We start from the raw sequence: 72,089 nt of genomic DNA, 5'->3' as shown, positions 1-72,089 counted from the left end.
GACCGTGCCATATATAGCACGGCCGTGCCAATTTGAAGAAGAAACCCGGTTTACTTACTGACAAGCTAGCACGGCCGTGCCAAATACAGCACGGCCGTGCTGATCCAGGGTTAACTGCGCGCTTGACTTCTCCGAATTAGAAGATGTATATAAGGCCCAACTTTAAGAAGATTCCGGTGACAGTTTTTAGAGATAGTTTTGAGAGCTTTTGTAGAGAGTTATTGGAGAACGTTCTTAGTATTAGAGATTCATTAGTTTTCTTAGAGAATTTCCTAGAGATTTTAGTTTTCTTGGATTGATTTGAAGCAAGATTTGCGAAGGTTCTTTGTATTATTCATTGACGACGGATATCAAAGTTCTGAACTTTTCCATTGATTCGCATCAATACAATTGGTATTATTCATTCTTGTTTATTAATCAAGCTTTATTATTCCTTAATCAGAATTCATGTTTATATCTATTATGCTTTTGGAATTCATTATTGCTTTGATTATGAATATGTGTGAGTAGTCTCCTAGCTAGGGTTTTGGGATGAAACCCGGCCTAGGTAATCTATGTAATTGAGGATTGATTTTGATAAACGGATTGTGATTAAATTGATTATATGCGATTGCATGTTAATTCATTATAATAGAAGTAGCTAACCTAGAATCTTGAATTTGATTGCATGATATTCTTGATTTGAACAAGAGATTGTGAATTGAGTATTTCATTATTGAATGTGGTTTGATTATGTATCGAGTAATGTTAAGTGCATGAGAAATCCAAGCTTAGTATTGCCCGTTGTCTTCCTATCACATGATATTGATCAGACCTATAGTCTTTTCATATCCCGTTTGTCTCTGTGATTCCTTGTTGCTTAGTTACCAATGGTTAGGCGGATTCCCGTTCTCCCTAGTGTCTTAGTTTATTGATTTATTCCATCTTATTAGTAGTATTTTAGAACACCATTTTCCATTGATTTCGAACTAGCTTAGGTTTAAGATTGATTTGCAATTACTCTCGTTCCTCGTGGACCGAACCTTTATTTGCCATTGTACTTGGTTATAGGGTGTTCGTATAAGTATTGTTTGATTGAGAGTTAGATTGTAGCGACCGATTTAACCCCTGTCAATACTCTTTTTTTGTTAAGCGAGTTCATTACATCTTTCATTAGTTAAAATTCCAGATTTTAGAATTTAAGCTTACTTAGGGTTCGTTTTGCATTGTTGTGGTTTTCTGTTTTTTGGTTTTTTAATTTTTAAAATCATATGATATATGTCATATAATGAGTAAAAAAATAGTTAAACTTATTACAATCCTGATAATTTAGAAAACTGACAACAAAAAAGTGAAAACACCTCTTTCTTGTTTCCTATTTTTGGTTTTTGTTTTTCAAAAAAACGAAAAACTGAAACCAAAAACAATGCCAAACAAGCACTTAGCAATTTAGAAAACTGACAATAAAAAAGTGAAAACACTTTTTTCTCGTTTCCTGTTTTTGGTTTTTGGTTTTCAAAAAAACAGAAAAATGAAACAAAAACAATGCCAAACAAGCACTTAGCAATTTGTTCTCTCAACATTCTTTGGTTTATGCAATTTATTATTTCCATTTACTTGATCTTCTTCCCTTTTACTTCTAGTAATTTATTACTTTGATTTATTATGTCTTGTTTAATTGCTTTGCTTAGTTTAGATTTCATTATGTGTGAGTAGTTTATTTCTAGGGTTCTTGGGGATCTGTATATAATATGAAGGAATGATTTATTATTGTTGATTGTTAATGTTTTGATTAATTTCCTATTGATTGATTTAATGTTGTGCAATTAGATTAGACCTGGTTTAAATGAATGAATTATGCAATATTGATTCGAAATTCAACATATGAGAATTGATGTTTAGGCTTAGTTTCAATAGGCAAGATAATTTATAAATGGTTAAGTCAAGATTCGAGAGATGCGATTTAATACTGCTAGATTAATTATGTGATTGTAATACGTAGCGAAAGCCCTTTATGATCTGATTAATTGGTGCATTGATAATTGATTGTTGTCCTACATCCTGGAGTATTATTTATTGGTGAACCTATACCCTAGACTTTGATACATTGTTATTCTTATAATTCTTAATCGCGTTAGTTTAATTAGTTCCTTTAGTATAATTCATATAAAATCACTCTGGTTACTTAATAATTTAGATTATATTAATTGATTAAGAATAGAAAAACATTGTTTCCCTGTGGATTCGACCCTACTTCCCTATCTACTTTAGTTAGAGGACTTAGGAATTACTTCTGATTAGGTGATACGACTAGAACCTGTCAGATACGGAGTATTATAAGGAAGTATAATCAGAGATTTCATATGCATTATCATATAAGGAATCATATGCATTATCATATTAAGGAAGTATGTATATTATGGTAACTGGTAAATAATGAGTATATAATATATATATTATTTTATCACATATAATCTTTGATTTAGTTGATATATTTAGGGGTGGAAAATAAAGCAGGAAAATTTTTAACCATATATAATTTAATCACATATAATCTTTGATTTAGTTGATATAATCAGAGGTGGAAAATAAAGCGAGAAAATTTTTAATAATAGAGTGACACGTATCAAATTATAGTATATATATAGATAGATAGATTTCAAGATTTTTTTAGTACATAAATCAATTATTTTTAAACAACATCATATACTTAATTATGTAGCAACTTTTTGTATAGTAAAATTTTACCTTATCTTTCTCACACAAAGTTTCTATTGATTTATTGGAAGACTAAACATTGACATCATCTTCTTGAAAATAAAAAAAAAAATACAATACTTGCATCGTAATTGAACATAATACGTCAATCTTTACTCCCGCGACCTCATTATTATTGACTTCCAAAAAGGATTTGATTAATTTCTCATCATTACTTATTTTGAGGATTATAAACTTATCCCAATTTATTTCGAGATTGTACTTTGAAATATATATGAACCTTGATAAATAATTTTTTTTAAAAAAGTAAATCAAGTTCTTTTGGATATGGATCACTTTCACCTTTCAGCATAAAATATATATATATATATATATATATATATATATATATATATATATATTAAACCACTACTAATAGTTACTTTTATCTTTAATTTTTACTAAGATTTAAGCCGAACAATAAAGTTATGAAAAGAAAATGTATACTGTATGTTGTGTTAGAATGATTGAACAAAGAAGGGTTAGTCGGCTAGTCAAATACGAGTATTAAAGCTCAAATGTTATATATACTCATATTTTCAATTACCTTTGATAGCTTATCCTTCAAATTCATTGCTGATATTTGCAGAATTTGAAATTTTCACGGTCAAACATGACAAAAGTTGTTGTTCCGCCATCATCTTCAATCGTTACACTTTGTACCTACATTAATAGAACTTTAATATTGTATATTATATTGCAGAAGTACTTGGCATTTAAAAATTTTATATAACCATGTACTATCTTTCGAAAAAGCACCTTGGTGGTGCAGATTTTACACATGCGTTACATTTCTGGCACCAATATTTTCCACCTTCTTCATAATCAACCTTATTGTTACATTGCTTGCAAGAGATATAGTACCACATGGTATCAGATTCTATATTAACAATGGTACAAAATTTCACAAAATAGCATTCTTGAAAATATTATAATTAGATTATTTTTTTTAAGATGAAAATCTCCTTAACAAAAAAAAAAAAAAAAAAAAAAAAAAAAAGAGTGAGGTAAAAAAATCTATAACTATATATTTAAAAGGAATTTATTATCCCGCAAAATTTTATTATCCCGAATTTATAACTACGTATATTATGTGATTGGATTAATAAAAAATTCTATAGAATATATTACCGAAAAAACAAATTCTAGCAAGATACTTGTTAAACTACTATATTCTATCTACAAAATAATTCTGTATATTTTATTGATATTTATATACACACATAATTATCAAATTAACTTACTTTTTAGTTTCACATATTAAGATTTACTAAAAAGATCCGTCAATTGTATGATAGTGGAATATTAAGATTTTACTGTAAGTTTACTAAAAAAATCATCACCAAGATGATAAGGATGTACCTTTTTATAAATAAATACCAAGTATTATATTTTATTAAACAATTCGTCAATTATATGATAGTGAAATATCAAGATTTTACTAAAAATTTACTAAAAATATCTATATTAACTAATATAAGTTTCATGTTAGACGAATCAAATTGATTAATATTTTGTACAGATTAAATTGATTAATATTTTGTAAAGATCTACTACTTTAATTAAGAAAAATATTCCTAAATAGACAAAAATTGTATTACATAGGATCGATTAAATTTATATATTTTTTTTTTTGGCAAAAATATTATATAAGATCAATTAAAAATATTCTAGTATATACGAACTGTGATATTTTTATTATATTATGCGTTATAGGAAATAAAAGGTCTTAAAAAAATTTAATGAACTAATTGCTTTGTTTAGGATAGCGGAAAAAGGGTGGGAATATTTTTAATGATACGATGACACGTGGAGCTTTTGTTTGAGTGCCCTCTGCTTTAGTATAGTTATAGATAGATAGATAACTTATTAGTAAAAATTGTAACAAAATTAAATTATGAAAATATGCATTGTGACTAATCTTTGGTTTTAATCTCTTCCACCCTAAGTCTACAAGAATAAAAACGTACTCCATTCATTTCTTCATAATCGCAACACTTTCGTTTACATCCGATTCATAATAATTGCAACACTTCCTTATTTTGTAAGGACCCACTACTATTTTATTAAACCTATCTCGTACCAACCCCACTTACACAACTTTTTCCCCCCTCTTGTTAACAATTATATACATCCCACTAACTATACTTTATTCTTCCTCCATTTTTTTAGTTGCATCACTTTGAAAATTGTATACTCCTAGTCAATTTTTGGAGATAATAGAGATAGAGAGAATAAAAAGTGGACCCATGTGATAGGAGAGAGATAGAGAGAGTTTATTAACAACAACAACAACAACGACGAAAAAAAAGTGACACAACTAATTTAAAACTCCCGCTTTAGGATAGTGATGCAACTAAAAAGCAGCGGAAGAAGTATTCTAAAATTCTGCTTCTATCCTATAAAAAAAAATAAAAATATTTTGGTCTCCGCCCTAAAATTTTCCCAAAACTTTGTGCAACACCTAAGGTATGTTCTGTTCACCTTATTATTTTCACTTATTTCAGGTCTAATAAGTTTAAATAAGTTCAGTTAAATTCAGATAAGTTCAATTCAGAAAAAATAAGTTCTGATAAGGGTTGCCCAAGTTCAAATTACAACTAAAATAATTAAGTTTTAATAAGGTCTAATAAGTTCAGATATGATCAAATTAGTTCATTGTTTCGGGGTCTTTTGATGTGTCCTGCGGAAGAGTTACAACACCAGAACTTGTAGCCGACCGCCTATACCTGCAAAAGCACAGAGACTCCGGTTGGTTGGAGTTCCGCCTCCGACGATCAAGTTAGAATACGTCTGAGTGAGTAAGGATGAGGAAAGTAAATGTTCTCTCGGATTCCAGGAGAATCTGCAATTAATATTGCTCGGTATTTGTGTTTTGTATTTGTGACTGGGCATGAATGTATAATAAATGAGGATTTTCCTCTATTTATAGTAGAAGAAGAGTTGTCCCCTATTAGGGTTATTCTGCCACGTGTTAGCATCCGATTGGATCCCATTGGGCCTCTAAGGGGCTGACACGTGTCAGCATGCTATTGGGCCACGTGGCGTGGGTAATTTCACCCCAAACATTTGCCCCTCAAAGGTTTCATGCTCTTGGAAGGCGACAGTTCGTCTCCTTCCCTTCTCTCTCTCTCTCTCTCTCTTTTTTTTTTCTTTTTTTGAATTCAAATTTGAAAAGAGGAGGCGACGGTTCGCCTTCTGGTTTTCCTTATAAATAGGAACCCCCTTCCTCTCATTCCACACTTTTGCAAATCTTAGAAAGAATTTCCTTGAGAGAAAAGGAGATAACTCTGATCCCGGCTGCTTTTGCATTCAAACGGCTCCTTTGATTTAGATACGTCCGGTTACCGGTTGAGTGCTTCTTTGATCATCTCACCAAGGTATCGTCTGACTTAGTCAGCATCTTCTTGATTTCAAGTAGAGCCTCAACCGGTCTTACACCATCTGGGGCATCTTTAAGCAATTCCTTTTATGAACTGCATTTAATAGACCCACAGCCGGTTTTACACCGTCTGGGGCATCTTTAAGTAATTCCTTTCAAAGCCTGCATTCAATAGACCCACAGTCGGGCTTATGCCGTCTGAGGGACTTTTGAGCAGTTTTCTTAATAATCGCTTTCAATTGACCCACAACCGGTCTTGTACCGTCTGGGGTATCTTTGAGCAATTTCCTTTAAAAACGCCTGATCCTTTGTTTTCTTATAACTTCCAAAACAACCACAGTCGGTCTCTTCTGCCTGTGGTATCTTTGAGTCACATTGTGGAATAATGGTCGTTTTCTTTCCAAATTTCAGTTGCTCTTAAAAGGGATACCGTCTGGGTATCTTCAAGCAACAACTCAAAGATCATTTTGCTAGCAAGCCTTTTATTACATCAAGGTACCGTCACTGCCCCTTGCATCTTTTTGAGTTTTTCCTGGCTGTATAGGTTGTTAGAGAATAATGGATTCACCCAACACACACACACAGCACACCACGATTTAGAGGTCAACCGATCCCCTGTTACGGCTGAGTTTGGTACTGGGATTCCCCTTGTTCATCTCCCAATCCGACCGTCTCTGTCTCTGTGCAGGACGCAATGGCTCGTACTAGAAAAACGGTAGTAGACCCGGAGTATAAGGGAGAAAGCTCCGAAGAATTGCTGCCTGAAACAAATCAGGCTGAGATGTCAAGGGAATCCCCAAGAGGTACCCCAAGCACCCCTAGTGATAGAATCCTAGGGTCCAATAATGGAGGTGGCGAAGATACCGCCTCTACCTCTGGAGCTGATGAGGAGAAATCCTCCGATAATAGAGGCGGTGAGGGTGCCGCCTCTATCTCTGGAGTTGAAGAGGAGAAAAAATCCTCTGGAAACGAGAGCAGCGGAGATACCACCTCTACATCGGCTCTGAAGGCAATAGAAGCAGCTATCTTACATCGGTTGTAGATAGCGAAGAGGAAGAGAGAGCAACTTGGAATAATAAGGGTAATCCCCTCCTAATCGTCGTCTCTGCTAAGGACCGGGCTAGCATGGAGAGGAACTTAGGAAACTTTATCCTCGCGCGGCCTCTAGGAAAGGGGTACAAGATTCAAGTGCCGCCTGAGATGGGGACGATTGTCTGGGAAGACAACCAGCGCAACGCGAAAGGGTATTTTAGCTGCTACGAGGCGGCCTTTCTAGCCGGTCTCCGCTTCCCTCTTCATAACACCATCAAGGCCATCCTAAGAGGATATGGCCTAGGCATATGGCAGTTAACCCCCAATTCTTGGGTTAACATTTTGGGCTATATCGCCGCCTGCGAGATGCAGAGCCTAAACCCCGGCTGGGAGGCCTTCGCCCATATGCATTATTTAAGTCGGAGCCCAGGCGGGTAGAGAGCCTGGTACACTTTGACCACCTATCCCCAGTACTTGATGACACTGGACAAACTGTCCAAGTGGTCAGACTGGAAGAACCGGTTCTATCTGGTTTCTGCTCCCACCAAAGAAGAGAACCGGGAGTTTAGGACCTACAACCGGAAGCCCCAGCTTCTTGGGCAAAAATGTAAGATGCCCCGAGTCCCGGATGAGGACTATGAAAGGATTATAGAGGCGGGGTTCTTTGAACTCACCATAACCGCCCTCTCAACCGAGAAACTAATAAGCGTGCCCAAGAATTGGGTACCCGGACATGAGTTCCTGCGAGATGAGGCGTTCTTATCCGCATGTGGGTTAAGCACCCAGTTTAAGAAACGTAGGTTGCATTAGCACCCGGCTCTATTATGCCGCTTTAGCTATTTTATGCTTTATTCTTTACCATCTTGCTCTAATCAGACGGTTTCTTTTCTACAGTAAAAGCTTTGGCGATGTTGCCCCCACACAAGACGCCTGCAAAAATGGCCGCCGAAATCCGCAAGGAGAATGCAGAGAAGAAAAAGGCTGCCCAGGTGGCAAAAAATAAGGTATACACACCTGTCCCTTAGTCCTTTGTATTTTGCGTAAGTTTTTGCCGGCTGACCCTTTTGTCTGCTTTTTGACTCGGGATGGGGGCAAAGTTCCTTGCTCCCTAACCAAGCAGATGCGGCCTCGGCCGGGGGAGGAGGTGGCTGTTTCGAATAAGGCGAGGAAGACCTCCTCCCAGACAGTTCCCAGCCGCCTGACGGTTGGGGGAAAGACTGTCAAAAACGCTGGCCTGGGGTTTGATTAAGCCTCAAGGCAGTCGGATGTCCTAGAGGCATCCGGGGAGATTGCGCCGGATAAGGCTTCAGGCACTTCTGTGCCGGTTGAGGGCCATCGAGGCTCTCAACCTATCTCTCAAGGTACAATAGAACCTTTCAACCCCTCTTTGCTTGGCAAGCCCATGCGGGTCAAGTCGCACTCCCAGCTCCAGCCAGAAGACTCTGCTGGCAGCCGGCAGTCAATAGGAGGGACGTATATAGCTTTCTCACTGTCTCTTTCTGGTGAAGATCTCTCCCCTCGCTGACCGAATGTACAACAGTACGCCCGGGCCATGCTGAAGGCCATCCCCAAAGAAGAGAAGGAGGCGATCCTAAGGATCAACACCTTCAATGCTGACCGGGTCATGGCCAGCCTGGCTGAGGTATGTTTCTCCAACTGAATGTTTCAAAGTTTTTAGACCACTTGACCCTCTAACACCTGTGTTCTTGCAGTCCATGCTGCGCGTGGAGGGGCTCAAGAAGGCTTATGCCAGGAAGCAAGAGGAGGTAAGACGGGCTAAACAGGATGCGTCTGAGGCACATAATGTTGCCCAATATTCCATGATTGTGCATGAATTAGAAACTAAAAGCATAATCATGAAACAGGCGGACTCCGTCAAAGAGCTTCAAAAGTCCCTCAATGAAGCCCACACAAAAATTCACAACCTCAAGGCGGAGAAGGAAAATGCGAAAGAGGAGGTGAAGAAGGCGGCGGACTCCATTAAACTTTTGGAGGTAACCAGGAAAGAGAACACCTCACTGCTGACGGAGAACATCCGTCTGAAGAAGGAGGCAACTTCCGCCAGCCAGAACTTCCAAACCACCTTGGAAGCTGAACAGAGCCGGCTCATTGAGGAGAATGAGCAAGACTGCCAAAAACGTATGCAAATGGCTTGGTCCCTGGTACATCCGGATGCAAAATATGCCGTCTAGGAGCTAGCCTACATATACGCAGATCTTGCCATTACGTCCCAGGAAACCAAGCAGCCGGTTCTGGAGCCATATGAAGTGTGGGCCAAGAAGGAAATTGAAGCTATGCAGGCGGAGATGGGTGCAGACAGGGAGGAAGACGCCCATGTTGAAATTCAAGAGGAAGAGATCCTCCCCCCTCTTACTTCTAAAGCCGCTGCCAGAGACCCAGCTCAGTCTTAAGCTTTTTTTATTCAACTTTCTGGCCTGCGTGCCGTGTATTTATATGTATCTTTTCTGGACAGGGGTCCGGTTAACAATTTCCTTTTGCTGTAAGCCAATTTATACATTTGCCGGCTAAGTCGGCTTTCAATTTAATGTTTCAGTTTCTCTTTAAATTTCAATTTTCGCCAATTTCATTTTGCTTTAATTTTTTGCGTTTTCAACTTTTTGCATTTCTGATTTGTATGCAATATCCCGGATGTGGGAGCGTTCTTGCCCCTTGACGGTTGTGTGCATGATAGCTGTCCTACTCTAAGCACGCAGCCGTTCAAACAAGCATCCGGGGAATAAACAGCGGTCCGTAGACCATATTGAGAGTTGTTGAATTTGGCTAAGTAGAGATAGCAGACAAAATTTGCTTTTTTCCATCGCTTATCCAACTGTTTGACAAGATACAAGCGGTATTTGACCGGTTGTATTACCTTTGAATGAGGACTAGTTTTACCTGATCCAGACCATAAGTACCGAATGTGCCACTTTTAGGCGACATGCAGTTGGGTTAGAATCAACTAAATAGTGGTTGGCGAAAGACCGGCTATGATGCTTTTGAGCATAAGCCGTGTATTTCTGATCGAGATTTCGGGAACCGTCTATGCCACTTTGGAGCAACATGAGGTATCCCGATTTCAATTGCATATTCAAGCAACTATTTTAACCTGGTTTGCCGCTTGTACGGTTTGATAGAACAATAAACCACCCAAATGGGTGATGTTCTCTTCGACGATTTCACCCAAAGGGGCGACGCTGGATGCCTGCTCATGTTGAAGCAGGCGGTTTGTTTAAGATAAAATCTGGTCGTTGGCCTTAAATTTTGACCGGTTGTGCATTGCACAAACAAGACTACAATATACAATAAACAAGGAAATCTAGCCTTTGGCCTCAAATTTGGCCCGGTTGCCTCAAGTTTCCAGGCAGTAAGTGGCGCCTCTAACTTCGTCAAAAATCCGGTAGGGGCATTCCCAATTAGGAGTTAGCTTCCCTTGTTCATTAGCCCTGCTGGTTGCCTCAATTTTTCTTAGTACAAAATCTCCCACTTTCAAGGGTCGTTTGTGCACCCTTTTGTTGTAGGCTCTAGTCATTCTTAGGCGGTAAATCTCATGACCCAAGGCGGCATTGCCCCTGCGCTCCGGGAGTGTATCCAATGCTAGACGCATGGCCTCCCAATTTGCCTCTTCATCATAAAGCATGATTCGAAGTGTTGGCTCATAAAGTTCAATTGGCAGGACAGCTTCAGTGTCGTATGTCATGAGAAACGGGGTCTCGCCGGTTGCCCCTTTTTCAGTTGTTCTGATGGCCCATAGGACATGAGGCAACTCATCTGCCCATAGACCACTAGCCTTTTCAATTTTCTTCTTAATACCGTCTGAGATGAGCTTGTTGAAGGCTTCAACCTGACCGCTTGCCTGGGGGCGGCCAACGGATGCAAAGCAATGTGAGATCCCTTGATCTCCCAACCAGCTCTTGAGGGTAGGCGTTTCAAACTGAGGACCGTTGTCAAAAACCATAGACATAGGAACCCCAAACCGGGTGATGATGTTCCTCCAAATGAAGGAGATGACATCCTTTGTCTTAATGCCCTTGACCGCCTCTGCCTCTACCCATTTGGTGAAGTAGTCTACAGCCGCTAGAATGTATATTCTTCCGCCTGAGGCAGGCGTATAAGGACCTAAGATGTCCATGCCCCACTTTGCAAATGGAACCGGGCTGTAGGTTGCCGTCAGGTCGGTAGCCGGACGATGTATGAGCCGACTAAATCTCTGGCACTTGTCACACTTTTTCACCATTTCCATGGCATCTGCCTCAGGAGTAGGCCAAAAGTAGACTTGCCGCCTGACCCTCTTCGCTAGAGTTCTGCCACTTATGTGTGAAGCACAAAAAACCCGCATGCAGATCCTCTAGAACATCTTTGCCCCTTTCAGGGGTAACACACTTCAGCAACGGCTGGAGGTAACCCTTTCTGAAGAGCTCCCCCTTGTAGATCTCGAAGCTCAAAGCTCGCTTTTTCAACGCTGCCGCTTCTGAAGGGGCATCCGGCAAAGTGTCGTCTACCAAATAATCTTGGATGGGGTCCATCTAGGTAGAGCTTCGGTCAAGAATTCCAATGGGATCATTCTCGATACTTCTCTTTTCCATGACTTCCCAAAATATAGACCGAGGCGTATCACAGGAGGCGGATGATGCCAACTTGGAAAAAGAATCCGCCTGGTTGTTCTCTGACCTGGGCACTTGACTTAGGTTAAATTCGTCAAGTGTCCCAGCCTCTTCTTTGACCGCCTGAAGGTATTTGATCATTTCCGGATGGGTGGCCTCATAGTCATTGTGGTATTGGCTGACGATCAACTGAGAATCCGAGCAGGCGTCAACTTTCCTTGCCCCTGCTGCCTTACACATGCGGATTCCGGCTAGCAGGGCCTCATACTCCGCCTCATTATTTGAGGCTTGAAACTTGAACCGTGGTGCATATTCATAAGTATCCCCTTTCGGAGACTTGCAAATTACGCCTGCACCACAGCCGTTCAAAGTAGAGCTCCCGTCTACATATACCTGACCCTTCACTACCTTTCTCGGTTCGAAGGTTATTTCAACAATAAAGTCAGAAAACGCCTGACCCTTCACTACCTTTCTCGGTTCGAAGGTTATTTCTAAGCTTTGCATCTCAATAGCCCACTTAAGCATCCTTCCGGACGACTCCAAGGTTGTCATTGGCCGCTTGAGGGGTTGGTCTGTGTAGACCACCACCGAATGTGCCAGAAAGTATGGTTTCAACTTCCTTATGGCCATAAAAAGGGCAAGGCCAAAGGACATGTAGAGAACCTCCCCAGCTAAAGGACTGACCAGCCGGGGTAAGGAATAAAGGTGCTCTTTTAGCCTTTGGAATGCCGCCTCTGCATTTTCCCCCCATTCAAACCTTGTCTTCTTTTTGATTGCTTGGAAAAAGTAGAGGCATTTGTCGCCAGACCGGCTGAGGAATCTCCCCAATGCCGCCAGACAACCGGTTAATTTTTGGACTTCCCTGATAGTGTGGGGTGACTTCATGTCAATTACCGCCTGTACCTTCTCCGAGTTAGCCTCTATTCCCCTCTGATCAATCAAAAATCTGAGAAACTTCCCAGACTCAACACCAAAGACGCACTTTTTGGGATTAAGCATGACTTTATGCTGCCTGAGGGTGGTGAAGGTTTCTCGGAGGTCAGAAAGGTGATCCGTCTGCAGCTTGGATTTGACTATCATGTCATCAATGTACACCTTTACATTCCTCCCAATCTGATTAATGAAGACGGTATTAATCATACGCTGGAAAGTAGTAAACGCATTCTTCAACCCAAACGACATCACTGTATAGCAGAATAACCCTCAGTTTGTGACGAATGCCGTATTTTCTTGATCTTTTTTCCACAAGGGTATCTGATGGAAGCCTGAGTAGGCGTCCATAAAACTCATCAAGGCATGACCGGCTATAGAGTCGACCAGACTGTCGATCTTTGGAAGTGGATAACTATCCTTCGGACATGTCTTGTTCAGATCTGTGTAATCAACACACATCCGCCAGTATCTATTCGACTTTTTCACCAGAACAACGTTGGCTACCCAATCCGGGTAGTAGCATTGCCAAACGAACCTAGCATCCATCAACTTCTTAACCTCGGCGGCAGCCGCCTGAGACCTTTTCTCACCGTGATTTCTTTTCTTTTGCCTAACTAGCTTCTTCTTAGGATCCACGGCGAGGTTGTGGACAACAAGATCCGGGCTTACGCCTGGCATCTCTTCCACTTCAAAGGCAAAACTGTCTTTGAATTCTTTCAACAGTTGGTGCAAGTCTGCACCCAACTTTGCAAAGGCAACCGTCCCCACTTTCACAGTTCGTTCTGGCCAACTGTCGTCCAGAACAATATCAATGTTATCACCAGCCGGTTGGGGACGGAGATCATCTGATCGTTCCCCGATCAGTGATTGCTATTGCTTTTCTTTCTTGACGGCCACTAAGTGGTCCGCCTTTCTCTTTTTTCCGGCTGCCTTGGGAGCAGGCGCGACTTCTTGACAGTCGTTAAGGTCAGCAGACTTCCCACTTTGGCCGGCTGCAGCCACAGTGGGTTTGACGTCTGAGAGATAGCATTCTCTCGCCGCCTTCTAATCCCCGCTTAGGGAGTTTACTAACCCATCATCCCTCTCGAATTTCAGCAACATGAGAGACGGGATGATGACTGCCTTGAACTCTTAAGAGTAGGACAGCCCAAAATCAGGTTATAGGCGGTCAATTCTTCGACCACCAAAAATTTGACGACCATGTGTCGCCCTTCCCCCTTTTCACCTAGCCGGATGGGTAGGTCAATCCTTCCCATCGGATGCACAACACCTCCCCCAAAGCCTACCAAGGGGTGAGAGGCCTTCTGCATGCTGCTAGGTTTGTACTTGAGCTTGGCCAGGCACCTACAGCTGATAAGGTCAGACGAGCTCCCGTATCAATGAGGATCCGACCTACTCGCTGGTTGGCGACTTTGCATTCGATGACTATGGGGTCATCATAAGGCCGCCTGACCTTGCCCAGGTCTTTCTCAAAGATGATGACCTCAGGGAAGGTGTCCTTAGACGCCTAGCCCTCATCCACTGAGTTGACCTCCAACTTCCGGATGTTATCTTTTGTGCCCCGGATAATTGGACCACCGCCGGCGAAGCCGCCTGCTATGGTCATGATTTTCTCCTCATCAGTATCAGAGCTTATAGCAAGGTTGTCTAGCTTCTTGGACTGATGTCCATTATTTGTCCGGGGGTTGCCCTTGGGATTCACAAGGTAGGACTTTAAAGCCCCCTCATCATCCAGGCGGTCTAGTAGCCGCCTGAGGCTATAGCAACCATTGGTGTCATGGCCTATGTCCTCGTGAAAATTGCAGAACTTGGACTTGTCCCGGCTTTTGATGGGACTCTTCATTGCAGCCGGCTTCTTTATAGACAACCAGTCTTTGACCTCCATGAGGATGGAGGAGCCATCCTTGTTGAACTCGTACTTAGGGACGTACGGTCTCAACTCTTTCTTTTTCTTTTGGGATGACTGACCAGAGTGGTCTGCCACCCAGACTTTTTTTTCTCTTTTTTCTCTCTTCTTTTTTGACCAGCTGAGCTGGCCGGCTGTCCCGTTTGTCGGACTTTTTAGGGTCCGACGGCTGCTTGACGGCAAAGAGCTTCATAGCCTGTATGTAGGATTCGGCTTCCATCAAGGCTTCCTGGAGGGTTTCCACCCTCTTTCTGACTAGGTTGAATTTGAAGGTCGACCCGTCTTTCAGACCCTTTAAGAAGTCTGTGTAAGCGACTTCGTCAGACTGTCCCTGAATCTGAATTCTCATCAGATTGAACCGCCCTGACATAGGATCTCAGCCCTTCTCTATCTCCCTGTTGTATAGCCCCCAGATCGAGACTTGTCTTCTTGGCCGGGATGTTCATAGAGAAGTTAGACACGAATAGGTATGCCAGTGTCTTGAAATTGTTGACGCAACCGGCTGGCAGGTTTCCAAACCATCGTTGGGCTATGCCCTTCAATGTTGCCGGGAAGCATCTGCACCAGGAGGCATCATCCAACCCCTGCAAATACATGAGGTTGGTGTATGCCATAAGGTGATCTTCCGGGTCGGTGGTACCGTCATAGGCACCGACCATCACGTTCTTAACCTTGGCAGGCTGAGCCACCTTGGTTATTTCCCTAGAGAAGGTCGAAGGTTGTTCCCCAAGGTTTAGCAGTCGAAGCTACCAGTCCATAGGCTTGACATTTCGCGCCGCCTGACCCCCTAAAAGAGTCGGCTGCATGTAAGGAGATCCATACGGCATGTATGGCTGTTGGGGCACATACGGAGCCGGCTGGATAATCTGAGGGCCAGTCCGGGCAGACATGCCGCCAGACTAGCTCTCTCGGTTTGTCTCTGTATACCCCATTGAGGTATTAGGGAGACTGTATGAGAATATCGACGTTGAAGCCGACTCAGACAATTGTTGACTTCTCTTCTGCTAGAGGAACATCCGAGCATCAGAGAACGTCCTTTTGGACCCATCCGGTTGTACTTGCCGGATGGGCTTCTTCTTCCCCGCTTAGGGAAAGAAAAATTTTGAGAGATCCACCATGGGCCAATCCGGTCCATGTGGTTTTGGATGAGGAGTTGGGACCCGGTCTTTCACCGGCTTCTTCCCAGAGGGAGAAGGCTTCCTCCCTGACGGAGTAGGCTTCTTCCCAAAAGGGGATGGCTTTTTGGCCGACTGACTCTTGTGGGAGCCTGCCTTCTTGCTAATTAGATCCCTGATTTCCCCTTTGAAGCTACTCATGAATTTCATGAGTTCATCTCTGGTTACAGGGGCAGCACCCTTAGCCGTTTGGGCTTGCCCAGCCGACTGGCCGGTTGGGTGGCTGAGACCTTTGACATCCCGTTCCCTTGTTTCTTTGAGACGGGGACGCCTGGACCTGAACGACCCGTCTGGGGCCATGTAGGTTTCGAGCTCTTGGTCGTCGCCACTGTCTCGGTCCGTATGGACCTCAGGTTCGACCAGAGGCCGCTTCTCGTTATTAAGGGGTACAGACTCGTGGGATGTCATTCTAGAAGTGCTCTCCCCACAGACGGCGTCAATGTTTCGGGATCTTTTGATGTGTCCTGCGAGAGAGTTACAACACCAGAACTGGTAGCCGACCGCCTGTACTTGCAAAAGCACGGAGACTCCGGTTGGTTGGAGTTCCGTCTCCGACGATCAAGTTAGAATACGTCTGAGCGAGTAAGGATGCGGAAAGTAAATGTTCTCTCGGATTCCGGGAGATTCTGCAATTAATATTACTCGGTATTTGTGTTTTGTATTTATGACTGGGCATGAATGTATAATAAATGAGGATTTTCCTCTATTTATAGTAGAAGAAAAGATGTCCCCTATTAGGGTTATTCTGCCACGTGTCAGCATTCGATTGGATCCCATTGGGCCTCTAAGGGGCTGACACGTGTCAGCATGCTATTAGGCCACGTGGCGTGGGTAATTTCACCCCAAACATTCATATATATAAAAATCAGGTGAATAGAACACACCCCTAATGTTGTGATTATTACGAAATAATCTGCTAAATAATATTCATGTGAGCAAAAGCAATTCAATTTTTAAGCCTTTTTTTTAACGGGAAGAAATGATATAATTAATAAATAGCCATACGACATCTACGATAATAATATAACTATTATCACAAATTTAGAGAAATTAACATAACTTTTACAATTATAATCAAAAACTATTTGGCACAGTTCGCACTTAACGCTTCAAGTTTGACACGAGCAGTGATGTTCGATATCTTTGCATCTTTTCCAGTAGTGACCTTCGCAATCTGCGCTAATGTTTTGATCTTAGAGTTGATGACAAATCCTAAATCCATAAGAATCCAAATCACCTTTCCAATTATTATCAGAACCCGATTTTCAACCATTATGAGAATAAAAAACCCAGGAACTTGGAAAAAAAAAATTATACTTATGTTTAATTGTTTTAAGCCTGTTGGCAAGGTAGGTTAAAACCAAAAATACTTATGTTTTTTCTTAAAAAAATAAATAAAAAATGCAATAATACTTTTTTTTTTTTGAAGCATACAGTAATACTTACATGTTTAATTGTTATAATTCCCATTCCAATTCACCTGTTTCTCGGTTGCAAAAAAGCAAAAGAAATTTGGCTTTCATCCTCTAACCAAGAGTTGGCTGAGCAATTCTCTTTCATATGGGGACTTGATAACTACCCTAAACAACCTCAAAAAGAACAATTCCATTCTTAAAAAGTTTATCTTTATATTATGCAGTATATGGAAAAAGCAAAATTCTATAATTTTCCGAAATGAAGCATTAGATATCCCTCGTACTTTCCACAAAGCGCAATTTGCGTTCAATGAGTGGCAATATCGTACTCTCACATATACCCTTTTAAGTTCGGGATCACCTATGCATGGATCCCAAACCCATACTCACCACCAACCCACCCATTCCATTCCGCGCTAAGTTGTGTGGGAAGCCCCCACTTAAACTCTTTCAAACTCAACTTTGATGGTTCACTCAAAAACAACTCAGTAGTAGCAGGTGTCATCATCAGAGACAGTACCAGTTTCCTTATAGCAGCTCGCACCTTCAACCTTAGCAACACCTCTGTTTTCGTTGTAGAAGCTACAACTCTCCAAAAAGGCATCCTTCTCGCTTTTTAGCACGAGATTCAACATTTGGTCATCGAAGGGGATAATCTCCTAGTATTCAACGCAATTAAAGGAGTTTGGTCTGTTCCGTGGCAAATCGATCACATCATCGTCGACATTCTCAATCTTCTACAAAGGTTTCAGCAATGGGAAATTAACCACGTTTACAGAGAGGCAAACAGAGCAACACATTGAATCGCGAATGTAAGTCATCTTATTAGTGATAACATAGACATTACTCTTTGTACATGCTCATCTTTATACCCTATTATTTCCACTAATGCGTTAGAAATTGTCTTCGTAAGAAGGGGTTCCTAAAGTTTTCCTTATTTTTCGTACCTTTTTTTTTTTAAAAGAAATAATAATAATAATAATAATAATAATAATTGGCCTCAATTAAAATACAAGAAGTCAAAAACCCTGGCCCAAAAATAAAAAACCCTAGTCTCAAAACCTTACTCCAACATATGATCACATTCACCTCAACTCATTTCAAACCCTAAACTCCACATTTCTCCCTTAACTCTCTCTTTTGAAAATGTCTTCCACCGCCGCCGCCGCACGGCCATTGGTCACCATCCAAACCATCGACTCCGACATGTCCACCGACTCAACCCCCACCGTCCCCCTCCCTGACGTAATCAAATCCCCTATTCGTCCCGACGTCGTCACCTTCGTCCACTCCAACATCTCCAACAACTCCCGTCAACCTTACGCCGTTTCCCGCAAAGCAGGCCACCAAACCTCCGCCGAGTCCTGGGGCACGGGCCGTGCTGTTTCCCGTATCCCCCGTGTGCCTGGTGGTGGTACCCACCGTGCCGGTCAAGGAGCCTTCGGTAACATGTGTCGTGGTGGTCGTATGTTTGCTCCTACTAGAATTTGGCGAAAATGGCATCGGAAGATTAATGTTAATCAGAAGAGGTACGCTGTTGTTTCCGCCATTGCTGCTACTGCTGTTCCTTCTCTTGTTCTTGCTCGTGGGCATAAGATCGAGACTGTTCCCGAGCTTCCGCTTGTTGTGTCGGACGCAATTGAGGGTGTTGAGAAGACTAAGTCTGCGTTGAAGGTGTTGAAGTCGATTGGTGCGATTGCGGATGTGGAGAAGGCCAAGGATTCGATTGCGATTCGTGCCGGGAAAGGGAAGATGAGGAACAGAAGGTATGTTTCACGAAAAGGGCCGCTTATCGTGTACTCAACCGAGGGTTCCAAGCTGGTTAAGGCGTTTAGGAACATTCCTGGGGTGGAGATTTGTCATGTTGATAGATTGAATTTGTTGAAGCTTGCTCCTGGAGGGCATTTGGGTAGGTTTGTGATATGGACTGAGGGTGCTTTCGAGAAACTCGATTCGATTTACGGGTCGTTTGATAAGGCCTCTGAGAAGAAGAATAAGTACCTGTTGCCAAGGGCTAAGATGTTGAATGGTGATCTTGCTAGGCTTATAAATTCTGATGAGATTCAGTCCGTTGTTCGACCGATTAAGAAGGATTATGTTCGTTCTCCAATGAAGAAGAACCCATTGAAGAATCTCAATGTTATGCTGAAATTGAACCCTTATGCTAAGACTGCTAGAAGAATGGCTTTGTTGGCTGAGAAGCAAAGGTCTGAATCTAAGGAAACCAAGCTTCAGAAGAAGAGAAACCTTCTTTCCAAGGTATATTTCTTTTACTCATTACTGTTTTTGCTCGTTTTCGAGGTTAATTTATTTGTGGGAATTATGAATTGATTATGTTTGTGCAATGATGGAATGGTGCACATTTAATTTGTTTATATGGATTTCTTTGTGTTATTATTATTCAACTTTTAAAGAGTGATATGATTAATATTGTGTTCTGCTTGTTATGATAATGATAATGTCATTGTGTGATTTATGCACCAACACACTGTACTGTTTTGGATACTATGGAAGTGATGGAAAATAAGAGAATGTTCAAAATGATGAAAATTAGATTTATTGGACTCCTCGTTTTCGAACTCTGGAAGTATATGGGTGTAGTCATGGTTTATTGTGATACTTCCTGTAGTTGAACATTATGGCATAAAGTATCTTAGATGCAGAATTATCATATTCTTGTGATACTTGGAAGGCTCCTCTGCCCGTGCTCACTCATGAATCTATGCATGATTTATGAACATAGTGAGAGTAACGCTAATTTTTGTCTTATTGTATAGGTCCTGATATTTCTTGAGCTCTTTCCCAAATTAAAGTCAAGAAGAACCGCAATTCCCAAATTGCAGCCAAATCTTTTTATTTTCCCATTCTACCGTCCACGTAAGCACTGGTTAAAAAACCGGTTTTTTTTTTTTCCGGTCCAGTTTAAAACCGCTACTTGAAGTAGCGGTTTCTTTGCAATAAACCGCCACTTCAAGTAGCGGTTTCTTAGTTTAAAACCGCTACTTCAAGTAGCGGTTTACTTTAAAAACCGCTACTTCAAGTAGCGGTTTACCCTGGACTGGTTTTTTTTTCAAACTTGCATAATCACTCAAAAAAAAACCTGCAAGTTGTGTATCTGTAAAACATGAGATATATAGCATATTTTCAACACAACCACCATAAATAACAAGTTTATGAAGATCTAAGGAAGTCGAAATTGCAAAGTCGAATATTTTTCAATTGATTAAATATAACAAAATCCAATTCTAAGCATTTACAAAAAAATTAGTTTAGTTCCAAAATATACACTTAGCTCGGGCGTTGCTTCTTCCCATGAGGTGACGATGAAGATGATGCAGCTGTCTCCTCTGGAATGTCATCCAGGCCAACTCCAACCCCAGACGTAGTGTTGCTACGCCGTCGGTTTCTCTGATACTGGCGATGCACTAGTGGAGGAGATGTCATGATAGTATGCTGAGAAGGAGTCGGTGGACGGAAGACACGTGCTGAATGGCCTCCACGATGAGGTGGTGGTCTGATCGGCATAGTGTGCACAGTAGAAGATGAAGACGTGGACGGTCGAGGCTGCTGAATAAGGTGTGACTGCCCCACCCTAGACAAGGTTTGGCCACAAAATGATGTAAAACCCTGCATCGTCTGTATGGCAAATGGTATAGCCGTCTCTGGTGGCAAGTGGGAGATGGTCTCAGTAGCTCCCGATAGCTGGACGTGCAAATCAGCAAATGCATGTGCCTACATTTAAGTGTAGTTTTAATGTTAGTAAAATGAAATCAAAAACGTAAGAACTAGATTGAAATGAAGTGAAGTTCATACAAGCAGGAGGTCAGAGGTAGCTGGTTGGTAATGACTCGGGGGGCGCTCCTGCGAAGGTGGAGTAATGACCAGTCTCTGATGCGACGGTACCAAGCCATGTACTCTGTCATGGCCGGGGAAGAAGTCCCAGTGAACGGGTATCCCTGGACGACTAATGCCTCTCGTCGACTCCACTCGTGTACATGGTCCGAATGCCGAATCTCCCAATTACGCTGTCCCCTTCGATCCTTCCTGTGTAGAGCAACGTCCGTGTCTACATCCTGTGGGATCGGCTGGTCTAACCCGAACTGACGAAGGACTCGGTCTGGGAGGTGGAACTCAACGACGTCAAAGCATATCAGAGGTGCCCGTGAACGCCAAATGTGCATGTCTGAGCGACAAATCTCCGGAAGTCGATCCATCACCGCCTCAGTATATGGCTGCCAAATCATCTAATTCCCAAAACAAGTATGTCAACATGTATATGACTAACATAATGGAAGAAATACAATGCACAAAAAAAAAGAAACACCGATTGTACCTGGTCCTCGCGCTGATGGTCAAACGCATCTCTGTAGTATGGTAGTCCAGAAGCAGTATGCGCACACGATAGATGGACACGTCGAACCCTCGGCGTCAACAGCGGCGCCGCCGCTGAGGAATGCTCCGGCGGCGTCGGTGGATTCCTTGGCTGCGCCGGCTTCCGTTGAAGGAGGTGTGATTTTGGTGGAAGGCGTGGATGGGATTTTGGTGAGAAGACGAAAATGAAAGAGGAAAGTGAAATCAGGAAATTATACCTGCTAGAAAACCGCTACTTGAAGTAGCGGTTTATTAAACAAAAACCGCTACTTGAAGTAGCGGTTTATTAAAAAGAAACCGCTACCTGAAGTAGCGGTTTATTAGTAAAAACCGCTACTTGAGGTAGCGGTTTTGCTGTAGACCGGATTTAAAATTTCTTCCCCCTGAACCGGAGACGTGGACGGTACTTTGGGAATTCTTAAAACTTTGGCTGCAATTTGGGAATTGCGGTTCTTCTTGACTTTAATTTGGGAAAGAGCTCATATTTCTTTATACATGATGAGGAAGTTTATCAGTTTCCTAGTTGGTTTAGCTTTGATCTAATTTAGAGTTTTGAACCTAATTGTTATGTTTGTCTTGATTCATTTTATGCATTGTAATGAGAATTAAGATTTTATTGTTATGTTTTACTTTTGGTTCTTTTACATGTCATTGGCACCTTGGCTGACAAAATGGCAATACATGAGTAATCACTCCACTGAATTCCATTCCAAATACGAGAGACATATTTGGGCCTAAAGCATTCTCCAAGTGATCTTGTTATCATCATTCTTTGCTTAAGCAAACATATACTTGATTTTATGCTAACATCAATAAATGTCATTAATTTAGTTACACTCTAAACTAGATTATATAGTTAGTCTAGGTGCTTAGGTAATTAGACTGATACAATATGAATTCTAATGTACACAGCCTTTAGAAATATGGGATGACTATCTTTGTTCCTTTACTCAAATGTGATGTGAAGCAAGTTTTACATTATCTAGTGTAAGTGTTAGCTAACTGCAATTCATTCTTTTAGGTAAATTAGTTTGAGTAGTGTACTTTTGTGAGTTTTAATGCCTTTGGATATAATTATTGCTCCTTAACTTTAAAAAAAATTCTCAATAAATTTAATATGTCTTGATCGAGTTGTAGCGAGCTATTGTGTATAATATCCAATATATTATTATTTCATAAAATACATTCTATCATAAATTATGTGTAAATGTATTGCTGTTCTATTTTTCTTTTTGCTGCCCTGTTTTACTCGCTGCTGCTTTATTTCCATATTGTTTTTGCTGCTGGTTTTTGTTTTTTGGCTGTATTACTGTTGTATTATTGCTGCTGTAATGCTGTCTTGAATATTTGTGTAACTGCTAATTGTGCTATGTACTTGCTGAATGTTAAGCAGGAGGAACTTACTGCCATCAAGGCCTCCGGAAGGTCTTTCTACAAGACCATGATTTCAGATTCTGACTACACCGAGTTTGAGAACTTCACAAAATGGCTTGGGGTTTCTCAGTAATTTTGCTTTCTAGATCCAAGTTTAAGTTAGAGATATTTGATTTAAGGTTTAATCTGCCTATGTTTTGGATTTTGAAGATATTAAGACTTGAAAGTTATTACCCCTACTCTTGTTATTTTAAATTTGTGCCTATAGATGTTGTAGTTGGAAGGCTCTTTGTTGAGAATTTACCGTCTTTGGTTTTTGTTGCTCTAGTTCTTGTATCGGTTTCATACCTTATGTTGACTGGGTTTTCTATTTTCTTTCACCATGCCCTCATAATGAATACATAGTTTCAGTTTTACTCTACAAATCATCTGCAACCAGGTCATTCAAGTTGAATTTTAGATTGGTCTAACTTGAGATCTGAAGTTGCGAAGAAGATTATTGGGGTCAACAAAGTAGATGCTGAGAATGGACTCTAATGGTTCGAAACTTTATAACAAAAATAGCAGAAATGCAATTAGTAGCATATAAGTTCTCCGGATCATGGAAAACTTGTACAGTGGAGATAGACACAAGCACTGTCGGATCCACGTTGTGACCTGGGGGCACATGCTACCCCCCGGAAAAAAGAAAAAAAAATGACAATGATTATATATTAGATAAAAATGACTTCCATCAAGATTGATTCTTCCCCAAATTAATTCTCACTTTTTTGTCATTTACGTTCGATTCAAATATATTAGATAAAAATAACTCCTATAAAAAGATGGTTAAGAACAATTATTAGTATGGACTATATATATATAGAGAATAGTAATATCTTATTGATTTGACTAAATTTATTTGTTTGTAATACGAAGTATTTTGATATATATTGTATACAATTTATCCATGATAATAACTCTTGCAAGATCAATAGATTTTTTAAAATTTGATGGTATTTTTTTTATACTAAATCACAATACATTATGCAAAAAATTTAACTTGATGTGTTATTATCTACTTAAATTTAGTTTGAGGTTCAACTTAGTAGGTGTATATATTTTTTTTCCTATCATTTGGTGCTACCCTTAGTTTTGAATCTTAGATCCGCCACTGAACACAAGGAGGTTCAAAAAGGAAAATAAATGTATTACTTATATTTTCCCTTTGAACCAACTCAACTCCATATTGACCTAGAATATTTTCCCCTTTGAATGATTACTTATCTCTTCACACTTGATTAGATTTTGTATCAATTTCGTTTGGCAAATTACCATCTTACAATAGATTTTCATCACTTGGGACTACTCTATTACAGTAATTTTGTTCTACAGGAATGCCAAAGAGAAAAGTATAAATACAGTACTTCAACTTTGGTATAAATTCGATTTTGGTCTATTTTTACAAGTGATTGAATTTGGCCCCTCAATCACTGGAAAAGTATTGGCGCATAGCACCGATGTGCTTAGAAAGTGTATAGGATGACACTTGTTTTCTAGTGGTACAATTCAAAGTACAAAACGTACGTACCAATTTGATTAAATGTACCAATGTGATTTCAGTGGTACATTTTCGGAGTATTAAATGTACCACTAGCACAATTAAGTGGAATATTCAAGTTTTCTAATGCCTGGTAAATTACGCTTCTGCCCTCCTATACACTTCGTTTGTCAATAGGTGCTATGCGCTGATATGCACTCCTCAATCACCAATGAGTCATCATTTATGGCGGCTAGTAGAATGACTCATCATAGTTTGGGGACCTATCTATATTTAATTGCCGACTAGACAAAAGTTTAGGGATTTTGCATTTTTTTTATTCAATTTCGGTTGACTGGCCAAAGTTTAGGGATTTTGCTTTTTTTAAGGAAAGTTGGCTTAAAATAATACCAACTATCAACGGTGTGTGCAAAATAGTACTCTGGTTACAAATTCGAGCTGGAATACTCCGTCTATATTTATTATAATTTTATTAATTTTATGTTTTTCTTTTCAAAACACATACTTCTTCGGTTTCTTTTTAGTTGACACGTTTCTTTAGTCACATTTGTCAATGCACAAATTCAACCGTTAATATCTTTAATTACCGATAAGCAAAAATTATAAAAAGTTGATACTTTGAAAATATATATTGTGACGAATCTAACAAGACACACATGAATATATTTTTCATTACGTATAAATCACAAACCCTGGTCAAAGGGAAGTGTGTGAATAGTGCTAAAGTTAAAATATGTCAACTAATAAAAAACGGAGGTAGTATATGTTAACAATTTCCTTTATAATCCAGAGTAATAATGCCCCACCTCTTCTTTCTTTTTATTTTTTTTTTCTGAATTGTCAATATGTGTTTAAATATTTATTTTTTCAAAATACCAATAGTTATTTCTACTGTCACACAATAGTATATTGGGTATTTAAATGCATTATTATGTTGATATAATTAGTTTTAAAAATCCTATATTTCCCCACGTTCACCAACCAAAATAATGTGGGGAAATTTTTGGGTTTTTTAAACAATTTTTGAAACTAATTATATCAAAATAATAATGCATTTAAATACCCTATTTACTATTGTGTGGTAGTAAAAATTACTACAGGTATTTTGAAAAAAATAATATTTAAATACATATTGACAATTTTAAAAAAAAAAATTAAAAAAAAAACCTAACAAAGGGATGGGGTATTATTAATTTGGATTGTACTTTTAAAAAGAAAATATAAATTTAATAACAAAAAAACAGAATAATAATTATAGACGAAATATTCCTCGCGATGCTTTTTCGGTGAATGGCATACTATTTTGCACATATAGTACAAAAGATGGTACCGCTAATAACAAATAGTAAAGTTCGTAGTATTTGCACACAAAGTTGATAGTTGGTATTATTTTAAGCCAATTTTCCTTTTTTTAATCATTCCAAGCTTAATTATATTTTACTAGTTAGTGCCCGTGCAATGCACAGTAGCAATAATTTTTTTCCCATAATTTATTTGTGATATAATATAAAAATGAGTCAACTCGTGTGAAATAAACAAATGCAATGTTATTCCATTGTTGTTGATTAGTTGTGTTGAATATATTTAAAAGTAGTAGTATACATTACATTTCATTAATGATGCATGTTATTCCCAATAAAACTATAAAATGTACTTTAAAAAAAAAATCCCTTAACTTAAAGCTGACATCATATATTGTTTTAGAGGGAAATTTTTTAATAATAGCTTGACACGTGCCCAAAATGATATAAGTATATTCTGTTTTAGTAATGATTAATAGATTTAATTACCCACATTATTTATAATAACATTATGTTTCTTTCTCCTCAACTTATTCCCCTCCCCATTTTTAAAGCTCCACCACCAGACATAGCCAACTTACTTCCACCAACACCATCCACCCTCTCGCACCGAAAACAACCTAAAACCCCACCGAAACCACCAAATTCCCCACCACTCCCACTGAAACCACCGAAAAACCCCACCACTCCCTACGAAAACCACCAAAAACCCCACCAACACCATCGACGAACCACCAACTAACCACTACCATCGAAAGACCACCAAAACCATCACCACTCCTATCGAAAACCACCAAAATCCCTAACACTCTCACCAAAAATCATCAAAACCATCATCACTTGCACTGAGAAGACCAAAACCACCTACACCAAAACCACTCTCACCGAAAACCACCACCCCTAGACTTACAAGCCTTAAAACCTACTGCGCCAAGCATTCTATTCTCCAAACTTCAAGGTAGTGGTCGTGAAATTGAGAAGGGTTAATCCTTCAATTTTTTTTTTCTTAAATTCAAAACTAATTTGTTTTGATTTATTTTTTGTGTTAATTTTGACTAGCTTTCTTAGATTTATTGTGAATTTTGTGTGTTTGTTTTTTTTTTCTTTTTTCATAAAAAGATATGAAGATCATGACGGGATGTGTATAGAGATTTATTACTTTTACTTTCTTAAAATTATTTTTATTATTAGATTATTTTTGGATTAATAATAAAAGAAAGATAAAAGAAGTCGTTATCTGGTGGAATTTCCGGCACCGGAAAACATTTATGTCATTTACGGCACCAAACCCCAAAATTTTGTGTTATTCATTGCTCTATTAAAGTTCGTCCGATTCAGCGCATCCAAGTGATATTTTGTGTTGTTCTAGCCAATTTTGCCTTTTTTAATATAAATATTGTATTCCAATACTACTTCATAACAAATTAAATTCACAACCTAGGGTCTATAAATTTGAGCTTTGTTATTGAAAATTATACTTCAATTTATATATTCAAAACTCATATAAAGCATGGTAAAAAATAATTATAAACCGAGATAAAAATTTAAAATTAATCAAATAAAAGAGGAAAAGAGTTCTTTTTGGTACCACATGCACAAGCAAGAGGAAGGGGAAAGGAGGGGCGACATGTTTTTGGGTGATACCGCCGTAGCTGCATGAACATATATAAATGAACGGTATACACCAAAAGAAATCAAAAATATACTTAGTATATAACAGTACTACAAAATTATGAATTTATTTTATGATATTCAAACGATATGACATTAGATTATGTGATTATAAATTACATTCAAAAACATATATTTGTTCGAATGTTATTACAAAAATCATAGTAAAAATATTTAATAAATATATATGTTATTTTGTGCATACATGTTGTGTACTCGTACATTTACACTACTAGAAATAGGCCGATTTTCGACAGACCATTTCCGACGGATTTTTATTCCGTCGGAAATTTACGACGGATTTCCTACGGAATATAAATCCGTTGGAATATATGGGCTTTCCGACGGAATATTCCGCCGGAAACTAAACGTTTCGACGGAATTAATATCTGTCGGAACTTTCCGACGGATTATTCCGTCGAAACATTAAGTTTCCAATGGAAATAAAATCCATCGAAATGTAATAAAATAATAAAAAAAACAAACCTAAAAAACTGGTTATTATACAAACTCATTTCCGCCTCTTTTTTCTTCTATTCCCTTTCTCTCTCCTCTCTTCTTCTTTCCTCTCAGATTCTCACTCTACTCCTCTGTTCCTCTTCATTCTCTTCTCCTCTTCTCAATCTAAATTCCTCTCCTTTCCTCTTCTCTTCTCCAACCTTTCACTCTCCTCTTTGATCTCTTCTCCCCTTTCACTCTCCTCTTCGATCTCCTAGCCACCATCAATAAAACCATCAATGAAGACCCAAGATCATCGTCAACACCGAGACAACGCCAACACCGAGATCAACAACAACCACCAACACTGCACCTAGATCTACACCACCACCACTCATTTAAAAATAATGGTTTTTTGTTCAAACTCGACCTTGAAAATTCCATATCTGGAATTTTCATGGTCGAGTTTGACCATTTAAACCCAATAAAGATGAAATTTCAAATTAAAAAGTATGTTTATTTTTATTTTGTATTGTGAGTTAATATTGAATTCGTGGGTTTATTTGTGATTTGGTTTTTTTTTTTGGCTTTTATTTTCAATTTCTGATTTTTTTGGCCGATTTTCATTTTGTATATTCAATTTTTGAGTTTGAGTATTAGATCTGTTTTTTGTTTTTTTTTTTTGGATTTTGATTTTGTATATTAAATTTTGTATTAGATCTGTTTGCATTTTTTTGTTTTTTTTTTGTTTTATGAATTTTCGTTTTTTTTTATTCTGGGTGGCGGTGATTTAAGTGGGCGTGGTGGCTGCGTATGTGGTTTAGGTGGAGGTGGTTGGGTGGTGTGGGTGATCTGGGCAGGTGGGTGTGGGTGGGGGTGGTCTGGGTGGGGGTGGGTGGGTGTGGGTGGTCTGGGCAGGTGGGTGTGGGTGGAGGTGGGTGGTCTGGGCAGGTGGGTGTGGGTGGGGGGCTATTTTTTTTATTGAATTTTCCGATGGAAAATTTCGTCGGAATATGTCGTTTCCGACGGAAAATTCCTCTTCCAACGGAAAATTCCGTCGGAATCCACTTCAACACCGACGGAAAATTCCGCCGGAAATTTGCGACGGAATTACGGTTAAAGTCAAAACCAGCCCCGACAGAATGTATTTCGTCGGAAATTCCATCGGTAGGGCCTTTTCCGACGGAAAATCCCTCGGTATAAGCCAAATTTCCTACAAAGGGATTTCCAAAAACGTGTTCCGACGGAAATCCGTCAGAAACAGTCTTTTCCGACGGATTTATAAGGTGTACCGATGGAATTTTTCTGTCGTAAATAAGGTGTTTTCTAGTAGTGTTATTAGCTTGTATTTATAATTTATCTTTCTCATACACAAGAACCTAAAATTCAAATATGTTAAAAATCGATATGTAAAAAAAATCGTTTTCAAAAAATATGTAAAAAATCGATACATGAATAAAGCTGCCAATCAATGCTTAAATGTGTTGACAACATCACATTTATCCATTATCCATCCATTCATGTTTCTCCTTTCGACAACTCAAATCCTTCATTTTGTTGGGTTTTGTAGTGTCCGACACTAGGCGGAATGAAACCCTCCCAAAATCCGCACACAAATTATAACTAAACATGCATATTAACAATCATATAATTAATTAACAAAGAGAGAGAAAAACGATCATACCCTTGATGCGTGCTTCGTTCCTTTTAGAGCTCGAACTTGAAAGCGTAAAGCTCCGCAAATGCAGAAGCTCCAACGGCTCTCACCCTCGAGACCCGACCCGAACGACCCCTACCCCGAAGCTTAGTCGGGGCTAGACCAAAATAATACTAGAGTATTACGAACTTAAAGGTTTTCTCACCTATTGGGAGATGCCTTATTGAGTTCAACTCAAGTGCCTAATCCCAACTCCTAAAGTTGATATTTATAGACAAAAGCTCCCAAAAACTTCAATCATCTTTCCATGTGGGAGAAATGATAGAGTGAGAAAAGTAAGCAATTAATTTAATTCTGAATTAAATTAAATAGCAAGACAAATAATAAAACAACACTTGACACACACATGGGAGGGGTTAGGTGAGGACCATAAGGGAGGACCACATGTCCCCTTGTTCCTCAAGCAAAAGCTCTCCCCTCTAAGCATGCGCCACGTGGCAACCCTTTGCCTTAGGTGACAAGGGTTCCATGTGGGCAGCCCTTGAGCTCACGACTGGGCCAACAAGCACAATAGGCCCGCAAGCTTGATGTTGGGCGATGCTCGCTTGTAGGCTTCCCTTACGGCTAGTGGCTAAACGAGGCCTAGCTAGCTAGCGCTGCTAGCACGCATGCTAGCTTGGCCAGCTCGCACAACCCCGTGTCACTCGGCTAGCTTGCTGCTCGGCCTGTGCAAGGGCTTGTGCGGCGATAGCACGCCCAGCCCCGCATGCCCCAGCCAGCACCATGTTGAGCCTACGCGAGGGCTTGAACTGCGGCTTGGCCTTGCCTCCACTAGAGTGGTGCAGCAAGTCCTTGTGCTAGCCTAGTATGTCATGTCGTTTGATTAGTTTAGGTCTCGTCGATTCCTAGAATCGTCTAGACTTACGACGCTCGGTTTCCGACACTCTAAGCTCGGAATCCGACGTCTATGTTTGTAATACTCTAATGACTCATTTAATCCTTCGGATTAATTCATCGTTTCGGTTCGGTTACTCGATTGAATGTGACCTGAAGGGTTTAGTCAAGATTAAGTTGTAATATTAATTATACATTAATATTACTGATCGGAAGGGGCCTCTAGCTAGGCATTCCGATCACTTGACCTCACTGAATATTTAGCTTTCTAATAATTCCGAACCCTGTAACGGAATAATACACTTGTTCGAAGGACACCATTCCTTTCAATCTCCCACTTGTCCTTCCGGATAAGTGCGTTGTTAGTGTATAGCCTATTTCCTATGTCACTTAATGTCTCTTCATGAACTATAAGGTAAGATTCTTCGTCATCCTTATTACGTCCAGAACTGTTTCTCGATTTCCGAGCTCGACTGTCAATAAGCAGATGATTTCTAAAATCCATCTGAGCACAACTATGCATTTTCACAGTCTCACTTTTCGAGAGGCCTTGTACACAACAAATACATGTTCCCTATTGTTAATAGGGGGACATTCCCAGTCTTGTATTGTTAGCTTCCCTTACTAAGAGGACCTAGCCGCCTGAGTGTTGCCGTTATAATCCCCTTTTGCGGCAAACGTTTGAAAACATCAAAACGGACTAGTACTCAAACAAGAGAACTTACAACACTCATGGTCAAGGATAGAGGTTCCGATAGCCATAATGAGCGATATACTTATGACGATTGTTAAATCTCTTAAAGTATTCTCATAGGTCGATCCGGTATAGTTCCAAACTCATAAATGTGCAAATGATTAATGACAATTTTGTCCTTGTAGCACAAGAAACGGTGTTATAAATCATACTAAACACTAATATTATGTGGTCATTAGTCGTCTAACTTTCAAATGACCTCGATTAGGGATAATTTTGATATTCAATGCTCACTTAATAGGTGTTTCTTTATCCAAGGCATGGCCTTGATACCCTATTTTGAATATTCTCAAATCAAATGGACTCATTATTTAATTCTAAACCACAATTAAATAGTTTGTGGAATTTATTAGTAAAAATTTTATTCCACTATGAAACTTTTCAACGTTTCATCTTATGATAAATGGTTTTCCCCAAATGTTTTAAGAGTAATACTCTTGACAAAACATTTATAGAAATCATACCCATATGTAATATGCTTGATATCTTTTATGAAATTGTGAATGTTGTGATTCACTTATTGCATAGGTTTAGTTATGATTACTTTGCAAAACTTAGCATCTTCATTATCAAAACTCTCATAATAAGATGATAAGATTTGAGAATGTTATGGATTGTATGCGATTTGGGATTTATTGTCCAAGTGATGGCTCCCACTCATTTTCATGATTTGAGATCATCAACTTGACAACCTATAATCATCAAAGTTCAACAACGAACTATCCATTGAACAACTTCCTTATCATTGCCTTTAAGGCAACAATGTTCTCAACATATACTTTAGCAAATTTCCTAATGATGCTTTTCTTGGATTTTACTCCAACTGGCTCACAATGATTTGTGATTATGGAAATTTACCTTAAATTTCTGCACAATATACATGGACATAAATTCATGTTGTCATTCTCAAGCCACGATGCGTTTTAACCTCGTGCTTATAAATGGCTTCCTTGTTAAGGATCTGATCCTTTCTAAGGTTGTGCTCGCAACATCAATATTCAAATTATATTTGTTTCTATGTATCAAGAACTCATCCTTTTACTTAACCAAGTAATTTGGATGTTCTTGATCATAATCAAACGATCCAGTGCTTAGATTCAAGTCGATTGGTATTTTATACTTGTCATGCTCTAAGCATGCAGGTCATGTGACGATTCCATATCGTAGCATACATGATGGATTCAATTGCTAAAATATTCCCAATTTCATCCCATTCATGTGACTTTTAGCTCATCTAGTTTCACCGAGTCTTGCTAAACTGTTTGCTATATGATACGGTTGAAAGTCTTAGAGTCTTTATTGTTTGACTTAGTATAAGACTATCTTATACTTATTCCAAACATTTACTTAGTTTTATACATAGAGGTCAAAAGCCTTTCAAAGTCCTTCATGTTTAACACGATAATTCCTTTACTCGTTTAAACATTTTATTAAGTCTATACAATAGATCTTAATTCCCAATATATATGTACTAAGTATCGCCTTTAGCTTAGTGTCGAAAATACTTTTAAATCTAAGCATTTAGCATTTGATAGTCATTTCACAATAGAGTTCGTAAACTTCTTGTTGGACCTTTAAATAATTGACTTTTGCTCCCACTAAACTTCTTTATTCAAAGAATTTCCATGTTTTTAACAAGCCAAACCTTTTATTAACTTTATGAAAAAATACGTTCCAATTCCTACATGCAATGCTTGTTAGGGTTTACAATGATTCTACACAACAAGAATCAAATAAAATTGGTGGAACAAACCCTAGAATGTGTATAAATTTCAATGAAATATACAACACCAAATACTTCAAGTAGTATTACAAACCAAGCACTAAATTAACAAAGTAATCCAGAAATTACAACAAAATAACACTAATGTGAAATTTTCTTAAACTTGCCTCACTCTAAGACGAACACCACCAAGAACATGAGAAATTCAATGACCACGTGAGTCTTCTTTACCGGATACTTGTCTAAGGCGTGTATACACTTTCCTAAAGTGATAATTTCCCCCACCACGGTGCTTGGGTTGTGACCGGAAACTCACTTTGAGATACAATAGACAACACCACACACTTAGCACAAAGATGTGTGATAAGATGGTTAAATTCTCAACCAATAAACTTAGATGATAGAGAATTAATGAAGAGGTTGCAAAGTTCTTCAATAATGGTGTAGAGAAAGAAAATTTTCGGAGAGGAAGAAGTTTTCTGTATATCGAAAACAAAGACCCCAAATACAATATAAAGGGAATAACTGTAAAAACCGAAGACGAGCGAGGAGGCGCGGGCGCGAGCGAAGAGGCGCGGGCGCGCCACCACAGATGCGCGGGCGCGCTGCCATGGGGCGCGGGCACGCCACCCCCTGCGCGCGGGCGCGCCACTTTCTCGCGCGGGCGCTCCTCCTCGTTCTTCCAAAATTCCAAATTTTTCCAGCAAGGGTCGCGGTTTTAGCGCGGACTAGAGCGTGGGCGCGCCTAACAATGGCGCGGGCGCGCCATCTAAAAGAGCGGGCGCTCCACCTTAAACTGTCAGAATTTTCCAGTAGGGTACGCGGTTTAGGCGCGCCTACTACGCGGTCGCGCCTCTAAAGCTCGAGCACTTCTTCATGGTCGCGAACACAACCATCAACACTCTAAATATCTAACAATCCTCCCCCATTTAGAATGTTTCTTTAAAAACTTTCTCTACTTCTATCAATTAAGCTTCATCTCATGCATAAATGTCAATGTCCCTACGGATTGAATTGACACTTAGTATAGCACTCTTAATGATGATCATATCCCATGATTTCCATATGGATTGAATCACACGGATATCTCTAATCATCCGAAGGTGAAATACACACAAGATAACTCGAATTTAACATCACTTGACACTTTTATACAACCATGTGTCTGTATATTTCATAAGTTCATCAAAGTCTATATGTCCATCTAGACTTCTTGAAGCGGCTAAACTTCGAACTTATATAGGTAGGTTCTCTTATACGTATGTGTGTCCTTGTGACAAGACACTTTCATTTAGAGCTTCTCAACTCTAAATCTTTGAGAACTTTGAATTGACGCTACCTTACCGTCACAAGCAATATAGAAATATGGGTCATCAAATATTGCTAACAAACAACAAAATTGTGATTCAACCACATTGAATCTAAGACTTGATGTTTCTTCAAGCGTTAGATTGGGTTTCACAACTTTGTTGTATAGGACATAAACCCATTCTAGTCAAAGCAAATATGATGGAATGTCTTGGCATTGCTTTTCTAAGGCAATCCGCCAAATTCATTTTCGTAGGAACATAGTCAAGACTTATGACCCCATCATTGATAAGCTCTTTCACTAGGCTATGCCTTAGTGAAATATGCCGAGACTTTCCATTATACACTTGACTATAAGCCTTTATTAAAGCCAAATTCGAATCACAATGAGTAGCCACCGATGAAATTGGCTTAGGCAATAAAGGCAGCTTTAACATGAGATTTATCAACCACTCAGCTTCCTTACTAGCTGAGGCAAGAGCTATAAACTCCGCTGCCATAGTGGAATCGACAATGCAAGTTTGTTTCTTGGAAGACCATGAAATGGCACCTCCCCCAAACATGAACACCCAACCACTTACAGAAGAGTCATTTTCTTTGTAAGTGATTCAACTTGCATCAGAATATCCTTCTAAAACCGAATGAAATCCACTATAAGACAAACCATAATCCAATGTACCTTAAAGGTACCTCAAGACCCTCCGAACTGCAAACCAATGTTGTGCACCCGGGTTACTAGTAAATCTACTTAGTTTTCCCACAGCTAATGCAATATCCGGTCTTGTACTTGTCATGGCATACATCAAGGATCTAATTATCCTTGAATACTCCAATTGGGAAACCGTTTTCCCCGAATTCTTAACCAATTTTACATTGGGTTCCATGGGGGTGTTCACAGGACACTTATCAAACATATTGAACCGTTTGATCATTTTCTTAATGTAATGAGATTGACTTAATATAAGCCTTCCATTGTCCCTAATTATCTTGATGCCCAAAATGACATCCGCCTCCCCCAAATCCTTTATCTGAAAAGACGAGGTTAAGAATTCATTGGTCAATTCTACTTGTTGTAGACTTGTACCAAAAATAAGCATATCATCAACATATAGACAAATGATGACACCATGACCTTTGTCATCAAATTTGCTATAAATACACTTATCAGCTTGATTCACCTTGAATCCAAAAGACAAAATCGTGTCATCAAGCTTCCGATGCCACTGCTTTGGTGCTTGTTTAAGTCCATACAAAGACTTAACCAATTTGCACACCTTATTTTCCTGTCCTTCCAAAACAAACCTTTCGGGTTGTTTCATATACACTTCTTCCTCTAGATCTCCATAAAGGAATGCCCTTTTGACATCCATTTGATGAATCACTAGATTATATACCAAAGCCATTGCAATTAATAACCTTATTGAGGTGATTCTTTCAACCGGTGCATAGGTGTCAAAATAATCATCACCATGCTTTGGCCTAAAGCCTTGGATAACCAATCTGGCTTTAAATTTCACTATGGAGCCATCCGGTCTCCTTTTCCTAGTGAAAATCCACTTGCAACCGGGAGGTAAATCCTCTAATACCCAAGTGTCATTTCCCATGATGGAGTCCATCTCATCATTTATAGCTTATTTCCAAAATGCACTATCTTGGGAAGATATGGCCTCGCTATAAGTTTTTGGGTCACTATCCACATTAAAACAATATGGAGTAGTGGAACTAAGGACATCCCTAGATCCTTCAACCAAATAAATTATGAAGTCATCTAGAGGATTCCTAATTTTCCTTTGTCTTTTACTTCTTCTAACATGAGGAGTCTCATCCTCATTATTAGATGAACCTACATGAGAATCAAGTTGATCATTATAATCAACAATTTCCTTCCCTTTGGTACTTATTTGTAGATCCTTAGGTCTACTCATTGATGAAAATTGATTTTCATCAAATATTGCATCTCTTGACTCAATTATCGAATGTTTCGAAATAAAGTCACTTTGTTCTATCACATAGAACCTGTAGGTTTTGCTATACTCAGCATAACCTATAAAAATTCATTCCAAGCCCCTTTCACCGAGCTTTCTTTTCTTGTTGCCTGGCACTCTTACGACTGCCCTACAACCCCAAACCTTGAGATACTTCAAGTTTGGTTTCCTTTTATACCAAAGTTCATAAGGAGTGGAATCCTTTCCCTTAATGGGAACACGGTTAAGTATGTGACAAGCCGTCAACATAGCTTCACCCCAAAACCCTTCACTCAAACCGGAGTAAGATAGCATGGAATTAACCATTTCTTGAAGAGTTCTATTCTTCCTTTCAGCTACATGACGGGCGTTAGAACGGTCGCACATTCCACACTCAATCAAATAAATTTATAAATCCTAAAACTAACCCCTAAACAAGTCTAGTGGTAAGTTCGGAGTCGAACCACAAGGAACGGTAATGTTGGATTGTTCTCGATCTAATGCTTAAGCTACGCCGAAGTCGGTTTATGGATAGTGGACACTACAACTACACTAACACACATATAAAGATCAAGATATTACAAAGTCTACTAGGGGCAAAGATCCACTTTGAACAATTAACAAGTTAATGGGAATCGATTTGATAATCAATCATGCAAAGAAAGAATTAAAATGGGAATTGATTACCATCAAGAGCAATCTCTCAAATTCCTAGCCTAGATCCCTCATTGACTAGGTGCATAGAAGAAATTTACCCAAAATGCAATCAAATATATAAATTCTAATTCACAATCCCTTGTCAAACTAGAACTAACATGCAATTAAGTTTTCTATCTTGGGAGATCAATCCAATCTAAAACAAACAACATGCCATCATCAATTCAATCAATTTAATCACACAATTATCATCAAATTTATCTCAAATAACTCAATTAACCATAACAAAGCTTCACTCAACACCTAGTAGAAGGAAATCTACTCAAACATGATTAACAAAGCAATTAATAAAGCATAAAGAGAGAAGAGAGTAAGAAATGCTCATTGATATAAAATGGAGATCTTCAAATCATCAAATTCCTCCTTTGATTATCCAAAATCCATGAAAACCATTGTGCTCCTCACTTTCTCTCTCTAAAATTTTGAGAGTTTCTCTCTCTAAAAACCTAAAACTAACCTAAAAACTATTCTAAACTGAATTCGTCTTTTTTCTTTAATGAGCAAAAAAAAACTATTTATACCCCTTACAAAATTGCTTAGGAAGCTCCGCAAAAAGTCAGCTGAAACGGGAAAAGGTCCGACCGAACTCTGGATAGGTTCGGTCGGACTCAGGGTAGGTTCGGCCGAACTCAGGGTAGGTTCGGTCGAACCTCCCTGATCCTTGTTTGGTCGAACTTTCCTGGTTCGACCCCTCCTGTAAACATGCTGAAAACTTGGTTGAAACTGCCTTGGAGGTTCGGTCGAACTTTTCAAAAGTTTGACCACACCTTGGTTCGACCGAACCTCTTAAAGGTTCGGCCACACCTCCTCTTAAACTTCCTCTTCTTGCTTCCTCTTCTTCCCTTTTGCTCCTCTAGTCTTTGTCCATGCCTCCATACTTGGCCAAGGGGCCTCCTACCGTGCTTAGGACCGTCATGGAACCTGCAAAAGATAGCAAAGATCACGAGAGCATGGGGATGATAAAATTATGCATAAAGATTATCAAAACAAGCGCAAATAAGCATACTTTTCATCCATAAAAGAAAAGGAAGCCATAAGAGGAGAAAAGAGGTAGAAAACCTAAGAAAAACAGGAGAAAAGAGACCAATACACTACCCCAAGGGTAACATAAATGTCTCTCATCAAACACCCCCAAGCTTAACTTTTGCTCATCCTCGAGCAAAACAAAACAAACACAACGGAAAACGATGTATATTTTTTTTTTTTTTAAAAAAAAAAACAATAAAATAAAATAAAACTAGAAGAGAAAGAATATACACTAACTCACTTTCGTAGGAATCACGAATGCATTTAGCGCATGCATCAAGCACTTTAAACCCCATAGATCGCTCTAGAGGACGAGTAAGCTCTCGTAAGGGTGTCCTAAGAGTTTAACCCATAACTCTTGACAAAAATCAAGGCAAGGCAATAAATAAATAAAATAAAATAAATCGAAGTAAGAGAAAAGTTACAAGCGTTCTAGAGTGGACTTTTATGATGGAACAAACACTAATGAATGTCAATCTTTCTAAAATAATAAAGGTATGCACGTTCTAAGATGTCCAAGGTTGATTGAAACATAACATATGCTAAGCATAGAGAACTAAAGGAAACACATTCCACCTTTTGTTTCAACCAATCAAACCACGTTCTCTCTACTAGTTTCAAATCCACTTTCAAGTTAGCTTCTCATGATTCCACGAAGAAACCGGAAAATAAATAAGAAATTAAAAACATTGAGAAGGTTACCCGACATCTTGGCTATGCAAACTCGCTCTATAGGCTTGATTCCTATTTCCCGCCATCATTGAATGACTTAACCCTCTAGGATCAAAAGGACTTTCAAGGTATTAACATATAAGCTAGGAGAGTAAAGGTGCGGAGAACTCTTGAAATTGGTGGTAAACCTATGTGAAGCACGGGTGGAACTTCTTCCACAAGATCCAAACGATTCCAAAACAAAAGTGCCAAGTATGCTTATTAAATAACTTTCCCCCAAGCTTATTTAACACAAAATAACAAAATTAGGGAGAACAACAATAACAAAACCCCTTTTTTTTTTTTTTTTTTTTTTTTTTTGAATGTCCTTGCCTCTTTTAACTTTGGACGGCTTTTTCTTCTCAAAATGTATTTGGTTTTATGCAAAAAAAAAAAAAAATTATATACAACACATACTTGCTTTGCAAATGAACTTATAATTCTAAACTTGCACCATAAACAATAAAACAAGCTCTAAAACAAAATTGCTTCACAAACTAAAGGTAGGATTTAAAGTGAAACCAAGGCTTCAAGGCTTGTATTGTGGCTAGAGAAAATAAGGTATATGGCTCAAAAGGGCTAGCAAGAGGGGCAAATGCAAACCAAATCCAAAATTGAAAATTAATCCTATAAAAATAGAAATGTCTTTGTCATCCCCTAAAGTGGCTCAGTCGCGATCTTGGGAGCTAAAAGTCAAGTTCTAGATATGAGAATGCAATAGCCAAGGATCCAAATATGCCGCTCAACAATGTATGATGAAGGCTAGAACAATTATACATCACTAGGGATAGCAATAACTAACTCTTGATTTCATACCCACTATAGAGAGCAACTCCATCTTACCACAAGCAAGTGAACTAGAGCTTCATGGTCCCAAAGTTCTTAGCCAACTACCTTAGCATACCATATCCTAGGGTCAACCTAACACATTCTCAAACCGTGCACACCTCTAAAATTTAGGAAGAAAGACATTCAAGAATACAAGTCCAAAAGTATTATGTCCAAAGCAAGAACAAAAGAAAACACATTGCAAATTTGCCTTGATAGAAACAAATTTTTTTTTTGAAATTTTCAAAATAAAGAAAATGGAAATGCATATACAAATGTGCATGGCATATATGAATCAAAATTCCACCAAACATGATAGAATACCCTCCCCCAAGCTTGAATGAGGCAACATGCTCAAACTTTAAACCAAAGAATCCATGGGAGGAGAAAAGAAAGAAAGTCATCCAACCAACCAACATATGTCCAACAAGTCACAAATCATTAGAGGAAGAGCAAGGAAGGATATTACCGGATTTTAGGTGGGTGTATATACCCGCAAATGACCCAATTAAAATTTTCAAAGCCACTCTTCTCAAGAATTGAATCTTGTTTTCCATATGATAGCAATTGTGGTGCCAAACTTCCTTGATTCTTGATCCAAATCAATGCACCAAAGTATATCAAGTTATGTACCTAGAAAAAGGCACACAAACATTTCCATGAGAGAAAATCTATTCTAAAAAGAAAAGAAAATGAAAGCAATAAAACACGGGTTACTTCCCGAGAAAGGCTTGCTTAAGGTCCAAGCTTGACCGCTCTAGTAAATAATATTGCAACGATCGCAAGAGCTTGTCAAATGCACTACTACACATCTCATAAGATAACAAGTAAGCAAATGATATAAGAAGGGCATGCACCAAGATTAGTGCACGCAAAAGAAGGTGAAGAGGGAGTTTCCAAGAAGAAGAAGAATCAAAAGAAAATTCAAGAAAATAAGAAGAAGAATAGAAAGGCAAACTCTCTTCACAAAAATCTTTTTGGGTGGCAAAATCACCCTTTTCCTCAATTGAAGACGAATGAGGGACATAAAAATCTTCATAGGCAAGGGGGTCCCCAATAGGCTCATTAACAAAGGAAGGAAGGGATATAGGAGTGTAGGGGATATGGTTGAAATTTCTTGAAAAAGGGACATGAGAGAAGGGGATAGGAGCAATGGTCTTACAAATGGTCTCTTCTTCACCACCATTCCTCAAATCACCAATTTGAGCATGAAAATCAATCATAGAATCCTCAAAAGAAGAACACTCATGATCATGATCTCCGTCAAACATCCAACTTCCAAGAGGAACTACATAATCCCCTTCACTACAATCATGAACAACAACTCCCTCAACTTCCTTAAAGCCTAAAATCTCAAAGCCATGCATGAATGGATGCAAATTCATTTCAAAATGGTCTCTCTCCCATGAAGCATTCTTAATGAACTCACTCAAAAGGCTATGGGTTTTCATTTGACACTCAATAAACACATTAGACATAACCTTAAATGAATCCAAATACTCATGGATAAAAGGATCACAATCATGCACTTGAGACTCATCAAGATGGGAAAAAGGGTTAGGATTTTCAAAATCAACACTCTCTTCATTCTCAACTCCTTCACCATCACTCATATGCTCACCAATGGGATCCTCACACTCTCTTGGTTGCTCAAAATCATCATCATCATCCTCAACACACACATTAAATTGGGATTTTTCACAAACAAGCATCAAGGGTGACAATTGGCTTTCTAACTCTTCTTTTCTTCTCCTTCCCTCCTCAAGACGCTCCTCATTCTTTTTCATTATCTCTAATTGACCTCTCATAGAATTAAGAATCATTTCCTTACTAGGCCCAAGCTCATTATCAAGCTCAATGCACCTAATTTGAGATTCAAAAGTAGCAATAAGGGATTCAAAAGGTATTGAAGGTTGAGGCTCAACAAGAGAAGAAGAAGTACAACCAAGATTGGAAAAATCAACATTAAGATCATGAGCATATACATCACATTGGGGAGTGGGGGCACAATCAAACACATGAGATTCATCATTAAGGGAACGAAGCACATCACAAGAAGGCATGGTAAATAATGAAGAATATTGAAACACACCATTAGCATCAACTTGAGCATGCACCTCATCATCATGAACAAAAGAGGAAATAGAGTTGAAATCATGTGTTTTAGGCTCACTTAAGGGATCATGTAACAAATCATGGGAATTCATGCTAATATTAGAAGTATCAACACATTGCATATCAATAATAGAATCATGATTACCCTTATTATAGACATCCCAAGCAAACCAAACATAAAAATCCCAAGCATCATCAATTGATAATGCTCTAAATTCACCATTATGCATGCATTCAACTTCATCCCTAGTTTGCTCATTCAAACCAAAATAACAAATCTCACAAGCCTCCCAAAGACTACAACAATAAAAATCCAAATATCCCTCAAGTCTATTGAAATATTCACAAAAAGGCTCATTGTCATATTGAGGAAACGAGTTACTTGCCATTTTTTTTTACAAAAACAAGCAAAAATTAAAAAAAAATAAAATAAAAAGAAAAGTATACACAAAGACCTAGACTCAAGCAATCAAAAACAATCAAGCATTGACACCGTTCCCCGGCAACGGCGCCATTTTGACGGGCGTTAGAACGGTCGCACATTCCACACTCAATCAAATAAATTTATAAATCCTAAAACTAACCCCTAAACAAGTCTAGTGGTAAGTTCGGAGTCGAACCACAAGGAACGGTAATGTTGGATTGTTCTCGATCTAATGCTTAAGCTACGCCGAAGTCGGTTTATGGATAGTGGACACTACAACTACACTAACACACATATAAAGATCAAGATATTACAAAGTCTACTAGGGGCAAAGATCCACTTTGAACAATTAACAAGTTAATGGGAATCGATTTGATAATCAATCATGCAAAGAAAGAATTAAAATGGGAATTGATTACCATCAAGAGCAATCTCTCAAATTCCTAGCCTAGATCCCTCATTGACTAGGTGCATAGAAGAAATTTACCCAAAATGCAATCAAATATATAAATTCTAATTCACAATCCCTTGTCAAACTAGAACTAACATGCAATTAAGTTTTCTATCTTGGGAGATCAATCCAATCTAAAACAAACAACATGCCATCATCAATTCAATCAATTTAATCACACAATTATCATCAAATTTATCTCAAATAACTCAATTAACCATAACAAAGCTTCACTCAACACCTAGTAGAAGGAAATCTACTCAAACATGATTAACAAAGCAATTAATAAAGCATAAAGAGAGAAGAGAGTAAGAAATTCTCATTGATATAAAATGGAGATCTTCAAATCATCAAATTCCTCCTTTGATTATCCAAAATCCATGAAAACCATTGTGCTCCTCACTTTCTCTCTCTAAAATTTTGAGAGTTTCTCTCTCTAAAAACCTAAAACTAACCTAAAAACTATTCTAAACTGAATTCGTCTTTTTTCTTTAATGAGCAAAAAAAAACTATTTATACCCCTTACAAAATTGCTTAGGAAGCTCCGCAAAAAGTCAGCTGAAACGGGAAAAGGTCCGACCGAACTCTGGATAGGTTCGGTCGGACTCAGGGTAGGTTCGGCCGAACTCAGGGTAGGTTCGGTCGAACCTCCCTGATCCTTGTTTGGTCGAACTTTCCTGGTTCGACCCCTCCTGTAAACATGCTGAAAACTTGGTTGAAACTGCCTTGGAGGTTCGGTCAAACTTTTCAAAAGTTTGACCACACCTTGGTTCGACCGAACCTCTTAAAGGTTCGGCCACACCTCCTCTTAAACTTCCTCTTCTTGCTTCCTCTTCTTCCCTTTTGCTCCTCTAGTCTTTGTCCATGCCTCCATACTTGGCCAAGGGGCCTCCTACCGTGCTTAGGACCGTCATGGAACCTGCAAAAGATAGCAAAGATCACGAGAGCATGGGGATGATAAAATTATGCATAAAGATTATCAAAACAAGCGCAAATAAGCATACTTTTCATCCATAAAAGAAAAGGAAGTCATAAGAGGAGAAAAGAGGTAGAAAACCTAAGAAAAACAGGAGAAAAGAGACCAATACACTACCCCTAAGGGTAACATAAATGTCTCTCATCACTACACCATTTGATTGTGGTGCATAACCAGCTGTAGTCTCATGAATAATACCCAAAGATTGGAAATAAGCAGGATCATAATACTCTCCTCCCTTGTCAGTTCTCAATTTCTTAATAAAAGATTCTACTTGCACTTCTACCTCTTTCTTATAAATATCAAATTTAACCAAGGCTTCATCTTTGGAATATAAAAGATACACATAGCAAAATCTTGAAAAATCATCAATAAACGTAACTATGTATATTTTATTTCCCAAAGAAGGAGTACTATAAAAGTCACACAAATCACTATGAACCAATTCTAAGATCTTAGAACATCTCTCAACTTTTTTGAAAGGAGTTCTAGTGATCTTATTAAGCATGCAAGTAGTACATTTATCAAGAGCAATATCACATGGAGGAATCAGTTCTAGTTTAGACATGAAAGACAACTTATTGTAATTCACATGACCTAATCTAGAATGCCATAAAGAAAACAAATTCATACTATTGTCATTACCAACATTAAAACAAACATCATCCAACATTATAGACCTCTCTCTTAAAGAAAGTTTAAAAAAAACCATGAGACAAATAACAATGTCCAACAAAAGTGCTACCCTTAGTTATAATACATCTATCTGCTTCAAAAACTAGTCTAAATCCAAGTCTATTAAGGGTTGGGCCGGATACAAGATTTCTAGAAATACTAGGAGCATATAATACATCCCTAAGGATGATACTATTGCCCGAACTAAACATCAGCTCAACTTTTCCTCTTCCTTGGACCATGATGGTAGAGTTGTTTCCTATAAAGAGCTCTTCTCCATCACCAAACTTGTGAAAGGTTTTGAACCAATGCTTCACCTTGCATACATGCCTTGAAGCCCCTGAATCCATCCACCATGAGTCATCATCCTGCACCATAAAAATGTTAGGATCCGTTGCATTTAAATCCATACCGGAATTAAATTCAACCTCATGTAATAAATTACCTTTGTTGGGTTGGTCATTGCTCTTAGAAGCTTGACCATCCTTGGATTTCTCCATTTTCTTCTTGAAAATGTAGCAGTCCTTCTTACGGTGTCCAGTTTTACCGCACTCCCAACAAGCATACTTGTTGTTGTCCTTTTGTTTCTTGGACTTGCCCTTAAAGGAATTAAACTTCTTCCTTTTACCACTAGTTGAAGCACTAGATTTGCCTTCCTCCACCACATTAATGGTGGAAGAACTAGGATTTCCATCCTTAGCCTTCTCCATGGACCTTATCCCTTCTTCAATTTGAATATGGGTAGCCAAATTGGACAAAGATATGTCCTCCTTTTTGTGTTTTAAGTCATGCTGAACATCCTTCCAACTATTGGGCAGCTTATCAATAATACTCGAAACAACAAACAATTCATCAACATTGATACCATGTTGTTTCAAGTTACTATTAATACGTTGTATCTCATTAAACTGGTCCATAATTGATCTACCATCAACAAATTTAAAGTCATTAAAGATACTTACAAGAAATTTCTTGCTTGAGGCATCTTCCGCCATGTACTTACTCTCCAATGATTCCCATAACTCCTTAGCAGACTCGACATGTTAATACACATCGAACAAATCATCCTCCATCCCATTGAGAATATGACCCCGACATATAAAGTCATCATTATCCCACTTAGATTTCTCACGCACATCCTCCATTGTTTCATTCTCATGTTCTACTGGTTTAGGAGTGCTAATCACATAGGCAACCTTCAACGATGTAAGAAGAAAATACATCTTCTTCTTCCATCGTCGAAATTCCACACCGTCAAACTTCTTGAGTTTGACAAAGTTTGTGGTAAGTTCTTTCACACTAGACATGTTGTTCAAACAGTTATCACTTTAGATTGTTAGGGTTTACAATGATTCTACACAACAAGAATCAAATAAAATTGGTGGAACAAACCCTAGAATGTGTATAAATTGCAATGAAATATACAACACCAAATACTTCAAGTAGTATTACAAACCAAGAACTAAATTAACAAAGTAATCCAGAAATTACAACAAAATAACACTAATGTGAAATTTTCTTAAACTTGCCTCACTCTAAGCCGAACACCACCAAGAACATGAGAAATTCAATGACCACGTGAGTCTTCTTTACCGGATACTTGTCTAAGGCGTGTATACACTTTCCTAAAGTGATAATTTCCCCCACCACGGTGCTTGGGTTGGAAACTCACTTTGAGATACAATAGACAACACCACACACTTAGCACAAAGATGTGTGATAAGATGGTTAAATTCTCAACCAATAAACTTAGATGATAGAGAATTAATGAAGAGGTTGCAAAGTTCTTCAATAATGGTGTAGAGAAAGAAAATTTTCGGAGAGGAAGAAGTTTTCTGTATATCGAAAACAAAGACCCCAAATACAATATAAAGGGAATAACCGTAAAAACCGAAGACGAGCGAGGAGGCGCGGGCGCGAGCAAAGAGGCGCGGGCGCGCCACCACAGATGCGCGAGCGCGTTGCCATGGGGCGCGGGCGCGCCACCCTATGCGCGCGGGCGCTCCTCCTCGTTCTTCCAAAATTCCAATTTTTTCCAGCAAGGGTCGCGGTTTTAGCGCGGACTGGAGCGCGGGCGCGCCATCTGAAAGAGCGGGCGGTCCACCTTAAACTGTCAGAATTTTCCAGTAGGGTACGCGGTCGCGCCTCCAAAGCGCGAGCGCTTCTTCATGGTCGCGAACGCAACCATCAACACTCTAAATATCTAACAATGCTTCCCTTAATCCAACATTGGATTACTTGAGCTTGCTTTCAAATCTAGCATTATTTAGATTTACAAAACCCTTAGACTATTTCCATAGTCTCTTCCAAAATCCTATTTTAGGAAGGCGGTTTTGGTATTTATTTTTCCATATTTCATATGCGCAATTTTGCTAGAATAATCACAAAAAGACTTAAGCATTCCGATTGGTGAATAGGTTTTTATTAAAATCAACGCCGTGGATTAAGTGTATCCTTTTCAACCAATTTAGCTATGTATGCATATACATTTCCATATTTGTTAGTTTTCTTCTTAAAAACTTATTTGCAATTGATGGGTCTTTACCCTTCATGCAAATTAATCAAGTTCCAAACATGATTTTCAAACATGTAGTATTTTTCGGGTTTTATGGCCTCTAACCATTATTCGGATTTTGGATTTTTCGAATCTAATTTACAAGACACTATTCCTTACCATCCAATAGTAAATAGTGTTTGGGGTGAAATTACCCCAGCCACGTGGCCCTATGGCTGAGCGACATGTGGCACCTTGCTATTGGTCAGCAGGGCTCCAATCCCTTGCTGACACGTGTCCTAGGAACCCTAAATGGGGAACCAATGCTCCCCACTATAAATAGTGGGAGTATCCTCATTAATGGGGCATTCAACTCAATCCAGAAAATTGAATACATTCATAAATACACTTACACCCAAAACCGAGCAGTATTAATTGCGGAATTCTCCCATTACGCGAGAAGTAATTTCACTCTTTTACGCACTATCTTCCTCCTGTACATCACTGACTTGATCTTCGGAGGCGGAGCTCCACCCAACCGGAGTCTTCGTGGTTTTGCAGGTACAAGCGGCGGAAGGGCATTCTTGGAATTGTAACTCTCCCGCAGGACACATCAAAAAACCCCGAAACAAATAGTATGCTTGTAAGTCTTAGGTTATTTAATAGAAATTTATAGGATTCAATCCAAGCCTTTGGTGAATTCTATACCTATACGGGGTAATTGCATCTAACACTAAGTTTCAAGGTGCTTTTAAAGCCCTTTGATTATATTGATCTTACTCCAACACTTCTAAAGTTTGTGAGTACTGAATTCTCATTTAAGGCACTTGTAAAGTCCTTGTGAGTACTGAATTCTCATTTAAGGCACTTGTAAAGTCCTTTGAGTATTCTTGATCAATCATTCTCATGAAGCCCTTCTAAAGTCTTCAAAGATTCTCAGTTTAAATTTGTTGCTAATCTCGATAGTCACCGAGTTCACTTTCCTCCCACTTGTCATTTTGGAAATGTGTTACTTTCCAGAAGGACACCACTTAGAGCAACAAATACTATATTCTCAATCAGGTTGTGGAAGTAATGCCCGTAGTCTCACTTGAATTCTTACAAAGAGACATGAATATTGTCTTTGGGTAAAAGTTCGTTGTGAAACAAACAGTTAGGTCCCACTTGAGCTATCTTAGCCTTTATTTTGGCTCCCACTGAGCCAATTAGCTCCCATTGAGCTAGTGAGCTCCTACTGAGGCTAAGAACCTTAGACATATTCTTGAAAAGACGCTAGAAACTATTTCTATCCATAACTAAATATGGTGTCCTTTCTTAGCTTCGACAATTTTGCTTAGTGTAACACTAGTCATTTGTGCAAACCTTTAAGAACTTTATAGGAAGGGATGTGATCTATCATCATTCGAGTCATTTTCAAATGGCATCGAGGTCTCCATCAAAACATACTATATTCTTTAGGGATCTAATTATGAAATTCCAATTTCATAACTTTGATATGATCACTCTTGGCTCAAGCAAACATCGCTCAATCTAATCTAGACGTTTTGATATCTTGCCAAGTTGATTCTATACTTCACTGAACTTTTGAGCTACTCAAGATCCAGTTTGTTCACATGTGATGAATATAGTCATATTCTTTCAAATTCTTGTGAAAACGTTGAAGTAATGGAATTCTCTTTACACTACAAGAAATAGGCTTATTACCGACGGACTTCTTCCGACGGACAAGATATTCCGTCGGAAACCCCGTATATTCCGACGGATTTCCTACAGAATTTAAACCCGTTGGAATATATGGGCTTTCCGACGGAATTTTCCGTCGAAATAATAATTTTCCGGCGGAATTAAAATCCGTCAGAATATTAATTTTCCGGCGGAATTAAAACCCGTCAGAATTTTCCGACGGAATATTCCCTCGGAAATCCCAAACATTCCGACGGAATTTCCGTCGGAATAATAATTTAATTTTTTTAAAAAACCCGGAAACCCTAATCCCCCTCCCCTTTCATTTCTCTTTTCTCTCTCCTCTCTTCTGCCGCTTTTCCCTTTCTCTCTCCTCTCCTCATCTTCTCCTTCCTCCTTCTTCGTTCTCCCCGTATTCTCTCTCCCCCTTCCTCCTCTGATCTCTTCTCCTTCTCCTCCTCCTTTTCTCTTTTCTCTCATCAACCACAACTACCACCAGCCCAAAAATGAAGCCGTCATTAAGGTCCGCCATTGTTAAGGTCCGCCATTGTCATTTTTAAAGGTTTTTAAGGTCAATTTCAACCAAGAAAACTCTAAATCTACAGTTTTCTTGGTCGAAATTGGCCTTATTTACCAAGTTTGAGGTGAAGTTCGAACTTATTTCAAATTTTGAGGTAAGTTTCGTGATTTTAATTATTTTTGTTTTTTTTTTTGAAATTTTTGTTTTGAAATTTCTGGTTTTTGCAAGATCTATTTCTGGATTTTTTGGTTTCGAATTATTTCTGGTTTTTTTTTGTTTCGAATTATTATGGGTTGTTTTTGTTTCGAATTATTATTGGTTGTTTTTGTTTCTAATTATTACTAGGTTAGGGGTTGCGGTGGTGAAGTGGGGTTACAGTGGTGGGGTTAAGGGTGTAGGTTGGGTTTACGGTGGTACGGTTCTGGTGGGTGGGGGTGGCGGTGGGGTGGTCAGCAGGGGTGGCGGTGGGGTGGGTTGGGGTGGTGAGCAAGGGTGGATCTGGGTGGGATAAGGGGTCTGGTCTGGGTTGGGGTTGGTGGTGTTGTGGGGTAGGGGGCAGGGGGTGGGCTGGTGGTGTGTGTGGGGTGGGCTGGTGGTGGTGTGTCGGGTAGTCAGGGTGTAGGTGGAAGGGGGTGGGCTGGGGGTGTCTGGGCAGGTGCGGGGGGTTGGGGGTGGTCTGTTTTTTTTTTATTTTTTTTTGTTGACTTTTCCGTCAGAATATACCTTTTCCGATGGAAAATTTTGTCGGAATGTACCTCTTCCGACGGAATTTTCCGTCGGAAATCTACCCACCTCCGACGGAAATTTCCGTCAGAAATTTGCGACGAAATTTCAATTAAAGTCAAAATCAGCGCCGACAGAATTAGATCCGTCGGAATAACGCCTTCCGACGGAATTTCCGCCGTAAAAGGTCGAATTTCCGACAAAGGATGTTACGACATGCTAACTATGACGGAATTCCGTCGGAAAGCCAGATTCCGACGGGATTTCCTATGTTTCCGACTGAATTTTTCCGTCGGAATCCAGCTGTTTTCTTATAGTGTTAGCTTTCGGAGTCAATTGACTATACCAAGCACAATCGCTCCTTTCTTTGTCGATTTCAACAAGTAAAACTTGCTTGCCTTAGAACGATTCCGAATCGATCAACTATCAAGAGTCTATATAGAGCCTTGAGTGAGTTCTTGTCGATGTGACATTTGCTAAAGATGTTTGGAACACAAATCATGTCCATGACATGAACCTTATGAGTTTTCATGTTAGAGAAATGTTTGTTTATAATCAGGCATCCTTGACTCATGGCTTAAACAACCATGTCATTCAAATAAAACCAACAACTATTGATCTTTTACTTTAAATGTGAGTCTTTCCGTGTGTACACGGATCGTTTGCTGATTATGGAACACAATAATCTTTATTTTTTTCTGGCCTTAGCTTTAAAAGGTCTTCAAACAAAGCAGATGACCTTACAACTGATGTAGCACCACTTGCTTCATTCCAAGCTTGTAAGTCAATAACTTAGCTTAACTGCGTTTGTTTTGAGGTCACTTCAAAAGTGGAACTTTCAAGCAGTATCTAATACTTGTGAAGATAAGTTGCTAAGTTTAAATACGATAACATGAACTCTTAGGTAGAATTGGAATCTCAAATTCCTTTTCTAGGTTCCTTATTTCCTATATTTCTTATCATACATCATCTCATAACTTTTAAGAACCATTTCTTTAAGTGTTTTGACTTTTATACTTTGTTAGGCATAATTAAGCATCTAATGCGCCGTAAATAAATTTCCATCTTTTCCTTTAATTCGGACTTGAATTACTACATCAATGAGTCCTACTCATTAGTGTATGAAGAGAAAAGATATGTTGGTTGTCAACTATTGACAATTCGAGTTTTTCAACTCAATACTTCATGTTCATCAAAACTACCTAGTATTTTGAATACATGATATCCAACCGTCCTTTAGGAATTTAGTCATAAAAGTCAATTATGAGAAGTTTTATTTTAGAAATGCCTTTTCTTTCCTTAAGAACCATTCTCAAAAGATTTCCTTTAACCAATCATTGGAAACATTATAATTTGATTTAGAACTCTACAAATATAAGTGCAAAGTATTACCATTTATCAAGATAACATAATAAGCATTGAAATACATGCAAACAAGCAATTTCAATCTTATTAAGCGTTTTATCCTCGCATTAAAATTTGTCCCATTTAGGCAAGAATAAAACGATTCCAAGATCCCAAAAATCAAAAAGTGATTAAGCATGATTTGGCTTGTCTTAACACTTAATATTTTAAGGTAAGCAATCTAATTGCTAATAGCTCTAAGCTACTCTTGGTTTGATAAAACATCGCATCTAATGCTTTCTTGACGTTTTATCTCCATTGCCACGACATCTAAGGACTCCTTACTGATATCGTTGAGTCTAACCAAAACTAACGTGTATGCGATGCCTTGCTTTGGCAAGCCCACCAACATACCTTACTTCCCTAGGAAAATAGTAATGATGTACTTTGGCACAACCCATTACTATTCTCATTAGTTCCGTAAGTGTCAATTTGGAATGACAAATTTAACTCAATTTCTTTGGGACTTAGGGTTTCTATGTTGGTTGATTTAAGTGAACTAAACTAATCATCACAACATTCAAAATCCTAAACATGCATCTAACATCGCAATTATATAAGCAAAATATATAAAGCATAATTCAAGATGCATTTGGCAATTAGCATGACCCCTTGAGTCTTCAAGTCTTCAAGGGTCTTCATCACATCATCTCGGCCTCATCTTCTAAGAATCGCCATCTTCGAGACATCGCCATTAATAATGCAACTACTAGTAAATACGACTAGGACTAATCTCAATATTAAGGTACAAAAATACGCAACGGTACGCAGATCGTATTTAGATTTACAAAAAATACATAACGGATCGCAGTTTGTATTTACTATCCTAATCGAGCCCCACTAGTTGCCATTTTCATAAAACCTGTGATTGAATATTCATTCCATTCATCCATTCACTATATGTGAATAGCCCATGCATTTTACAACGTAAAACAAGTAACAATGCGTAACACGCACAAACTAGTAACTAATTTAGATGGTTAATCCAATTAACGCCCTAATTAAACTAGTCTAAGTTGTTAACTGATTATGTGATTAAACGCAATAAAATTAGCTCAAGTAATTAACAAAGCTCCCACTAAATTCCGCATCCAACTTAATTAAAATTATCCTAATTAATTTAATTAAGCTGGTTTACCCAAATTTTGCCAAAATTATTTTGCAAGTGCCGGCAAAAACCGAGGCCTAGCCTCGTTTTAATAATTAAATAAAATAATTAAAACGACAAAATCGCAAAATAGTAGCCCACCAACCGGCCGAGGGCCTAGCATCCAAGCCATGGGGCTAGGGTTACTAGGCACCAAGGCCAAGGCTTGCGTGCAGGTGCTGGCATGCCCAGCTAGCAGCGCATGCCACGCCTGCTGGCACCAGCAGCCTTACAACATGCTATGCATCCTCGCACGTTGCTGGCGCTGGCAGCGTGTGGCTGGCCTGCTAGTGTTCGCAAGCCTCGCTGCCGAGCAGCACTTGCAGGCAGGCTTTAGCATCCACGCAACAGCTCGCATCACTGCACCAAGCTCACACACACGCACCATGAGTCGCGCATTGATGCACCAGCAGCCCCGCACACCTCGGCAGCCCGGCTGGCTGAGGGAGTGCTCGGGGTTTGTGTGCCTCGATTTACGTGCTCGTGCCCTCGGGATTTTATCCCGATTTTTTGTGTGATAATAAAATTAATTCTAAATTAATTTTAGAACCAATATTGAGCAAAAATGAATATAAAACAAGTCCAACTTAAATAAATTCAATTTTAGTGCACAAACAAAAATTAATTCAAGAACCATTCTTTAAATTATTTTTGGCTCAACTTGATGCTATAAAAATTGAGGGCTATTCTCACAATTAATTTAACCAAACATAAATTAATAATGAGATTTGACAAAATAAAAGGAGTTGGAAAAATAACCACAATCATCCAATGAAAAATTTCCAACACTAACTTGTGTTAACTTGAAAAATTACATCTTCCAATATGAAGATTAATTAAATTTCAATCACAAGTTTTGAACTTTTAAGACTTTAAGTAACTCAAAAAATGATTAAATAAAAAATTAGTTCAACATGGAATCTAGTAAAGTTCCAACCAAATAAACAAATAAAATTGGATCTTTAACATTTTAAGGGCTTCAAAAATAACAAATTCACCATAAACATTCACACTCAAAGCAATTATTTGCAAAAATGTGAAATTGAAAGTTTATGTGAAAAATGAGCCAACCAAATTAAGCACCTATTAGAACTTTGTAATCATGCTTAAAAAGGCTTATAATTGCAGTAGATTAATGATGTAACCATACACATAATCTAACATTAACATGCCATAATTAATCAAGGTTTAAAGATTTAAAATTTTTCGTCAAAAACAAAAAAAAACCCCTCGAAAAACATGTTTCTGGGTAGATTTTGGCTACTGGACAAGCCTCTAAAAGGGTCAAAACTAATTTAGAACATCGATTTCACCCAAAATTCACTACTTTTGGGTCGAAATCTGGGCTCTTGAGCCAAAATTAGCTTAAATACGAGATTAAAACTAATTAAAACAAACTTCGAATCTAATTAGAAAGCAAAACCAGAAATTTAAATCCATTTAAATCACCTTAATTAATTATTAGTTACAATAATTAAATGAGCGCGACTCCGATACCGCTGTTTGGTTTCATAGTGTCCGACACTACGCGGAATGAAACCCTCTCAAAATCCGTACACAAATTATAGTAACTAAACATGCATATTAACAATTACATAATTAAATAACAAAGAGAAAGAAAACGATCATACCCTTGATGCGTGCTTAGCTCCTTTTAGAGCTCAAACTTAAAAGCGTAAAGCTCCGCAAATGCGCAAGCCTCCAACAGCTCTCACCCTCGAGACCCGACCCGAACGGCCCCTACCCCGAAGCTTATTCGGGGCTAGACCAAAATAATACTAGAGTATTACGAACTTAAAGGTTTTCTCACCTATTGGGAGATGCCTTATTGAGTTCAACTCAATGCCTAATCCCAACTCCTAAAGTTGGTATTTATAGGCAAAGGCTCCCAAAAACTTCAATCATCTTTCCATGTGGGAGAAACGATAGAGTGAAAAAAGTAAGCAATTAATTTAATTCTAAATTAAATTAAATAGCAAGACAAATAATAAAACAACACTTGGCACACACATGGGAGGGGTTAGGTGAGGACCACAAGGGAGGATCACATCTCCCCTTGTTCCCCAAGCAAAAGCTCTCCCTTCTAAGCATGCACCACGTGGCAACCCTTTGCCTTGGGTGACAAGGGTTCCACGTGGGCAGCCCTTGAGCTCACGGCTAGGCCTACAAGCACAGTAGGCCCGCAAGCTTGCTGCTGGGCGCTGCTCGCTTGTAGGCTGCCCTTGCGGCTAGTGGCTAAACGAAGCCTAGCTAGCTAGCTAACGCTGCTAGCACGCATGCTAGCTTGGCCAGCTCGCACAGCCCCGCGTCACTCGACCAGCTTGCTGCTCGGCCTGTGCGAGGGCTTGTGCGGCGATAGCACGCCCAACCCCGCATGCCCCGGCCAGCACCACGCTGAGCCTATGTGAGGCCTTGGGTTGCGGTTTGGCCTTGCCTCCACTAGAGTGGTGCGACAAGTCCTTGTGCTAGCCTAGTATGTCGTGTCGTTTGATTATTTTACGTCTCGTTGATTCCTAGAATCGTCTTAACTTACGACGTTCGGTTTTCGACGCTCTAAGCTCGGAACCCGACGTCTATGTTCGTAATACTCTAATGACTCATTTAATCCTTTCAATTAATTCGTCGTGTCGTTTCGGTTCGGTTACTCAATTGGGTGTGACCCGAAGGGTTCAGTCAAGATTACGCTGTAATATTAATTATGCATTAATATTACTGATTGGAAGCGGCCTCCAGCTAGGCATTCCGATCACTTGACCTCACTAAATAATTAGTTTTCTAATAATTCCGAACCCTCTAACGGAATAATATACTTGTTCGAAGGACACCATTCCTTTCACATTTGGCTTTAACTACCCTTCAACCTTAAAACCCACAACAAAGAAAAATCCTTGATCTAGTTTTAATTATCCTTCAATCACCCTCAACAAAATGTATTGTACATGTAATAACTCGTCTCCTTTTTTTTTTTTTAAAAAAAAAAAAAACTCCCTATGTTCTTTTAATATTTGCATCAATTTGAGTCTTTGATCAATATATCTGTCAAGATAAAACTTTTATGGAGTATTCATTTAATAATAGTAAAAAAGATAAAGTTAAAAGAGAGTATGTGAACAATGCATTATTATTTATTTATTTATTTATTGAAACATAATAGGCATTATTTAAAGTGGCTGGAAAACGAATAAAGAGTATATAAAGAAAAAAAAATTGACAAAATAACATAAGATTAGGGGTATAATTCCCGTAAAAAAAAAAAAGAGGGGTTTTAAATTCTATTCCGTATTATGCTACGTAGTATATTTTTTTTTGCTTGGTATACTACGTAGTATTTAGTGTAATACAAACAAAGTTTTATTCAATTTTTAACTTTACTACGCAACAAGTCTCACAAAGTATCAAATTAGCCTCAATTATTACAACAAAAAAACAAATTCAATCCATTTTTTTCTCCTTTGTTATAAATCGATCCAATTTCGTAAGAAACAAACAAACAAAAACCATTTTTTTCGATTATAGGAAATGTCTGAATCGTCGAACGTCTCGGCGCCGCTGCTGCGGTCGTTGCAAGGGTCGTCGGAGGCGGAGAATTCACCAAGGATGCCACAATCAACGGCGTTAGCCCTTCTTCTAGGCCGAGCTGCCGGCCGCCGTGGTCCGTCGATGTTAGTCCGAGAGACGGCGGCGCGTGAGCTCGAGGAGCGTCGAGCTGATTGGGGGTATTCCAAGCCAGTTGTTGCTCTTGATATGTTGTGGAATATGGTGTTTGTTGTTGCTTCATTTGTGATGCTGATTTTTACTTTTGATGAAAACCCTAATGTTCCGATTAGGGTTTGGATCTGTGGGTATGCTGTGCAGTGTTTGGTTCATGTTTTGTTGGTGTGGATGGAGTATCGGAGGCGGAGGAGGAGTGGAAGTTTGAGTGTCCGTCGTGGTAGGGATGATGATGTCGATGTTGAGGCGGGCGAGGGGGGTGAGTTTAGGGGGAGGTATGATTTGGATGGTAATGATAGTGATGGGGATGATGATGGAGTTATGTTTGGGGGTTCTGCTCAGTCAAGGTATAAAATAAGCTTTAATTCGGGTTTTGTTTAGCTGATTTGTTAGTGAATTCGACCTCGAAAATGATCTCATGTGTTAATTTTTTATATTGCTAAAGTATTGCATATTTGTTTGTGAGTTAATGTTAGTTTCATGTGTTAATTTTTTATATTGCTAAAGTTTGGCATATGTGTTTGTGAGTTAATGTTAGTGTTGTTTTCAAGCTTGTGAAGGTATAGATAATAATAGCTGAAGAAGTATAATGTTATTCGAAAGAGTCTGAAATTGAGTAGCAGCAAATTCAGTTGATAGTAGTGCTGAAGACTTTAATTTGTAATTATAGATATAAGAAGAGGGGGACAGAGTTATATAACTTAAAGAGTTTGGGGAAACAAAAGAAAAGGTGGCTAAGGTCGTCTCAAAAGCCATTCTTATAGGTGAAATTAGACTTGATGCTTTTATGATAGATTTTGTAAGGAACTACTTTGTTTCCTTACCTGTAGAATGATGCTGATTGTTTAATAGGTTGGCATTCATAATAATATATAGTTGGAGTCTATAAAGTTATAAAATACACACTGAAGCAATCTATGCTGGAGTTTGATTTATTATGACAATCAGATTCTTCATTTCATCTCATGTACCGTTTGTTTCGCACTGCAGGTTTATGAAGACTTAACTTTTTATTTAGGACCAAACCACGTAAAATGTATCATAAATGACTGAGCTTGAAAGCTGAACTTATACCCTAATACGACTATTTTAACTACATAAGTGAAGCTGCATAACCCCATGAAGTAAAGAGGAACTTGGACTTTATAAATGTAATACTTAGAAATTTGATGTTGATCATCTTACACTCTTGGCTTCTTTAAGTGTTCTTAATCAACAGTTGCCCCAAATCATGTTTCTTGTAGCATAGTTGCTGTTACAAAGGGAGTTGTCCTGAAGATGATATAAGAAAGGTGTTACTGTGTTAGTGCTTAAGGAAGAGGTGTTTATGTTTAGAGTAGTGGGTCTAGAGTTTTGATATTTGGTTCAATTATTTATTTGGAGAGAAAAATTCTGGGTTTCTGGTTTGGAGAATTGTGTTTTAAGCTGACAGGAGGCGCATAGAGAGAGGGTAGGGACTAGGGAACATGCTAATGATTAAGCTTGCACTAATGTTTTTTTTAGAAACAATGATCCAAATTCCTTCACTGATGTAGCTTAACATTGTGTTTGGAATACTTGGGTAGTAATGGTGGAGGGAAAGGGAAGGCAAAGGGAAGGGAAGGCAAGGGAAGAAAAGGGAGGGAATGAAAAGGCAGGGAGAAGTGGGTTTGTGTTTATTAATCGGGAAAGAAACCTGTCTTTTCCCATCATCCACATTGCTCTTCCTCCCCCGTTCATAGTAATGGATAATTGATCATTGAAATCAAACACTATAATAACATTTATCATGGTTGTCAATTGCCATCATCACAAATTAATAATTACTCTTCTGCATTGCTGCATTCTTTCTTTTTTAAGTATTCTTTGACTGCTGTATAACTTAATAGCCTACTTGTATTGTGGTGTTTAATGTTTATTTGTAATGGTACAGTTTCTCCAAAAAATGCGAATCTGTGAACACAATGGCATCATTTCTTTGGTGGATTGTTGGCTTTTATTGGGTGGTTTCTGGTGGGGAGCAGCTACTGCAAGATGCCCCACGGTTGTATTGGTATGTTCCTTTTACCCTCCAAACACTAAAATCACCCCCAATCCCCAGTGAAGAAGTTAAAATGAATGAAAAGATAAATAGAAAGGAATTGTAGAAGAATTTTATCTATGAACAGGTCCAACTGATAAGTTATGTCTGGACTGTTTAATATTACCAGAATATGGTTGAGGAGGGTCCGTCTTACAATTTGTTGATTCATTTTTGTAAACTTTAATTGCCTGTATTGTGCTTTAATTTGCACTTTGGTGCCCTTCTTTTTGCCAGATATCTTCATAATGATTTTACCTTTAATCATGTCTGCTATATTTCTAATCAATTAAATGCTTATTTGTGCAGGTTGACTGTTGTTTATCTGGCATTTGATGTTTTCTTCGCCATATTCTGTGTTGTGCTGGCCTGTTTAATAGGGATCGCCCTATGTTGCTGTCTTCCATGCATTATAGCAATTCTTTATACAGTTGCTGGACATGTATGGAAATATACCCTATTCTAGTTAAAAATCACCTAGTTACTCCGTGGCCTTTGATTTATTGCTTATTCATTTTTATGGTCTGGAAAACAGGAAGGTGCCTCTGAGGCAGATCTTAGTGTGCTTCCAAAATACAAATTTCAGGCATCAGCTAATGATGAAAAGCTTGATGTGCGTGCTGGAGTGATGGTTCCAATGGAGTCTAGTAGTGGATACTTGGCGACTGAACGTGTTCTTTTACCTGAAGATGCAGTAAGTCCTCTTCTTTTTGTATTTTGAAGTTGGCATTGCCTGAGCAGAGTACAAAATTCATGCGAAAATTATACTTGCTGCCGTTATTGTGAAATATGCTTACATTGGGGTTGCTGTGTCATTTGTGTGGAATCGAACTGCTAATATTGCTGAGAAAGAGTGAAGGGTATTGGCTGTGGTCATTTTCTTTCTTTCTTTTTTTCTTTTTTCTTGTTTTGTTGTTTTTTGTGATGGGGAGAGGGGGGGGGGTGGTCTGAGGTCAAGTGGAGGTACAGAGAGGGGAAAAGGATTGTGGTTGAACTGTGAGGTGATATTGGTCAATGTGTTAATCAGCTTTATCTATCCTGAATCACAAGTGAAGAAATTAGATTATCACATACTCCGTAAATCGTACGGGTAATGATTTTTTGACATCCACATGACAGTGAGTCAGTGACCAGTGCTCTCAGGAGACATGAATCCTTATATTGTAAAATCAAGTTATTTGATTGCTAGTCGGTGAATTTCATGAATGATAAGGAATGACAACCTCTATGTGATACCTTAGCCTTTTTGTTCGATTACTCCCTCATTCCCATAATAAAGAATAAAGTGTATATATTCCTTTTTGGGTGCTCCAAATTGTTGTGCCTTTTGTAATAGTTCTATTAATATTTACATAATTTAACCTTAATACACCTACATTTTTAACTTTCCCAAAAACCTTTACATTTTTTCAATTTTATGTGCCATAATCTACATTAAAGATTCATTAAATGTCATCATACCTTTCCCATATAAAATACCCATCTACATTAAAGATTCACTAAATGTCATTATTTACTCTCTTTTCTTTTTTTTTTTTTTTTTTTTTTTTAACCTTTCCCATATTAAAATACCCCTACTTTTAAGAATATTACAGTCCCTTTACTACCCTTTAATCCTTTATTCCCTTGAATAAGAGAAATGGGCATTATATTATGGGGCAGAGGGATTTTATGTTTGGTTCTTTGCCTTAGAAGATGGAACTAGGAAAATCCTAAACTATGAGATTACCTTGGCTTTAGAAACTATTTTCGCTCTCTTGTTTAAAAGGTCAAATCTTCATTATATATTTATGAACTTTTCATCTCAATTCATGTACAAATGAACACTCGCGCTACCCTTTATCCTAGTTCCCAATCTACCTAGGGATGATGAAGTTTTTTTTTGTTTTTGTTTTTTTTTTTTTTTTTTTTAAAGTCTAAAATACAGATACGGTGGACCCTTCCACTTACATCTTTGCTTCATAAGCATTCTCCTCATCCCCCTTTCTATCCTCAATGTTGTGGAATCCATCTATTACTTTGATGTAGGAAGCCTAAATACTTCTTCCATTTCAACATAATTGCACCAGTTCCAATTGGCACATTATTTAAGAAAGAAGAATTAGAATATTTTTAAGACAACACTAGTTACAGTACCCTTCTAAGGGTGTGGAGAGAGATGCGTGTGGGGTCATGAAAGGAAAATTTTGAGTCAAAAATAGTCTTTTTGTCCTAATTTGCCTACCAAATAAGGAAACGGTGCATAACATATCTGAAAAACGGTGCAAACATATTGAAATGGAGGAAGTAATTATGACCAGTGACAAATTAGTAATTATGACCAGTGCTGAACTCTAGCTATGAATTGACCAACATTTTTCTCATCACAGATTGATAATGATGAATAGAAAAGAGGGAAGTTGGAACTGTGATCATAACTTTATCTATTTACTACTTAGCAATGATCTGGCAATTGATTATATCCTCACAACATCCAATAGTCCTAATAGTGCTCAATTTGATTGTTCTTCGTGGAGTGGGAGAGTATTGTCATTCTCATGTAAATGATATCGTTGTCAAAGTCTGATATTGGTTTTTGTCTGCTGAGAGTTGATGTTAGGTTACGTATAACTTAAGTGGGTTGCTACTTTTCCGAGTTATGGTTCAGTTTAATCAGGAATAACGTTGGGTACAGGTGCTAATTTTAGGTAGGATTCTTGCGAGGTGCTAATTTGATGGCTTAGTTTAGTTTTGTAGTTACTTTCCAAAGCATTGGGCTAGAGTGGTGTCTGACATGGATAAAAAAAATTATACCTAAATCTTACTCAAGTGTGAAATGGGTAAAGCAAAAAGGGATCCAAGTGAAGTGAAATTCCCTAGGTTATATGATCAGCATGATTTAGAGTATATTATGCAATGTCTTTATGAATCCAATGTGATTAGGATTGAAAGTGTCATGCTATGGATGGTACTATATGTCATTTTCTATTTTAATAATAAGTTGTCTTAATGTTCCTATCATTCTTGAAGACCTCTTTGTTTGCATTTCTGTTCTTTTGCATGGCGTTACTTAAATGCATCTGATGTAAATTCTAAATTTCTAATCCTGTTAGGCTGCTACCTGCTGTTTGTGATGCGAGTTCTCTTTTTTTTATGTGATAAAAATTACTATTACTCCAATCTGCAGGAGTGCTGTATCTGTCTCAGTTCATATGATGATGGAGCGGAGCTGAATGCTCTTCCTTGCAACCATCATTTCCATGCACCATGCATTGTGAAGTGGCTTAAGATGAATGCAACATGCCCCCTTTGCAAATACAACATCGTCAAATGATAGTACATCTCTGAACATACGAAGGAAACTGTTTAGCTCTCAATTGGCTTTCTATTTGTACAGATTTGAAAGGGAAGGAAAATAGTTCCAAGCGTGTGATGGTCATCATTTTGGTCCTTGATTTGCTGCCTTTTCAAATTGCTTGCAGCTATCATTCTTTTATAGATGCTTCTTCCTGCTGGATTGACCAGCCTGATAAATTCAAATCAAGTTAACGCTTGAATGGATGAAAGATCTTCTACTTAGCTATGTATATCGTTTGATTATACTTTTGATTGTAATTATAGAGGTACCAAAATTTCACGCAAAGATTTTAGTGCTGTAAGTCTTATGATCATTGTGTGATTTATGTAATCAGTTTATACGGACCCGTAAAAAAAATTTATTTCTGCTGTTTTGTTGAATAATATTTTGTTCTAGAAATTAGAAGAAAGAGTTGTTTCTATTTCATGTTTGGTTTATCATTTTAACAGGTGACTTTATTTAAATTCACTATGTGATTATTAAACTTGGATGTAGGTAATACTAACGGTCATTGATGGTAAATGTATACTCGTAGTTGATAATCTGAGGTAACATTTATAATACACCCTCAGTCCCTTAAAAAAACGATCCTTTTGGGCATTTTTTACGGGATTAAGAAACTTAAGTGGGAAGTACAAGTGTATAGGAAAGTTAATAAAAGTACATTGAAAAGGTAAATTTACATGGGAATTGCAAAAAAGTAAAAAAAGTACATGAAAAAAGAAAAAATTTATATGAGGAAGCAAATTTTACACAAATATTATTGTAAATTGGAGGTTATTTTAATGCAAATGGGATGAATATTTTGGGACTAAAATTTGGCCAAAAGGGGTCGTTCTTTTAGGGACCGAGGGGGTAGAAAACAATTTACAATCATTAATCAAATTCGACGGAGTGAGGTATAATTTTTTTAATGAAAAAATTGCCATGATTAATCCCAACTTTGCATCATCCGTTTAAAATAATCTCAACTTTGGATTTTTTTTTATTAATCTGAACTTTATACCCCGTCCGCCCATAACACTTCCAACCGATCATCCAACCTAATACTACGTATTATATATTACCAGACACGTGTCAGCGTTTAATTGGTTTTTAAAAAATATAAAAAAAAATAAAAGATTTGAAAGCTTCGACCACCACCACCACCTCCCCCTCCATCAGCCCCAGCCGCCACCTCCCCTAGCCTTACTCTTGAAACCACCAGGAGGGTGGTCGAAATTCAACGGAGAAGGGAGGGGGTGGTCGAAATTCAACGGGGAAGAGAAGGGGGAAGAATCCGGTGTGGAAGGGAAATAAAAGGGGGTGGAAACGGCAAGGGAAGGGAGGGGGCAGTCAGAATTAGATGGGGATGGGAGGGGTGGTCGGAATTCGATGGAGAAGGGATGGGGGGCAGAATCCGGCGAGGAAGGGGGCGAAAACGGAGGGGGAAGGGGGTGGTCGGAGTTGGATGGGGATGGGAGGGGGAGGGGTTACGGAAAGTGTTAAGGGGAAAAAGGAGGGTGGTCGAGGTAGCGCTGCCGCGCTGGTAGCGGGGGGAGGGGAAGGGGATCTTGGCGGCGGTCAACACTGAGGGGGGAAGGGGGTTGGGCTGGTCGTGGGTGGCAGGGCATGGGTGGCTGGGTTGGTGGTTTTTTTTTTTATTTTTTGTTTTTACCTTTTTTTAATTTATTTTTTGACCAATCACATGCTAACATGTGTATATTCAATTTTTTTTAAAAAAAAATTTACCTACTCAACAGGTCATCAGTCACTTGGAAGTGTTATGGCGGATAAAGCAAAGTTGGGATTAATCATGACAATTTTTCCTTTTTGAATTGACTATTCTTTTTACATCTAATATCATGATTTAATAATAAACATAGCCTTAATTAATACTTCATAAGAAGCTAAAAATGGAAAGATTAAGGATTAATAAAAATATAATATATTGATTTACACGTATTTTATTTTGAATTTTCAACTTTATCGGGAGTAACATTTTAGAAAATTTTTTAATGCTTATATATAACTAGAGGTGTAGGCAAGGTTCTTAGGATCCCACATTCGATCGGTGAGAGGACTACGATTGAATTGGTAAAACCGGATCGTAGAATCGTAAGATCCTATGAAATTGATTAAAGGAGTAATAAAAAGGTTGCTACACAACTGGATACATTTTTAAGCTATAAAAATGCTAATTCTAGTTTAATATTAGGTAGTAATTTTTAAGGATTAGAGAAAAGATTGATTGCTTTGGGCTCATTTTAATAAGTAAAAAGTAGGATCGGGTGATCCTGATCGATTGTACACAATTCTAATCGATCCTACACGATTTCTGACTAATTTTGTACAATCCAATAGTATTACAAGTGAAAAGAAGGATCGTCCGATCCTACCCGATACCCGATCTTGTGCAATCCTACACGTTCCTGCTCGATCTTCTACGATCCTAACCGATCCTACAACGATCCATATTGCTCTACGATTCTAAATCTGATCCAAATCGTTTGCCTAAAATCAGATCGTAGGATCACATGATCCTTTGATTTGGATAGCAATTCAAACAACAATGGGTGCAGGTGACCATCAACGATCAGACATATACACTAGCCTAATCAGACCCGACTTGAAAAAATGTAGATTTAGGCAAGCCTAATAATGTATTTTTAGTTTGTAACTTGAGCCCACTCGAAATAAGCCCGAAAACCCCGTTTTGGCCCAATAAACCCGACATGATTTTGTAGGTTTAGGTACAAGATTTTTCAAAGGGCCGCCTCAGCTCAATTATGTATCAACTCTATTGTAATGCCTTGGAAATTTCCTTCTTTTATAAATACTCATTTTCCCTAAATAAAACCCTTTTTAGGAAATAACCAAAATATTACCGCCACCGTGATAACAACTAAGGCTAATTTTCAAAGTCACACAACGAAAGTCTAAAAATAAAAACCAACTTTCAAAATAAAACTTGAGTTCACAACCTCAAACACAAAAGTAGAATAAAATATTCACAAGTTGGAACCAATTCAAACATGGCCCTTCTCAAAAACCAATTAAAAATAAACACAATATTGTTAGTCTATAAACAATAACCAATAATTCAAAATATCAAAACTAAGAAACATAACAAGTAACTCTCTGCACTTTTTCCCATCATGCTCTTCATGCTTCAAGTACCTGTTATTTCCTTTTTATTTCAACCCTCTACTCACCATATAAATGGGCCATAGTAGGGCCAATCCAAAGGAAAGCCAAACACACAAAAGTACGAATCAGCAAAGCTGAGTACATATGCACCACACTAACATGAATATCCTAGCATCAAAATAAAATAATTAAAACATGCTCGCCATACAATCACAAGTTAACTTAGCTTTGACTCATAACTAGCAATATTAATTATTAATAATAATTTTGGATTACGCATCGAACGGGTTTCCTTCCTTGAAAATAGCCCATTTAAATATTGAGCTTCCAATCAGGGAGCTACCCCAATTGACACCTACTATGTCACACTTGTATAATTCCAGCGCATTAATAATAAAAGAAAGTACAACGTCCTGTACCCCTGTAGAAGCTATGGTTAAATATAAAACTCCATAACTCCCTCCATATGTTCATACTCAAGGTATATACGTTCCAAGAGTTTTGGTGTGTATCCTCTTAAACTTTACCTGACTTACCAATTTAACTTGTGATGACTCAAACTAATCAATCAAGAATAAGCATAACAACATTCAATACAAACTTCCAATTCATTCTTGAATTAATTAGTGAGTACATACTATTTATTTTAATTAAGGTTCCTTGCTTAGTTTTGTGCACAAAATTGCACGATTACTACCTTGGTGCATAATGCACTACTAAACTTCCTTGACTCGAACTCAACTTACATGAGCGAGTAAATAATTAAATTAACTTCTTGACTAAACACCAATAATAAATGGGTGAGAAATAAATTCATTAATCCTGCCAAATAATCCTATTTTTAGCTCTTTAATTCATATATAAGCGTTGCTTATTAAATACATGCCTTCTTGATACTTGAAAATAAAACATACTTCCATGATTCATACATATTCAACTTGTATCATGCTTCAAATAACATATTCACATGCTTGCATAATAATTCATGCTCAAGCAACATCAATTCCAAGCATATAATCAACCGAACATGCAACTAATTCATTACTTAAATCATACTTTACAATCCTAACATGATACTACGCATACACAAATATTCTCGCACACATAAGTACCTTGAATAATGCCTAAACTCGGCCACACTCGCTAGAAATCACCTAGTTTGAAGCTTCCTACAAATAAGAATACATAACTATAATTAATCCACTATCCTCACAAATTTCCAGCAACTATAATACTTTAAACCTTACTAATCAACCCAATTTAATGACATAAAAGCCATAAAACCTTTTCTTTAAGTGGGTACTTCAAATCCTTTCAAAAAGACTTAGTTTTTATGACTTAAATAAAATTCCATCATACTTATATAATATAAAACATCACTAATAGACTAGGAAATCATATTTAAATCATTAAAACCTTATTCCCTTTTATTGGTAATCAAACCCTAACTCAATAATTTAAAAGTAGTGTGCATAAATAAATTCCAGCAATAATTTGAGGGCTTTAAACTCATTAAAAACATGTTTAAACCATTAAATAAACAATAACAACAACATAGGATCAAACCCTAACCATATACATTAAATTCCCAAATTCTAGGGTTTGTAAATTAGGGTTTTTTATTAAATAAAAATATGACAATTATATGAATAATTAACAACATCAAATACCCAAAATTAATACCAAAACATAATTAAAATCATGCTTTAAAAATAACAAAACAATAGAATTAAATTAGGGAGAGAAAAGAGTTAATATATATATATATATATATAACAATTCCGAACCGAAAAAGAGAGAAGGAGGAGAGAAGACGGGTGGCCGGCTGGTGGGGTGGGAGAGAAAAAGAGGATAGAGAGGAGTGGGAAAAAGAGAGAAAAAGAGAGGAAAAAGAAAGAGAAAAAGGAGAGAGAAAATAAAGAGAAAACTTTTGGGATTTTTTTGTGAAATATGACAATTATGATTTTTGAGTGAAAAACCTTAGGGTTTTAAAGTATTTATACTCCCCTTTTAAAACAAAAACTCATAATTACAAGATTATCATTACTATATCCTACTCCCCCTTAACTTCTTCCTTTGGGGCCAACTTGTTGGGCTCTTAAGTGTCTTCAATTTCCCAACAAGTTGATCCAATTATTTAAATAAGAATAACCCAATTCAAAAACACTTTTATTGTCTCAATTAATGACTCATATTATTTTATACACACTTAAATAATATTTAAATAATTAATTTCTTTTTAAATGAAATATTTTGATTTATAAAAATAAATAAAATAAATAATTTATGGGATATTCTCAACGGTGACCCACAACTTCTGTTACGCACCAACGGTAACCCCTTTTTTTTGGATTATACAAAATGGCACGCACCACTTATCTTTTTTCCCCTAATGATGACATTAATGATGGTGTTCTAACATAAAATTAAACCATGGTTAGCCAAAGCAGTGAAATGACAGAAATGCCCCCTTTTTATTTCACCCAACCATCCAATTTTAATTCCCTCCATTTATTTCTCTCTTTCTTTCTCCCTCTTCATTACTCTTCATCTTCTTCCTTCTGGTGCCTTTCCCATCAAAAGGTTCATCGAGACACAAAAAAAACGCAAAGCATTGAATGCGAACTCTATAATACCATCAAAAAGAGACGGTGATAGTCATTTTTCTTCTGGGTTGAAGTAAAGGGGGATTCAAACTTTTTTGATTTCAAAAATTGCGACTAGGGTATTCAAGTTTGGGCTAAGAATCGGGGGTACTTGGTGAAATATCAAATCTTTCTACATCATCTTGCCAAAAAGAAGTTCAGGTATGCATCCAAAACCCTAATTTTTATATAACGTTTGAGTTGTGCATGTTATGTACTATGTTTTGGCATGATTGTTTTGTTGCATGTTTTATGTGGTTGTATTGAAGTATTATGCCCTAAAAGGAAATTTTTTGTTGTCTTGTTTACTGATTTTGTGTTATGGACTTGCTTGTCTGTGTTTGTGCTTGGAATATGGTATGGTATTAGAATGAATGATGCGGTGGTGTTGAGGTTGATGTGGTAGTTGAGGATATTGACACAGTCAATCTAGTTAACCTAATGATAGAGTATTGGGATAAGGTTGTTGAGAGTAAGAAACCAATTCTAAAACATGCTAGTTTTGCTTATGTTCACAAAATGAAACATGTGGACTTGATTATGATCAAGACTTGATGAAAATGTTTACTAACTTAAATGGAAAAGACCTTATACATATATGGGTGGGTGAGGCTAATTCATCAAATGAGTTACTGAAGGCTGCTAGGACTTTGAGGGCAAGTAGGATAGCTGCTGAATTGAAACAAAGTGTGGGATAGTTGGGTCAGACAAAATGTGATCCTGAAAAGGGAATCCCTAGGAGAAGTCTAAGGAAGCTAGAGGGTAGTTCAAGTCAACCTATGATAGATGTTGAGAGACCTAAGAAACTAACCCTTAGGAGAAACACTTCATCCAATGTTAGAGAACCTGTAGACTCAGTTCCAGACCCTATTCCTGAACTTGTTAATGAGGGAGATAATGAAGCTGATGATGAAAGTGATGGTGAACCTGTTGAAAACCCTATAGTTGAAATATATAATGCAGTGCCTAGTGATGATACCTGGGATGATTTGATGAGGGAAATGGAAGAAGAACAAGAATACATGAGTAGGGGGAGAGGAAGAGGGAAGGGAAAACCTGGAGGGAGAGGTAGGGGTAGAGCTAAGGGGGAAGAAGCACTTGCAAGCTGACAGGAGGTAGGATATGGCATAGTGGACCTGGAAGAGACTTGAAGGCATGGTATAGGAAGCAACTGGAGAATGCAGTAGGGATTGAGGCTGAGAGGTTGGCTAGGGAGAGGTATGAGAAGAGAGAAGAAGAGATGAGGAAAAAAATTAGGGTTCCACCTATAGAACAAGCCAAACCAGTCCAGGTACTCAGAAGAAGTCCAAGAAAAAGGTTCCAAAGTGAGGGTCAGACAGAAGCTATGATAGAGGTGATTGCACCACCTTTGTCTAAGATGAATGTTATCAAGGCAAGCTTCAGGGCCCTCTGGGGAGATAGTGACATCTTCTAAATCTTCCAAGACATCTAACACATTTGGTAAAAGAATTCCAAAGACTACAGCTAAGAGGAGGGGATTGATTATCAGAACAAGTTCTGATGAAGCAATTGAGCCTCCAAACCAACTTACTGTGAGTTTGGGTGAAGATGAAGCTATTCTGAGTGATGAAGGGGATGGTGGTGAATTTGATTCTGAAGAAGTTGAATATCAGGAAGATGATAATGTAGATCAGGAAAATGAAGATGAAGATGAAATGGATGAAGATGATGTAGGACCAGTTGTTGACAACTTTGATCATTGGGAAGGCCCTGTGTGGGAGAATGACAATGAAGCTGAAGATTACTTTGCAAAATTGTACAAAAATGGAGTGTTGTACAATGATGAGGAGTTTGGCAAAATTTTCATCAAACCATGGCAATTATTCACAAATAAACAGCATTTGAGAGATGTTGTGAGGGATTACTACATACAAAGTGGGTTTTCTATAGTTGTGCTCAAGGCATCTAATTTGATGTGGACAGTTAAATGTTCTGCAAGTAACTGTGAGTGGAGGCTGCATGCATCTAAGCTTCATAATGGTGTCACATGGGCAATCGAGTCCATTCAGAACATAGAGCACACTTGTTCTAGTTTAGAGGTGAATAATCCTATGGTGTCTACGAAGTGGGCTACAAGAGTGTTGCTTGAGGATATAAGAGCCAACAATGATATCCCTGCCAAATCATTGAACCAGTTACTTTGGCAAAGATATGGAGTACAAATGTCTGTAAGTACTCTGTACAGGATGAGGTCAAAGGCTCTGAAGGATATTAATGGGGGTCATGACATCTCATATGCCCAGCTTCCTGACTACTGTGAAATGGTGAGATCAACAAACCCAGGTTCTTCTATATTCTATGCTTGGACACCTCAAGATCATATTGACAGGCCTCTGTAGTTCCTAAGTATCTTCATATCATTCAAAGGTTGTATAGATGAGTTGCTAGCTGGCTGTAGGAGCTATAGGTGTGGATGGGGCTCACTTAAAGGGGAATTATGGTGGTGTCCTGTTATCTACAGTAGCACTGGATGCAAACAATGAACTATTCCCCTTTGCTTGGGCAATTGTATCAGTTGAGGACACAGATAATTCGAAGTTCTTTGCGTGGCATTTGAAGAACTTGCTCAAAGACAGTAGGAGAGGTGATGAGTGGTGCATTATCTCAGACAGACAGAAGGTATGAAACTTAGCCTCAATTTTCTTTGTTAACTTCCTTGAACATTTCTTTGTCTTAAATCTATCTTTTTTTGTTTAGGGTATTGATGCTGCATTAACTGAGTTGTGGTCAAAGGCTGGAAGAAGATATTTCTACAAGCACCTGATAAAGAATTGGAAGAAACCATTCCATGGTCCTTTGATGTTTAGCCTATTCTGGAGGGCTTGTGAGGCCTATTCTGAGTTCACATTCAAGAAAGCCATGGAACAACTGCAGAAGGTCAATCTAGCTGCTTTGATATGGTTGTCTAAAGTTGGGGACCAATCAACATGCACCAAGCACAAATTCAATGAGGCTATCAAATGTGATGTAAACAAAAGCAACTTTGTGGAAAGCTTTAATGCCACATTGGGTATGGACAGAGCAAGACCTATTTTGACTTTGTTAGAAGGTAACATATTCTTTGTTATGCACATGTAATGTGTCTATATTGGTGAATGTAGCATTAACATTTGTGGTGATTAATGTTAGGAGTTAGGAGAGCAACAATGGTCAGGATGTGCACTAGGAAGCAAGCTTTTGCAAACTGGATAAATGATGATATATGTCCAAGCATCAAGGCTAGACTTAAAGTGATAACTCAAGAGTCTAGGTGTTGCAAGGCATATCCTAGTACTGATGGGTATGAGGTCACTGATGGAAAATCAGTGCTCCTTGTTAGTTTTGCTGGAAAAAGGTGCTTATTTGGGGTATGACAGATTTCTGGAATTCCTTGCAAGCATAGCATGAGAGCCATCTTGCATGCAAGGCTTGATCCAAAACAGTTTGTACATGAATGATACTATGTGAGAAGGTACAAAGCTGCATATGCTGGTGGAATCAACTCCATCCCTGACAGTGATCAATGGCCAAACTTTGACATGCCTAAAATTGAACCTCCTGCCATGAAAAGAGGAGTTGGCAGACCTTGTAGAGAGAGAAGAAGGGATGAAGATGAAGAAAGGAAGGGCAAGAGAAGCAAAACCATTAAGTGCAGCAACTGTTAATGCTATGGGCACAACTCAACAACATGTAAAGGAGGCCCCACTACAAAACAAGATGATGTTGCTTTTACCTTTACAAAGGTTAAAAGGAAGCAAGCTGCTGTTGCTTCTGCTACTGCAAAAGATAAAGGCACTGCTACTTCAGCTTCTGCAAAGGCTAAAGGCAAAGGACCCATGTCTTATTCACAGCATGCTCCAAAAATGAGGAAGCTTAGTGGAATTAGGTTCTCAACCCAGCCTGAGTAGACGAATGTGTTGGTTGTAATTAGCATCAGTAAATAACACTGGAAACTAATTTTTTTGGGTATTTGAATCAATTTATTTTGGGTATTTTGGAGGGAACAGGGCATCTTATGGAAATAGCACTGGAAACTGATTCTTTTTTGGGAACTATCAGTTTGGATTGTGAATAATTGCTTAAGTTTTAATCTCCAAGTATTGTTCCTTTTATGTTTATATTGTGTCCAACCATGATTTATTATAGTTCATTGATATAGTTGAATAACATAGCAACAAAACAAAAGAAATTAAATTTGAACAAAGTTCTGATTTTTATTTAATTAGGATGATCAGTACATCATTCAACTACCTAGATTGTTAAGGACTAAGTACAAACATCCCAATTTCCCTTACATGAAACCCTAATTTCAACTAATTTCCCCCAAATTATCAATCTAGGGTTTACAAATTCATTCACTTAATTAAAGTACAGAAAAACCAAATTAAAAACATCCCAATTGCAATCTTCATCATCTTCTTCCCAAAGCCATCGAAATAACCTTCATCATTGACCTCATCAACAATCCCCACAATATTTTCTTCAGGAACCCATGCAAAAAAGTGACAGCTACTGCATTTGTAGTAGGGCTTGTCTGGATTGGAGCGTGTGTCAGAAAAACGCACATCCAGAAAACGCTTAAATGAACAGTCGCAGTAGTGAAGCTTGATTGCTTGAGCTCTTCCCATGGTGGCTGCGTAAAATTGGATGACGAAGAAGACAACAATGGAAGAAGTTGGGGGAATTAAGGGAGAAAGTTGGATGACGAAGAAGATAACCTGTTGTCTGACTTTTGGGGGGAGAAAGTTGGATGACGAAGAAGATAACCTGTTGTCTGACTTTTGGGGGGATAAAGTTAACCATGGTTAACTTTATTTATGTTAAAACACCATCATTATGTCATCATTAGGAGAAAAAAAATAAGTAGTGTCATTTTGTAATAAAAAAAAGGGGGTTACCGTTGGTGTGTAGCAGAAGTTGGGAGTCACCGTTGAGAATATCCCATAATTTATATATATGTAAATATTGTAAAATACGGAGTATTACATCTATATATGTAGTATTTTGTTTTTTTACTCCCTCCACCCATGATTATCTGCAACAAACCCACTTTATGCGGACTCCTAGGCAAAATTTCTTAAACAAGATTATTGAAAAGTAAGAGGAGAGAGAAGGGACAATTAACCTAAATTATAAAAA

General features: G+C 38.2%; 3 protein-coding genes across 4 annotated transcripts; 2 read left to right on the top strand and 1 right to left on the bottom strand.

Moving 5' to 3' along the window:
- Positions 1 to 18,197: 18,197 nt before the first annotated feature.
- Positions 18,198 to 23,346, top strand: LOC110694494 (60S ribosomal protein L4-like). 2 transcript variants are annotated; one of them, XM_021871678.1, is made up of 2 exons: positions 18,198 to 19,439; positions 22,942 to 23,346. In XM_021871678.1, exons 1-2 carry the CDS (start codon positions 18,327 to 18,329, stop codon positions 23,056 to 23,058), a joined length of 1,230 nt encoding a protein of 409 aa, XP_021727370.1. In that variant the 5' UTR covers positions 18,198 to 18,326; the 3' UTR covers positions 23,059 to 23,346. The 2 variants fall into 2 exon arrangements, with proteins under 2 accessions (XP_021727370.1, XP_021727371.1); XM_021871679.1 differs by having other exon boundaries at positions 18,203 to 19,439; positions 22,945 to 23,346.
- On the bottom strand, positions 20,377 to 21,499 carry LOC110694496. The gene is made up of 2 exons (XM_021871680.1): positions 20,994 to 21,499; positions 20,377 to 20,912 (listed from the first exon to the last, which is right to left on the bottom strand). Exons 1-2 carry the CDS (start codon positions 21,422 to 21,424, stop codon positions 20,621 to 20,623), a joined length of 723 nt encoding a protein of 240 aa, XP_021727372.1. The 5' UTR covers positions 21,425 to 21,499; the 3' UTR covers positions 20,377 to 20,620.
- A 32,091-nt stretch (positions 23,347 to 55,437) lies between the features above and the next one.
- Positions 55,438 to 61,595, top strand: LOC110694493 (E3 ubiquitin protein ligase RIE1-like). Its single transcript, XM_021871677.1, has 5 exons — positions 55,438 to 56,127; positions 57,693 to 57,812; positions 58,149 to 58,281; positions 58,375 to 58,533; positions 61,006 to 61,595. Exons 1-5 carry the CDS (start codon positions 55,589 to 55,591, stop codon positions 61,150 to 61,152), a joined length of 1,098 nt encoding a protein of 365 aa, XP_021727369.1. The 5' UTR covers positions 55,438 to 55,588; the 3' UTR covers positions 61,153 to 61,595.
- The last annotated feature ends 10,494 nt before the right edge of the window (positions 61,596 to 72,089 follow it).

Source organism: Chenopodium quinoa, unplaced genomic scaffold (assembly GCF_001683475.1).
Source record: "Chenopodium quinoa cultivar QQ74 unplaced genomic scaffold, ASM168347v1, whole genome shotgun sequence".
NCBI classification, from domain to species: Eukaryota; Viridiplantae; Streptophyta; class Magnoliopsida; order Caryophyllales; family Amaranthaceae; genus Chenopodium; species Chenopodium quinoa.
This window is presented reverse-complemented; position numbering and strand designations above follow the sequence as displayed.

Coding starts and splice junctions, on each gene's coding strand:
- LOC110694493 (XM_021871677.1), top strand. CDS start 55,589: ATGTCTGAATCGTCGAACGTCTCGGCGCCGCTGCTGCGGTCGTTGCAA. Junction 57,813..58,148: donor GATGCCCCACGGTTGTATTG/GTATGTTCCTTT, acceptor TTATTTGTGCAG/GTTGACTGTTGTTTATCTGG. Junction 58,534..61,005: donor TTCTTTTACCTGAAGATGCA/GTAAGTCCTCTT, acceptor TCCAATCTGCAG/GAGTGCTGTATCTGTCTCAG.
- LOC110694494 (XM_021871678.1), top strand. CDS start 18,327: ATGTCTTCCACCGCCGCCGCCGCACGGCCATTGGTCACCATCCAAACC. Junction 19,440..22,941: donor AGAGAAACCTTCTTTCCAAG/GTATATTTCTTT, acceptor CTGAATGTTAAG/CAGGAGGAACTTACTGCCAT.
- LOC110694496 (XM_021871680.1), bottom strand. CDS start 21,424: ATGATTTGGCAGCCATATACTGAGGCGGTGATGGATCGACTTCCGGAG. Junction 20,913..20,993: donor CTACCTCTGACCTCCTGCTT/GTATGAACTTCA, acceptor ACTTAAATGTAG/GCACATGCATTTGCTGATTT.